The 72,089-nt window shown below is 43.4% G+C and overlaps 1 protein-coding gene across 2 annotated transcripts; it reads left to right on the top strand.

Moving 5' to 3' along the window:
- The first annotated feature begins 41,982 nt into the window (after positions 1 to 41,982).
- On the top strand, positions 41,983 to 56,262 carry LOC309325693 (uncharacterized protein). Of its 2 annotated transcripts, XM_081833951.1 has the most exons (3): positions 41,983 to 42,015; positions 54,869 to 55,028; positions 55,073 to 56,262. In XM_081833951.1, exon 3 carries the CDS (start codon positions 55,244 to 55,246, stop codon positions 55,853 to 55,855), a length of 612 nt encoding a protein of 203 aa, XP_081690077.1. In that variant the 5' UTR covers positions 41,983 to 42,015; positions 54,869 to 55,028; positions 55,073 to 55,243; the 3' UTR covers positions 55,856 to 56,262. The 2 variants fall into 2 exon arrangements, with proteins under 2 accessions (XP_081690077.1, XP_081690076.1); XM_081833950.1 differs by having other exon boundaries at positions 54,869 to 56,262.
- The last annotated feature ends 15,827 nt before the right edge of the window (positions 56,263 to 72,089 follow it).

Here is a 72,089-nt window from a genome sequence, read left to right as displayed (position 1 = left end):
CACAATTCCAGACCGTTTGTGGCTACAACCCTGTATGCAATTAAGCTGTTTAAACGCCGTCGGCTTCAGCGGTTTACTAGATTGCAGGCTATGCTTCCTTCCTTTTTATGCTGATTTTTAGATTTCTCTTTCATGCTATTTCATGCTGTTTCTTAGAACAAAAGTGGGGAAGGGCAATATATTGCAATTATGCAGTGGTATAATTTATTGCAAAAGCCTCAGACAAGAAACCTCTGTCAGTCATATCTTAATAATGGTTTCAGGAGGAATAAATTAAGAGAAGCTTCCCACAAATTCAGAGGTGTTTTCCCCACCCTTCCCTGTAGACTCAGAGCATGCTCATCGGACCAACTTTGGTTCAATAGGCTTGGCTGTCTTCCATATAGCCATTGGGGAGTTGTATACCTATCTGAGTTTCTGCTGTGGTAAATTGCTGGGAGATAGAGTAGGGGAAAGGTCAGAGACTGAGCAGTTTAATTAATCATGTCTCAATATTCTTAATTGGTGCCTACTTTTAAAAGCTTGCAAGTCCTCCACAATAAACATTTGTGGATATGGAGTCTGTACAACAGAGCTTTTTACACATGGCTTGAATAGATACGGTATGTCAACTTTCCCCAACTTGCCCACCAGAGGTTGTGGAACTCCAGCCTCCATCAGCCCAGCTAGCATGAGAGTATTAGTCTGAAACTTCCAGAAAGTTTGCTATATATATCATGCTCCAGAAACCATTGTGGAAGACTTCCAAAAGTTGTTATTCCTAGCCTAGAGAATGTTCATAGCTGGGGGTTTCCCCCCACAATAAACTAAAGGGGGCTTGATGAAGAAATCACTTGCTGAGGTATGAACACACACTCCATTTTCACTTCTGTGGGTCTTCATTCACCTCTGAGTTTTGGCTGTGAAAGCAGGATGAAAGCAGTGGAGTTAGACTAATCAAACAGCCTGTTTACCACCACCACCAAAAATTTTCCAAACCATTTAAAAGCATAGTGCCCACTCGCTTGCTTGCTATTCACAGAAAGAACTTCTAGGAAAGAGGGAGTGTCACAAGAAAAAGCTTTGACTTTTCCAGTTTTTTACAACCAAGGTAAAATCATCTAGTATGAAAGCCCCTGGACTATTTGAATGTTGGTGAGTTGTTTACCTTTATGTCTGCAGTTTTGAAATCATTGCCTTCAATAAGATAACTAAGGAAAGGAATGTGATTTCTGTTTTCCTACCTCAAAATGGTAAAATCTGGCCTTGTGGGTAAACCACTGCACCTATCTACTCTGGAGGGGCTCATTTGCCTGAAGACTTCATCCACTTTTGTACAAAGAGTGGGGGGTTATGGTGATTTAAAAATTCTCAACATATCAAATTTGGAACCAAGCAACAAATCAAATTGGAACACCACAAAGCACATCCAAAACAGACTGAATTACTAATAGAAGATAAACCTTTTTGTCACGGCGCACCCCTGTTGCAACCACAGTTCAAGTAAACATATGAAAAGGACAAAGGGGATGAGTGTGCTGGTTCCATCCCCTGTTGTTGTTCTCATCACCTTCCAATTTGTGTTGCTGGGAACCTCCTGAATTTTCCATGCACTAAAGAACCCTGATTTCCCACAAGTTCAGAAGGCTCCCTCATCCTGACTTTTACCTTCCTCGTGGGGGAAGGTGATCAGAACGGCGATGGGGAGGTGGTAGCAATCAAGCTCATCCACACTGTCCCCTTTTACATGTTTATTTTAACCAGCAATGCAACTCCTGAACTAAAGGTCACTACCTTTAGTTCCTTCCAAGTGAGACATTGCAAGGGGAAATGGCAGCAGCTAGGTTGCCAAGAAGAATTCTGATGCTTCCTGCAGCACCACCAAAACTATGCAAGAAAGAAAGAAAGTCGCTGCAACTTTTGCTGGCAAGCCATGAGACCCCAGGAAACTGCTACAACTCTCCCTCCCCCCTGAAATGTTCAAGGAAGCTTTGCCCCTCTGCCCTTTTGCCACCCCAACCACTTATTGTCACCACAAAGCTCCATGGAAAACTTTCGGCCCCATGCTGAAATATCTATAAAGTCTCTTTTTTTTTTTTTGCTGCGACAGATTGCAAGCTTCAGAATAAGCAGCTGCAAGAGAAAGAGTTAATTTTCTCTAATAATGTATTTTATTCGAGCTAATTCTTTTGTATCTTGGACTTGGGAGGACTTATTACTTAAAGGTTTTGTGGTAAAAGATTTTGGCATCACCTCAGAAAACACTTGGAAATTTGAACTGCTAAATATTCTCGTAATGGTCTGAGATCTCATTCACAGACACACAAGCCCAACACATTTTTTGCTTAGTGAAGGTCAGGATGTTTTTTTATTTTTTTATTAATCCGAGAAGAGAGCCCATCTGCAATTTTCTTATATACCGACGTACGAGGATACAACAGCAAAGCTGCCAGCATGTCAATTCAATGAGATTGCCAAGGAGCCAGATGCTCGTGTCAGAAGAACATGTTCCATAGCTTGGCATCTGGGTTGTCTTATTGCCCTCCAAGAAGCAAGAGAAGGAGGAGTGATAAGATATGCAAAAATGAATAAAATGACAAGCAGTGTCTCTGCTTTATGCCAGGACACGCACGCACACACCACTGTTTCTCTTTTACAAATATTCAGGTATACTTCAACAGCATCATTTTAACAAAAAGGAACAGTTTAGAAAGTCATGGTTGACAAAACCAACTCCATAACTCTTATTCAGAAATTAAACGATAGAGAAAGTGGTTTTGTATTAGAGTGGATGATACAAATATTGTTTATATTTAGCGGACAGACAAAGAATCAGAAGACCCTTATCTTCTGATTTCTTCCCCTCTCTTTTAATCTCTTTTCTATTTCTATTTCTTTCTTTTTCTCTTTCTTTATTCTTCCCCACCACTTCTATTTATGTTTTTATCATATTTAGATCAAAGTCTTAGTTTGGACAAAAGAAGAGGAAAATATATTTGATATTAAGTTTTGTAATTAAGGAAAAATCTCTTCCCCAGTATGAAAAAGAAACCCGTTCAGTGTTAGGTGAGCTTCCTTAGTCTGAGTGATGCACCTGGGGAAAAAAGGCCTCACCTCAATCACCTCACCTCAGTAGGTGGAGAATCAAAATAATGCCTTCTGAAGAAGAGAGCAGCAATGGAGTAGAAACAATAAGGAGCTATTGTCCTCAAGGTAATGTAGTCCCAAACCATATGACACCAGCCATTGGCCCAATCAGACCAGCAGGTCTCTAGCCATGACCATTTCCCCAGCAACACCTTGCGTAGCTATGCCACAACAACACTAGCCTGCTTCCAACTTCTGTCCCAGCACCACTCACACACTATTTCTGGCATATTCTTTCCCTTGCCATCTCTTCCTAAAACCAAGTGAAGCACAGGAAATGCATCACCCACTACTCTCTACCCTGACTAGACTTGAAGAGGGGAGGGAGTATATCAATGTATCGGATTACAAACGTGTTTTAAATTAAGGCCACCTTCACCACAGCTCCAGGGAGGAGGCCTCAGAGCAACGTCCCAAGCAATCTCAAGAGAAGTTCATCTGACTTCAAACTCTTTGTGATTCTTCAGCATAGTGTTTGAAGTGAGGAACAAGAATACAAAACTGCCTCTAAGCTTTAAAGAGGAATATTGTCAGGGAACTGACATCAGAGCGAGAGGTGGAGGCAAGGCTCCAAAACGATGCAGGAGAGGGGACCAGCAGGGGGGAAGGAATTCAGCGTAACACCAGTAGAGAAGAGAAGGAGATGGAGGATTTGGAGACAGGGCTCCAAGACCCTTCACCAGAGACTAGTGGGGAGAGCGCTGGCACGCCTCTGCCTTCCCCTTACTTGCGCAGACGAGTTCCACGCAGGGAAAGTAGGAGGAGACTTGGCGTCAAACAGCTCTTATGCTGGAAGAGGTTCAAGAAACGCCCACTGATGGATTCTGCAAGCGACTGACCGGCCACGGAGTGTGGGCTGTCAGCCAAGGCATGGTGAAAGAGGGAATCTAACTGAAATTGAAGGCAACTTACGCACAAGTAACCCCTTACAACCATTACAAATATGTTCGTGAAGGAAATGTTCAAGAACTCATGACATGAGTTTAGTTCCAGTTAATCTATCAAAAGGAAGAAGAAAGGGAGGAAATGGAAACAGAATGAATGTTGCTTCTGTGTCAGGAAATTTTAGAATTCTGAGATGCAAACCTGATTGGAGCCTCTTAAAACTTGAAGCTTCTTAAAGTTTTATATTATATTAAATTAACAAGAATATTTACAGTTTCTTAACCATTTCCCTTTCCTATAAACACATGAACACCAACAATCCAACCAGCCAGCACACAACTTTTCAGCATAATATTTTTGTTAGCTATTAATTAACCAATGTATGTTTTTTGTCACGGGCATTAGCAAGGGCAAGAAAAATTTGGCATGATAGATCTTGTTAATTAGGACTTTATTTTTAAAACACCAATTGGGCATAAGAAAAAGAAATATGTGAATGAGCCCAAATTGAAGTGACAGTTGAGTTTTCACAGATGTTACAGTAATCCTAATTATAGAACATGAAAAAGTATACTGCCTAATATACTATCTGAACTTCATGAACAGTGAAACGTTTTTTCAGTTATTTTCAATTATTTGTTCAGATTTCACACACACCTTGCCCCACTAGTGGAGAAAATAAATCAATTATCTTCTTAAGGCATTTATGCCAAAATGCCATATTATGCAGAGGTAAGTTTCATTGAGGTAAGATATGCAGATGACACAACCTTGATGGCAGAAAATGAGGAGGAATTAAAGAACCTTTTAATGAGGGTGAAAGAGGAGAGCGCAAAATATGGTCTGAAGCTCAACATCAAAAAAACGAAGATCATGGCCACTGGGCCCATCACCTCCTGGCAAATAGAAGGGGAAGAAATGGAGGCAGTGAGAGATTTTACTTTCTTGGGCTCCATGATCACTGCAGATGGTGACAGCAGTCACGAAATTAAAAGACACCTGCTCCTTGGGAGAAAGGCGATGGCAAACCTAGACAACATCTAAAAAAGCAGAGACATCACCTTACCAACAAAGGTCCGTATAGTAAAAGCCATGGTTTTCCCAGTAGTGATGTATGGAAGTGAGAGCTGGACCATAAAGAAGGCTGATCACCGAAGAATTGATGCTTTTGAATTATGGTGCTGGAGGAGACTCTTGAGAGTCCCATGGACTGCAAGAAGATCAAACGCATCCATTCTTAAGGAAATTAGCCCTGGGTGCTCACTGGAAGGACAGATCGTGAAGCTGAGGCTCCAGTACTTTCGCCACTTCATGAGAAGAGAAGACTCCCTGGAAAAGACCCTGATGCTGGGAAAGATGGAGGGCACAAGGAGAAGGGGATGACAGAGGATGAGATGGTTGGACACAGTTCTTGAAGCTACAAACATGAGTCTGACCAAACTGCAGGAGGCAGTGGAAGACAGGAGTGCCTGGCGTGCTCTGGTCCATGGGGTCACAAAGAGTCGGACACGACTAAACAACAACAAGTTTCAGTGAGTTCCACAGGCCTTAAACTTAAGGAAGTGGGTATAGCATTGCAGCCTTACATATAGAACACACCCGCCAACATTTCTCCGATGAAAATAGGGACATCCTATTCTATTATTATTATTATTATTATTATTATTATTATTATTACCATGCCCATTTTACTGGGTTGCCCCGCCCACCCTGGACAGCTTACAACATTATAAAAACATAATAAAGCATTAAACCAGGCAGAGGGCCTTCTCGGTAGTGGCACCTGCCCTGTGGAACATCCTCCCATCAGAAGTCAAGGAAATAAACGGGGGGCACAAGGAGAAGGGGACGACAGAGGATGAGATGGTTGGACACTGTTCTCGAAGCTACAAACATGAGTCTGACCAAACTGCAGGAGGCAGTGGAAGACAGGAGTGCCTGGCGTGCTCTGGTCCATGGGGTCACGAAGAGTCGGACACGACTACACGACTAAACAAGAAGAAGAAGAAGAAGGCTGTGGAGTGGGCTGGAGCCTTGCTCCCAACACCACCATCACTGTAGGACTCGTGTGGGGCAGGGTGATGGTGAGGTCAGGTGGTGAGGTCAGGGCTGCACATCTGTAGATATCAGTGTCTACCACAAGCCAGTGAAGATGATGACCCAAATGCAGAAGCTTCCTTCTGTGCTTATAGCCAATGTGGAAGTGCAGCGAAGTGGATTAATTAAATGTTCCATAGCACCATCTTGAAACTTGTAAATCAGAAAATGAAGTCCTTTAAAAAAAATTAAAAACCCAAAATAGCATTTTGTTACAATATGACAGAACAAGTTATGGAAAAATAAGGTGAGCTTTGCACTTTCTAAATCTATCAAGACATTTAATGGCTGGTTCTTGACATTTCTCGCTACTTTTTTCCACGGGGGCTGGAAGGAGCTGCTTACAGTGGTACAATGTGCAGCGCTGTCCATATGTATTAGTTAGATGAAGGCAAAGCGTTGCATTATATTCATGTCTTGATGCTAGGACAGAATACCCTTAGCCAAGGCTTTATTACTTTATATGAGTGGCATATTCTTATGAACCAAACGATTAGAACCACCTCATAGGCACCTGTCTGGGGGAAAAAATCTCTTCAAGAGTAATAAACACACAGCAAATGTTTTCTAACCCAACCACACCCTAACTCACTGCTCTGGTTGATGCCTTTTGGAGTTCATCTAAGGTTTGTGTTCAGTGTGCCAGCTGGCATATCTGTAGCTATAATAAGATCTCGAAAGCACAAAGTACTCGGCATGTTTGCTCAGAAGTCTCGCTACATTCAGTGGGCCTTGCTCTCTAAGAAGGATCAGATAGAAGTTTGTTCAGTTAATGTGAACTTACCTGGTTTACATTTCTCAAACCATTACATGAAGTGAATTGCAGCTATTCTTCAAAATTCACACAAAATTCAATGTAATTTTCCAGCCAAAAAAACACAAACAACCATATTAGAGAAAGATGGGGCACGGAAATATATATTAGTTGGGGTGGGCATACAAAAGGTTCGTCCTGTGGAGGAATATCTGCTTGAAAAAAAAAGTTTATATTAGGCAAACTTACATACAAATATATCTGTGTTAGGAGGAATGACCATGAAAAATGTGTATTTCATGCATTTTTTAAGAAAACCTAAAATGAGCAAACTGATACAGAAATGAGGTTAATATTGGAAAAGTGAGAAAAGAAACCGAGAAAAGCAGAAATTGACAGATTCATCCATTCCAAGATCAGTTTAGGATTGCCATCCTAGGAATTTGTTGGTTGTTGTAGTTTAACATTTAATTTTTATGCACACATTCAGGGCAAAACTTTAGCTGGTGCATAATTCAGCGGCCAAGTTGCTCACTGAGACAAGACAATTAGAGCGTCTTACACTGATCCGACTGCACTGGCTGCCAAGTAGTTTCTAGTGCTGGTTTTGACCTAGATAAAGGTAAAGGGACCCCTGACTGTTAGGTCCAGTCGTGGCCGACTCTGGGGTTGCGGCGCTTATCTTGCTTTACTGGCCAAGGGAGCTGGCGTACAGCTTCCGGGTCATGTGGCCAGCATGACCAAGCTGCTTCTGGCGAACCAGAGCAGCACACGGAAACGCCGTTTAACTTCCCACTGGAGTGGTACCTATTTATCTACTTGCACTTTGACGTGCTTTCGAACTGCTAGGTTGGCAGGAGCAGGGACCGAGCAGCCCCCTCACGGGGATTCGAACCGGCAACCTTCTGATCGGCAAGCCCTAGGCTCTGTGGTTTAACTCACAGCGCCACCCGCGTCCCGGTTTTGACCTATAAAGCCTTAAATGGCTCTCTCCATATGAACCTACCCAAACGCTGCAATCATCATGTGAGGCCCTTCCTTATGTGCCTCCTCCCCAAGAGGTCTGGAGGGTGGCAACACAAGAAGGGGCCTTTTCTGAGGTGGCTCCCTATTTGTGGAATACTCTCCCCAGGTAGGCTCACTTGGCAGCATCATTACATGAATTTAGGTGCCAGGCAAAAAAGTTTCTGTACAACTAGGCCTTTGGGTGATTAACATTCTATGGTCTTTTAAATGTTTGTGTGGGGTGGTAGTTAATAGTTTGTCCCTGCTTTTGTTTTTTATGCATTTTATGTTCTTATTTTGTATATTTAGGTTGTGAGCTGCCGTGTGATCTTTGGATGAAGGGTGGTATGCCAAATTAATAAATGAATAAAATAAATAATCAAATCATAATAATTTTGTCTGAAATCATGAGCCCTACATATAGCTGCACGCAGGACACTTGCTCTGCCTTACAACCAAAAAGCTTGTCCTTGTGATTTCTCCTCTCTTGCTCTGACCATTTCGCTTGTACAGTGGTACCTCAGGTTAAGTACTTAATTCATTCCGGAGGTCCGTTCTTAACCTGAAACTGTTCTTAACCTGAAGCACCACTTTAGCTAATGGGGCCTCCTGGTGCCGCCGCGCCGCCAGAGCACGATTTCTGTTCTCATCCTGAAGCAGAGTTCTTAACCTGAAGCATTGTTTCTGGGTTAGTGGAGTCTGTAACCTGAAGTGTATGTAACCAGAAGCGTATGTAACTTGAGGTACCACTGTATGTATGTACAGTGTGGAGGCATTAGAGATGAGCCCATAAGCATGGCTAGTGATCAGAAGGTGAGGCAGATCTTACTGAAAGGCCAGCAACAGGTGAGGTTCTGAGTTTCCTTCTGCATCCTTAACTCCAATCAAGTCTGCCAACTCCAGGTGAAGGTGTCTTCAAAGAGATCACAAGCCACCCTCTTCATTAAAAAACACAAAACACAGCAGCGGCAAAATAATAATTAATAAAAAATAAAAATTAATAAGAAAACTCTCACATGCTCTAGTCATTAAGTTCACAGTTTGCCTGAGAGCAGCCGTTTGTTCACCTGGGATAATGAAGTGCAGGGACTCTTCTGTAAAGATTCTCCATCTTCTGTCTCCTGCCATCAGCAAAACCAGCACCTTTGACCCAAGCAGAATTGATTAAAGCTTAACGCTGCCCTCATGTCATACTTAGCATTACTTATTCCATTAAGTGTCAGATTAACCGGTGATTAGTTCAATAGACTTTTTTTATATTATTGCTTTGCATAAAATGCCCTATAACTTCCCTGGCCATCAAACCATGTGATTTACATCCAAATCATTACATGTCAATAGTCCGAGCCATGAGTATGAAATCAAAATGGCATATATAGTGAGCTTGGTCAAAATGCGACCGCCTGAGTTCATTCTTCCTCATGTCATATCCTCATAATTTGAAGTTAAGGACACAAAGGAAACAAGATAGCTTTCCTTTCCTTTCTTGAACTTTTAATGTTGAAGATAGAAAGGCTCAATTTGCCTCTGTTGACTCCCCTTAGATTTTTGTGTATGGCTCCAAGGTCAGAAAAATTGAACCCAATGACAAAAGGGTAAGACCAGGAAACATAGAAATCAACTCCTAGGGCCCAGGGTCCCTTTGAACCCCCCCCCCATAAAATATTTGAGGGGTGCAAGCAGTGGTGTAGCGTGGGTTGTCAGCACCCGGGGCAAGGCAAGTAATTTGTGCCCCAACCCCTAACCTGCCGCCGCTGCCAGCTTCTTCTTGCTGCTGCCTGGGCTGGTCGGGTGTGGTTCTCTCCGGCACTCAGTGCTGTGCTGGGCGGCCGCTGCACTGTCCCTCCCCCAGATAGTCCCTCCCTCGCTCTCTCTCTGCTCCTCACCACAACGCACGCCTGGCACCCTTCCCCTCCACAGTGGGCGGCGACCCGGCAGCTCGGATCGAATTCGCACAGCCAACACTGCAGTGAGAGAGAGTGAGTGAGCCAGGTAGGGGCAGAGAGCTGTGAGTGCGAGCGCCCCCCCCAAAAAATGTTGCGTCCGGTGCGGCTGGCCCCCCCTGCACCCCCCACGCTATGCCACTGGGTGCAAGCCCGCCCCCAGCTGATGGGCATTGCCATTCAAATAGCATGCATACACTGTGTCATGTGATTGATCATGTGGGGTGGTGCTTACCTGCCCCCCCCAATATTTTATTCAAGTTGGCGTCCCTGTCATGAAGGTTGGGGGCTTCAGGTTAAGGGCTGGATGTGGTCCTTTAAACCACACACTTCCCAGGATACACTTCATTTCCAGGCCAGGCACTCTTCTTTTCAGGACATACCCCCACTCTGCACCTTCCTTGAATGCTTTTGCCTGGATGGAAGGAGCGCTTAAAGTGTGACAATGTTCTCCCTTGCCTGGAGGGAGGATGGAGAGAGAGAAATGTGCGTGGAGATACCTCTGACCTTTGTATGGGAATCATGCAGCCCGCTGTGCAAAGGTAAGAGACACATCCATTGCTTCAATCACTCTTGCCTCAGGTGGTGGCCCACTACTGGAACATGGGTCTCAGAAGGTTCCCCATGAAAGAATGTGCCCCTCAGACAGAAAAGGTTCTCCACCCCTGAATTAGGTGGGGAGAAAAGCTTTCACCACTGAAAAGTCAAAGGATGTGTTCCAGGCTAAACAAGTTGCATTTCCTACAGGTTCTTTTGTGTAATTATAGAGCAGGATTTCCTCTGCAATGTTTTTTTCTTTTTTTGAGAAAGATCACACTTTTACAGGAAGTGACTTGCATAGGAATAACTGCCAAGAAAGGCAGAATCTGTTCGTTTTTGTGCCCGTTATCACCACTCTAGGATTGAGCTGGTAACCCAGTTTGTGGGTTTTCTGTCGTGAGAACTCTCCTCCTCCCTATTTCTCAAGAACGGGTTTATTGGTATTATTCTTGTTATTCTGTTAACCTCACCTAAGGCACTGCATGGAATAGAAAAACTGGTTTAAAGGGGCCAGCGTTTGTGCAGGATTTCCCCCAAATATGGGTATCATCACATTACTCATTTCCTCCTTTCTAGTCATTCCTTTGCTGAAGAAGCCATCCTTGCGTACGGTGCACGACCACATGAAGGATGTTAACCCATTTCAGTGAAATGTATTTTAATTTAGCAATAACACATCTAATCATTCTTTTTCATCCTAATGATTCAGTGCTATAGTCATAGTGAAATACCCTCCTTTTCCCCAGGACCATGCCTGTCTTATTTATTCAGACTGCATGGCATGGTGCCTGTGTGATGACCCCTCCGAACTACCTTAATTTGCCCAGGGGAAAATCTGGGTAAAGGGCAATAATATCATCTTGCTTTGGTACCTAACAATACCCATGTTGTGTTCCTCACTACAATAAGTAGTTCTGCATTCTGGGGTAGCTTAGAATGCAACACACACACACACACATTTCAGGAAATCCTACAGTTTAAACACATTTCCAATTGCCAAATTGTTAATATTTTTAAAACCTTTTTTTATTTTTAACCTGTGCAATAGACTGATCAAATGTCTGATCTGGTGGTGCAATTGTTGTTTAGTTGTTTAGTCGTGTCCGACTCTTTGTGACCCCATGGACCAGAGCACGCCAGGCACTCCTGTCTTCCACTGCCTCCCTGCAGTTTGGTCAAACTCATGCTGGTAGCTTCGAGAACACTGTCCAACCATCTCGTCCTCTGTCGTCCCCTTCTCCTTGTGCCCTCCATCTTTCCCAACATCAGGGTCTTTTCCAGGGAGTCTTCTCTTCTCATGAGGTGGCCAAAGTATTAGAGCCTCAACTTCACGATCTGTCCTTCCAGTGAGCACTCGGGGCTGATTTCCTTAAGAATGGATAGTGGTGCAATACACAGTTTTAATTATCATTAGTTTACAGGCATTGGGTGTTCTCCATATCTTGTATAACAAGCAACTAAACACGTATAAGGTCTAAGTTATTGGAGCTCATTTGCTGTCCAGACACCTTCGTCCTTCAAGCTGAAGATTATCTGTGATTCATAAAAGTCAACAATAAGCCTCCTGGGCTTTTATCTTTCAGGGATCCCCACTCCCACTCCATGTAGTTTTCAGTGTTCATAATCCAATTTACAAGCAAACTGAAATGATTTGTCTCAAGCATCTCTAATTACACCCTAGATTGTGTCCTCTATGCTCAGTGCTCCTCCCCTGTGGCTCTGCCCTGATGTCTTCCCTTCCTCACAACAGCTCTAAGAAGCAGCGCACACAATTGGGTGGAACCACAGCAAACAGTCTCCCACTAGTGGGATCACTGCTGCTTCTTGGGACAGGAAGGGACAAGTGGCAGCAAGGTCAGGGCTGTTCAGACACACCAGCAAGACGGCTTGCGTGGCTCTACTGGTACATCTGCATCCCATTTTCTGCTCCACATGAGCTGCTTCTGCACCTCCAACTTACCTTTCTGCCAAGTCCAATCCTATATCGTCCCACTCGCCTTTGAACTGCTCTCCTCTGGCTCACTGCTATGCTTAGGGCTGCCTTGGTTGAGAACAGGACTTCCTGGAGGAATGTGCAGCAGAAGATCCAAGCAGCCAGGAGCTAAATTGTGTTTGGTGAGAGGTGAAGACCCAAGCATCAGGTGAAACCAAGTTGAGGGTCATAGTAATCAAGAAATCCATCTGTAGGAAAACACAGAAGGAAACAACAATGGATTTGGTACTCAGGAGTAGATGGCTAGAACTAGAAGCCTGAAATGGATCTGCTGCTCAGTAAATTCCAGTACTGTAGGTTTTCTTCACAACTTGTGCAGTCCAAATTCTGTTTCTGGGCATCTATCTAGACTAGAGCGTCAACACTCGAGGTACTAGCATAGTACTAGGACTAATTACTAGCATAGACCTAAAGGAGAACTCAAGCTGCTAAGACCATGTGAAAATAGGGGCTTTAGAACAGAATGTCCCTATTTTCATGAGGAATGTTGTTGGAAGGTATGGAACAGTGCTGTCCTGTCATGGGCTGCTGTTGCTGAAACCAAAAGTAGCTATCAGGAAGGAGCTCCATTATCTTCCACTCTGGGACAAACCACACATGCCGTGCATGTCATTTGTAATTTGGTCATCAAACAGTGATGCCAGTGCATAGGAAAGCAAGACCAAGAAGATCATGCAGGGATAATGGCTGGGAATGATGATGGCTGTCAGTTTTGACTCCCAAGGCCAGCACCTGCTCTGAGCCAACTGCCTAGATTTATCTGTTGTATTGACTAATCTTGTTATCACTTATTCTAGTGCTTTTAAGCAAATCCCTTAAACAAATGGAAAACTGAATATTCTAGATATTTTTTGAAGTGAAAAGAACTGAGGAATGCAGGCACAATTATACAACTGTGCATAGTTTATTCTAACCTCTTGACTTTGGCCACATTCACACCATATAGTTGAAGCACTATGACAGCAGTCATAGCTTTCCCAAACGATTTATGACAGGTGAAGTTTGTTGTGGGGGCTGAGAGTTGTTAGTGTGAGATTTTGACCAGCTTCGGCCCATCTGAAGCTGATACAGGCTCGTCTTATCTTGAGCCCAAGCAGAGTAGTCCACACAGCAGAAGGATAAGCAGTATGTGCTACATTCTTTAACTTTATTTACACTCTATGCTGAGAGAATACAAACATGCATCTTGTGAGAGCAGAGAATCCTCTGTGAGAGCAGAGAAGCAACTATCTGTCTAACAATAGGATCAATAATAGCATCAATAGGAGTATAGCATCTAGATCAAGGGAAGTAATAGTGCCACTGTATTCTGCTCTGGTCAGACCTCACCTGGAGTACTGTGTCCAGTTCTGGGCACCACAGTTCAAGAAGGACACTGACAAACTGGAACGTGTCCAGAGGAGGGCAACCAAAATGGTCAAAGGCCTGGAAACGATGCCTTATGAGGAACGGCTAAGGGAGCTGGGCATGTTTAGCCTGGAGAAGAGGAGGTTAAGGGGTGATATGATAGCCATGTTCAAATATATAAAAGGATGTCACATAGAGGAGGGAGAAATGTTGTTTTCTGCTGCTCCAGAGAAGCAGACACGGAGCAATGGATCCAAACTACAAGAAAGAAGATTCCACCTAAACATTAGGAAGAACTTCCTGACAGTAAGAGCTGTTCGACAGTGGAATTTGCTGCCAAGGAGTGTGGTGGAGTCTCCTTCTTTGGAGGTCTTTAAGCAGAGGCTTGACAACCATATGTCAGGAGTGCTCTGATGGTGTTTCCTGCTTGGCAGGGGGTTGGACTCGATGGCCCTTGTGGTCTCTTCCAACTCTATGATTCTATGATTCTATGATTCTACAAAGAAACCGAGAGAACAGTGAAAAACAGGAAACCAGTGTATGTCACATCCAGTCTCCCATTTCCCGTGGGAACCCAACAGTAACGCTGACTGTGGAATGTAAACAACTGTCTTGTGACAAGTATTTTGCTGCACAGTGAAGGAAGCAGAAACCAACAGTTAGGAGACCCCCTACTGCACTCCCAGAGCTATGATTCTCCAAGTGGTTTAACTTCTCAGGGAACTCTGGGAATGGTAGTTCTGGGGAGGGGAACTCCCAGCACCCTTAACAAACTTCAGCTGCCAGTTTTCTTTGAGGGATACCATCATAGCTGTCAAGTGTCCCTTATTTGGCGAGACAGTCCCTTATCCCAGCGCCATGTCCCGTTGCTGTCCCTTACAGATGAGGCTTCGTTTGGCTGCTGGCTGGGCTTTCTGCCTTTGGCTCGGAGGGGCTCAGAAGCTGAACATACCTGTGCTCGGAAAATTCCTTATTTTGGCTACTGATCCCTTATTTTCAAGGCTGCTGGTCCCTTATTTTCAAATCTGTAAGTTGACAGCATGACTGTTTAAAGTGGTATCATGGTGCTTTAATTGCATGGTGTGAATGTGACCTCAGCAACTCTAGTAGGTAAATTGATGTATTTGCCATTGAAATTTAGAACCCAGGGTCAGCTCTGCCATGAAACAAAATGAGGCAACTGCCTTAGGCGGCAAGTGCTTGGGGGTAGGCTGTGACAGCGGGCCCTTAACAGTTACATCCTAAGCCTTGGGGGCATTTCTCTCTTTTGGTTGAGATATGTATGGCTTTGGACCCCCCTGAAATGGGCCTGCTTCCCTGGTTGAGTTGGCTTTTGTACAAGAAAGAAGAGCACCATTTTGTCATTTGCCTCAGGCAGGAAAACGGCTCAGGCTCACGCTGCTCGAGCCCCTGAATGAAGCTCTGCCTTCTATGGGGAGGCCACTGTGGGGTTTAACCGAAACATAATGGTTTGCTGGTTTTTAGCATTCCCTCTTCATTGCCTAGCCGCTGTCAGTTAAAGTCAGATTCTTAACGTTAATCATAATTTCCTGTGAAAATATTGCATGAAGGTAAGTATAAATTATTAAAGCCAAATGCACACCAAGTGATTCATACTTTCTATTAAATAAATATTTTGTATATGATGCATTAGCAATGGTATGAAATATTTATTTCAAGAGAATATAGATATATAAATTTTAATAAAATAAAAAGGATTGTTAGCTTCCCTTAAAGATAAATAAAACAGAAAATGTGGCAAAATATATACATGATGAATACATTAAGCTAATACTTCTTTTGCTCCATAAGTTGATGTGTTTTTTATGGACAACTCTCATAAAAGTGCTAAACATATTTAGAAATGAAATATATTAAATAAAAATAAAATCTACTATGGGAAGTAATTGTAAATATTTAATGATACAATTAACTCTTATTAATGTAACGTTCCTTATTTTTCGGATGAAAAATTCACAAGGATTTCATCCCCTCTCGTTTTAATGAGATGGTGTGTTTGTCATAATTATTATGTATTTTCATTATCATTTGATGAATATTAATAATTTACAGCAGTGCAATGGGCCTTATCCTGCCGCCAACTAAGTCATTGTAAGAAAGGGCCAAAAGTGCAATGCAGAACAAAAAGAGGCTCAAATAACTTTAAAGTGGTGACATCAACATCAACAACAACAAGAGAAACAGATGCTCTCAGCAAAATCCATTGAGGATGTAAATGTTTTATTTTGCCCTGGCACTTACTGAGTATATAAGCCATTTGTCCGCGGCCATTTATGAATGTGAAGTCTCAAATACAGGTATTCAGTTTGGCTTTCCATTATTATTATTTTCAACTATTTTAACACTTAGCCAGAAGAGAACAGCAGTGTCTGGAAGACCATGAGTTCCCCACACCTGATTAATGCTATTAGCAAGCTGAATCCGTATCTTGGGTGAATGGGATGTTAACCCATGCTGTGGCAGATCCCGTCTGCACCAATGGAAGCTTTATTCCAGTGCAAATAGCATGTATAAGAACACAAAGAGAGCCCTGCTGGATCTATCTATCTGTTCCAGGATTCTGTTCTCACAGGAGATAACCAGATGGCTGTGGGAAGCCCCCGAACAGGACATGAGCTGATTCTGTTCAGTGACACAATCCAGCCAGACTCAGACCACAGACCATTACCCACCTCACATCCCATGTCAGGGCCCCAATCTAGATTGTCCTGAGTTATATTACAGGGGGGTGGGGAATTCGCCTGTTCTTAGGGCCAGTTCCAAACTAAAATATTGTACCCACTGCATTTCTTAGTGCAGAAAGTATTGATCTGATGTGTAGAGATCTTTCCTATTCTGATTAATTCAAGAGGGTTCTGGAAGTCTCTCTGTGTGAAAGAAACAAGAAGGTTTTGTGATGTTTGGGTTATTTCTTAAGAGAAGCTGAGTACAGCTGGTTTAAACTGGTTCTGTTATCTCTTTCTGTCAAGGTCATGCTGACTATAATAGTGATGCCAGAAGGAGCCTGGGCTTCATTCTCTCTTTCTGTCTCTTCTTCTTTTTGGTGTGGTGTTCCATATATAGTGTTAAGGTTTAGACTTATTATAAGTTTGTAAGTTTAAGTCTGCTGCAACTGGATTTTCTATGAACAGTGCCAATCCTGAATGCATTGGATTTGTGACCATTATGCTCACTTGCCTTCAGTAGCAGTAAAGCTCTACTGAATGAAATGCCTCTGGTCTATTGTTTCAGAATCCTGCAACGTGTTTAAGTTTTTGCTCTGCTAACTATACATTGGAATCTACTCTGGATATTGAGCAGAATTTCAATGACACCCACCTGATGGCTTCTGTAATGATCCCTCTAGATGACTACATTTTGAAACGTATCATCCTAACAGCTTGTGCTGGATCTGGGAGTACTGGAATATCCAGTTCGTGGAAATTTCTTTAGCCAGTTGTATATATTACTTTTAAACTTATGACACGTTATTGTAACAATATGTTCTTATGCATTCAGAGGAGTGATTTTCAAAGCCTTCTTGTTAAATACAAAGTTATATCAGAACTATGCATATGCAAAGCCAAAATTTGCATTAGCCTGAAGGTGGGCCAACACAGATAGACGATGCCACTGTGATTGTAAATATATGCATTTAAAGCAATGGGCAGGGCAGTCAACATCCCTCTGTGCTGATGCCCCACAAACGTCAGAGTTGGTTCGCTGAGACCATAAAATTTCCCAGGCATCATAAACAGAGCATTGGGTTACATTATTAGTTCCATTAAACTAACATGGGGAGAGTGTAATAAATCCAGATTCTCAGATTCAGCATCCGGGTGCTAGAGGTTCAAGTGATGGATCTTAAATGTTCTTTAGGATTATTTAGCTGGAAAGTCAATAGTTGCTTATATTAGCCATTTCTGTTTCACTGTCTAAGTAACACAGACATCTCTACAAAGATCATAAAAATATTCTAGTTAAGAAATCCATACAGTCCATGAACAATAATAAAGGGAGCCAATATTACATTCATCCGAAATTGTTTGTACAAAATTGTGGCATCAGATCATTTTAAAGACTTGACTTTGCCTCCTTTTTAATTATGAAGCATAAAAATAAAATTGAGTGACTGAGGGGTATAAATAGATAATGAAGAATTGTGCATTTACATAGATGCACCTTATTAATATGACTGTCTCCTTTCACTGTTTAATATCATTTCTGTAAGGCAGGTTTGCACTTGTTCTCATATAAGTGCACAGGTTTTAGATATATTAATACGACACCTTTTGGATCACACTCAAAGGTTGAAGAATCACTTTAATCTTTTCTCTGCTTTACGTGCTTGTTTTACATTGCAATTTTAGGCATGTCTACTCAGAAGTAAGTCTCACTGGGTTCAATTGAGCTTACTCCCAGGAAATGGAGCATAGCCAAGTCTCTTGCCCACCATAAAGTTTGTATCTTCCTGTAAAATGAGACACACTGGATGGACTCTCTCACCTGAAACCTTGGCACATAATGTGACCAGGGCATAATTATGTCATATGCCATAAAATATGGTGGTCACTACCCTAATTATTATAATGAGATTAGTTATTGTGTTTAAGCCCTGTTTGTAGACTTTCCAGGGCTGTCTCGATGACCACTGGATGAAGTAGGAAGCTAGATTAGATGAGCCATTGGTCTGATACAGCCAGTGCTTTTTTTGGGGGGGGACGCAGGGGTACGCATACCCCTAAACATTTTGTGAATCTAAGTTTGGCCTCATTGAGGGGCAGTATTTCAATATGAGTAGGAAAATGAGAGTACCCCTAAACATTTTTTTTAGGGGGGAAAGCACTAGATACAGCAATACTCTTATTGTGTTCTAAGCACCTTCTGTGTAATGGGACAATGTTCTTCCTCTGCACTGCCAATTCTACATTCATACTGTTGCCAAAATGTACCTTGTTTTTTTAGGGAAATGGTGGAACAAGAATGGGACTTAGGATGAGCCCCAAGAGTTTTTCAGGAGCTCCAGTACAGAGTCCAGATTTCTTTGCTTTCCAAACATTGGCATTTGTTTGAGATTGCTATCAGAACAGGCTGCTTCACTCCTCCAGTGTGGTGTAGTGGTTAAGAGTGGTAGACTCGTAATCTGGTGAACCGGGTTTGCGTCTCTGCTCCTCCACATGCAGCTGCTGGGTGACCTTGGGCTAGTCACACTTCTTTGAAGTCTCTCAGCCTCACTCATCTCATAGAGTGTTTGTTGTGGGGGAGGAAGAGAAAGGAGAATGTTAGCCGCTTTGAGACTCCTTCAGGCAGTGATAAAGCAGGATATCAAATCCAAACTCTTCTTCTTCCAGCTGGTTCCCTTCTCTCTAGCTGTGATTTATCTCATCCTGACATGTTTGTAAGAACTGTTCGAACCCCAGGATTCCTCCCATCACCACCAAGGCTGTACTCCTAAATAACATGGGGTCCAGGAGATGGCATGCTAAGTTTGTGCAGAAGAAGGCAGGCCAAACCCTGAAAAGTGTCACATTCTGTGGCTCTAGAAGTCAGGATTAGATACACCAGAAGCATCCAGACTCAACTGCTGCCTTCGGTCATGCCAATTTTTTTTTGAGTTATGTGAATGAAGCATGATCCCAGGCTGTGAGGATTACAGTCTCACCCCTGCCTTATGGCCCCAGGATCTGAGTTCCTTTGAGCTCTGCCATCCGAGGTTCAGTGTCTTGTTCTTGATTCTTTCTCAACCTTGGGTTCAGCAGTCCATCCTAATGGACCAGGCAGCGATTATGTAGCCACCTACGCAGCAAAATGCAATGCATTAGAGGTGACGTCAGATTTTTTGCGTACCCAGACATAATTTTTTGCGTACCTAGGAAGGTTGCTACCCTGGGCAAGATATAAATTCAGTAAATAAAATCATCTGTAAAAGCTGTAAAATCATCTGAATCCACCTCTTTCTCCCCTCCCTCATTTATTATGTACAGGTGTTAAAAAACATAAACTTGTGCCTTTCTTCTACTAATAATTGCATTTAAGGTGGAGAACATCCTGCTTGCTCACTTTTCTGGTTTCCTGTTGTTGTCCTAATAAAACTATCCCAGCACTGAAGTAGCAGAATGCATACTATGCTGCTGTCAAAAGCAGGCTGCACATGCCCTCAAACACACCCCTTCATTTAATGATGCATTTGACTGCTTGAAATGTCACTTTCGGGACCAGCGTTCGTTCATAAGAACTCGGAACAATGTTAACTATAATTTGCCTCTGTTTAGCTGATCATATGTGAGCTTAAGTGGAAATTCCTAACTCCTTAAAACCCATTTCCATTTTACAACATATATTGTTGTTGCAACCTGCCCTGAGACCTTAGAGTGAAGGACTGGTATTTTTGCTTCTCCCAGGTGCACAGCTGGATGTGAAATTTGGAAAAGGATATCCACTAATATTTGAAGATAGATAGATGATAGATAGCTGAGAGAGAGAGAGAGAGAGAGAGAGAGAGAGAGAGAGAGAGAGAGAGATCTAGACCAGTGCTCACAACCTTGTGCCACCAGCTGTTTTTGGACTACAATTCCCATCATCCCTTGCCACTGGTCTTGCTAGTCAGGGATGATGGGAGTTGTAGTTCAAAAACAACTGGAGGCACAAGGTTGGGAAACACTAATCTAGACAGCCGGATAGATAGGATCAGAAGGTTGGCGGTTCGAATCCCCGTGATGGGGTGAGCTCCTGTTCCTCGGTCCCTGCTTCTGCCAACTTAGCAGTTCAAAAGCACATCAAAGTGCAAGTAGATAAATAGGTACCACTCTGGCGGGAAGGTAAACGGTATTTCCTTGCGCTGCTCTGGTTCGCCAGAAGCAGCTTAGTCATGCTGGCCACATGACCCGGAAGCTGTACGCCGGCTCCCTCTCCCAGTAAAGAGGGATGAGCGACGCAGCCCCAGAGTCGTCCGTGACTGGACCTAATGGTCAGGGGTCCCTTTACCTTTAATGCAGATGCCCCCACCCCAAGAACACCTATTTTTATTTCTCCCAAGTCAACACCTTCTCATCTTTCATTGCATTTTCATTTTATTAAAGCCGGGGGGGGGGGTGGAATCCAAACTAATCAAGAGTTTGGGTGTAACAAGAAAAATACTAGGTAGGAGATTCCAAAGCAAACCATTTAAATTTGCATTTGCAGAGGTGTGAAATAGTTTAGCCACACAATGATATAATAATTACTACAGCCAGGTTAATTGCCACTGCCTCTGGCATTGAAAGAGTTAATGCCTAGGTGCTAGTCAGACAGACATTTTATTGTGAAGTGATTTAATAATAACCCTGTAGCATGTCTGGTTTGGCCAGTGTTTTTTTTTAACCCACACATCTTAATCTGCAGTGTAAGACAAAACAGAATATAGACATCAGAAAGAAACCGAGGCGATTGTTTCATTCATCCAAGTAATGCACAGTTTCAGCTACTCACATTTTTCTAGTAAAAGCACACTTTTAAATGTGTGTTATTGTGGATTCTTAAGCATGACTTGCTTTTATATGATCTGTCAGTCTAGCTTTAGCTCGGGGGGGGGGGGGAGTCAAGTAATCTATTTGACCCACATACAATGCATTGTGCAAACCCGCACTGGAAATGCCACACAGAAGAAGGCTGAATGATTTGTTGTGTCTTCTGCAACCATGACTCAGCATGACAGAGTCAAATATTTATTCTCTGGCCTTTTGGTAAAGTGATACTTAAACCGATCCATTTCCTGCGCTTGCAATTTGCATGAAAAAAGGTACATTAAAACGGCTCGCTCCCATTTTATAAATATCACAATAACAAAATTCTCATGTCTGAGTAGAGACACGAAGGCACAAACAAGGGGCGGATTCTGCAGAGGCTCTCTTACAAAAATGCCAGGGCCTTCAAATGACCTTCCACTTCCCTAAACCTCAGACTCAGTAGATTAAGTGAGGTGCATTCCCAGTCTTCTAGGTCGCCAGGAGCTGGCTGAGCCAAACAGTGGGGCAATGAGGATACAGTGGGCAGAGGGCAGATAAGAATGATGGTGGCCTTTGACATCCATATTCCCGTAGTCCCACCATCTTGCCTGGGGAGTTTAGGAATATAGGCCTTAGACACTGGCCCAACATCTAGCTTGATATTATCAGCACTGACTGGAAGTGCAGACTGGCTCTCCACAGCTACGGACATGGCTTGTTATTGTTTTTTTCATCTTTACCTGGAGACACCAAAATGTCCCTCCCTTGGCCTCCTTCTTGTCCCCATCTCCACTGCTAAGCACTAGGAAGAAGTGGTTTCCGGAGGGGTCCTTTCCCCCTTGCTAAGCAATCTCCCAAAGAAGACCTCCAGAAGGTATTTTGCAAGGAAGGTGATGAAGAGGATGATGGGAAGGTAGGGGCCAAGCAAGGGGCAAGAGACAGGATGAGAGGTGAAAAGATGGAATGGGGCAAGGGGAAGATGATGGAAGACAAAGCAGGGAGGAAACAGAGATAGGTGGGAGAGAGAGGGAGAAATGGGGTGATTTTCTGCTACCAAGTCTGCACTCCTCTGTGCCACAGATTTTAACTAGTCTAATGCTTCTAGACTTTGGTTAGCCAACATGGTGCCTTCCAGATGTTTTGGACTACAACTCCCATCATCCCTGGCTGTGGCTGATGGGAGTTGTAGTCCGCAGGATCTGGAAGGCGTGTGTCCATGTCATTGGCGCTTTGTATCGGAGTACCAGCTATTAACATCAATTGCTCATGGAGATCGCCATGCCAATGCCTGCTTGTCTGCAGGTATTTGGAAGATAGAGCTGCCACCAGGCCATGGTGGTGCTAAATGCCTGCTAAAAGAAGTGTCTCAGATATTTCCTGTTTGTCCAGCAGCTTTCTGGAGGCGACTGCTTGTTTTTGTATTTGGGCCTATCTCCCCAGAGATCAGGGCAACATGCCCGGCATTCCCATCCAGTTACTGGCGGCAGCGTTTTGAAGTATCTGCTTTTTAAGAGGCTGCAAGTTAAAATCAGAACTAAGAAAGCAGTTATGATTCACAATGGGGAGCCCATGCCTCTTCTGACTCAAAGCCACGTGTCCACCTCTTACTTGAGACTGACCTCTCAGCTCAGGCAAGGGTGTTGCCAGTAACAGCACTGTCATGCGCTTCTGCATAAACCTATTATCTTTTCACTGAGCAGGCTCAGGCCTGCTTAGCTTTAAAGATGGTATAATATCAGACACATTCAAATCTCACTCTCTCTGGCCATGCACATGAAACTCCTTTATAATGCTTCCACTAGTCATTGGGGCCAGCTCCTACGGGCTGAAGGGGTTCCCACCCCCCGAATAAAATATTTGAGGGGGCCCGCTCGCCTCCCAAAGTTGACAGACATTACCATTAAAATGGTGTGCGTGCACTGTGTCATGTGATCAATTATTTAGGGCGGGGCTTACCTCCCCCCCTAAACCTAGCAGTTCGAAACCTAAACCTAGCAGTTCGAAAGCACCCTTAAGTGCAAGTAGATAAATAGGTACCGCTTTATAGCGGGAAGGTAAACGGCGTTTCCGTGTGCTGCGCTGGTGCAGGATCGCCAGAGCAGCTTCGTCACGCTGGCCACGTGACCCAGAAGTGTCTCCGGACAGCGCTGGCCCCCGGCCTCTTAAGCGAGATGGGCGCGCAACCCCAGAGTCGGTCACGACTGGCCCGTACGGGCAGGGGTACCTTTACCTTTTACCTTACCTCCCCCCCATACTTTATTTAAGTTGGTACCCCGCCACCACTGCAGTAGTCTGGGGGTGTTTCTGGTTCCAGCTTCGTCAATGGAGGCCCAGGTTGTCTCAGTGGCTAGGAGTGTCTTATATCAGCTTTAGTTGGTATGGCAACTGTGAGTGACCAGTTTAGCTAGGCCAGGGTATACCAGGCACTGGTAACTTTAAGAATGGATTGCTGTGATAAACACTTCCTTTGCTCCTTGTCCAGGGCCGGATTTAGGTTTGATGAGGCCCTAAGCTACTGAAGGTACTAGGACCCTTTACATGTCCAGCTGTCCTTTGTCAACAACAAATTGTTGCTGTGTGAATATATGCTATATGGTCATTTATGGACCTAATAGGTATCTAAAGCCATTTGCCCATTTTGCCATGCAACCAGTCCATGCAGAATGTAGGCACCCTATATACAGAAATGAGCAAACCAGTGATATTTTAGGGAGCAGGCTAGCAGGCGGGGCCCATTGCTTACATCATAGGAGCCTACACAACACAAAACACTGTTGCTGTATGTAGGTTTTATTTTATTTGTTTTTTATCTTATATTTTGGAAATGCACATCCAGGGTTTTTTCCCTTTGATTTTTTTTTGGGGGGGCCCCAAGGGAGTGGGGCCATAAGCTATAGCTTGTTTGGCTTATATGTAAATCCGGCCCTGTCCTTGTCCAAAAACTGCAGTTAGTGCAGAAGACTGCAGCACGAGTGCCAAGACCCTGTGAGGATATTACACCTCTGATCAAACATCTGTACTTCCTGCCCATTTGTTATTGAGTCAAACTTGAGGTGTTGTTGTTAGCATACAAAGCTCTCAGCAACTGGGGACTGGTTTATTTGAAGAACCACCTGTGACGTTAACATATGGGAATGCTGGAGGTGAAATAGTTAAACAAGTTACCCAATCAGAACCCAGGGGGGTGGAGTCAGAGGGACTATAAAACCAGCTCTGGGATGGGCGAAGAGAGGAGTTCGTTGGGTGGTTGGTTGGAGTGGGAGTGAATTGGGATAGAGTTTGTGGGAGGGTTGAGTTAGTGTAGTGAAATAAGCTGAGTCAGGAATAGTTAGGGGCTAGGAAGACAAGTAAATATCTGAGAGGTGGTTTAGTGAGTGAGAGCAGGTAGTGGAAGTTATAGGTCTGGATAGGCACCCCATGATTGTAATTGACCGATAGCATTTATGAAACCACATGCTCGTTAAACTGCAATAAATAAACAAAACGGCCTAAACGGCCTCGGTCCTATATACCTGAAGGAGCGTCTCATTTAGCCCGGACACTGAGATCCAACGCTGAGGGCCTTCTGGCAGTTCCCTCATTGCGAGAAGTGAGGTTACAGGGAACCAGACAGAGGGCCTTCTTGGTAGTGGCGCCCACTCTGTGGAACATCCTCCCTTCAGATGTGAAGGAAATAAGCAGCTATCCTATCTTTAAAAGACATCTGAAGGCAGCCCTGTTCAGGGAAGTTTTTAATATTTAACGCTGTATTGTTTTTAACACTTGATTGGGAGCTGCCCAGAGTGGCTGGGGAAACTCAGCCAGATGGGCGGAGTATAAATAATAATAATAATTATTATTATAAAAGTTTATGTTCCGATTTAACCCTGACTGGACTCAGTATTCTACCAGGTAGGGCCTGGGTGGTGGTAGTGAGAAATAAAGTGGTGGCAGAGGGATCAATAGATGGTGAAACGTCTGGGGACCCTGTGTGATCGCCACACCACCTTACCCCACATGTGCCCCCTTTGATCTGCAGAACTGGCACTTTTACAAGTGCTGCGCCATCTTTGTTCTGGACTCACGAAAAACCAGTCTTTCTAGGGGGAAATTGGTGGCAAGATCCACTGGGACGAGCAGCGGATTCCTAGCTCAGCTCAGCCCTGCCCTGGCTCATCCGAAGGTGATGCCAGCAAACTTGCTCATCCTGGAGCTCATGTGGCCAAACCGAAGCTGGTGCAAGTTCCGCAAAAGGGGCATTTGGGGGGCATGGCAGGGGCAGGACTAGAGAGAGGGCTCAGGCTGGAGTCTAAGCCTGTTCAGCTCAGACACATGACCTGACACAGAACGCAATTTTAAAGGCTTGCTTTCCCTCTGCCAGGCGTAGGCAGAACAACAACAGCAGCCCCGTTGTTGAATCGGATTTGGATCTGCAGTAATTTTATGCTGGTTTAATTTACACCAGTTTATTAATTGAGCATAGGATTTCTCCCTATGTATGGCAACACCTCTTCTCTAGCAGCACCTGTTAATATTAGACAGGTACCATCATCACACTGTTTTTAGTGCCTGCTTAAAAACAACAACAACTTGTGTTGTTGTTGTTAACAAATCTACCCAAACACGTAATTTTATTGCATATATTTGTTTTGAAAATGAAATTTATACTATTTTATGGAAAGGTGTTTTTTTATGGAAAAACCACTTAGAAGGTTTTTATTATAAAAATATTGATACAATGTAGATGAAGTTTATCAAGCAGTGGCAAACTTTGAACCTAGGTCGCCTTAAGAACAAAATATTAAGTGTTGCTACCTGACTACAAAAGAGTTAAAGGGGGAGGGGAATGTCTGCCTCAAATAACCATTTCCTGATTCAGGGCTGAATTAAAAAGGCTGTTTCGTGTTCCTGACATCCAAGCCAAGCCTGCATCCCAAGCTAAAGGAAAGTGTAATTTTTATTAACATATTTCATACCAGAAGCCCTTTTTAGCTGGCTTTATATTTTAAAAAGCCCTCTGCTGAGCTGCCTTGTGGCGCTGAATTATTTTGTAAACATGTTTTTAAATATCCCTTTCCAGTCCCTCACCACCTTATCTTTCCCACTTGTGGGACCGAAGGATATTTTCCCTGACATTTTAAAGCATTAAACAGCTCCAGGGCTGAAGGAAACATTTTTTGCCTGTAATCTTTGAAAAGTTTAGTTGTCAAGGAGACAACAGTTTGACGATCAGGTATGGCGGCCTAGGCAGAGGCACTAAAAGATTTGTGAAAAGTAGGGGCAAAGATGCCAGTTATACCTGGAGGCAAACCTGTTCAGCGTTCCAGAGCACCTCGCTTCCTGGCACATCTTTTGCAACGCAATTATGCAGCCACTATTTGGATGGTGCCATCTTTTGAGGGAAGCATCATTAAAGCACCTTGCTCCGATGATGTATTACCCTAATAAATTACCGGTTTGAGGTGCGCTCTGGAAATGTCACTCATAAGATTGCTGCTTTCCTGGGAAGGCAGGGTCCAAGAGTAGATTAGATGTAATTACAGAATAAATGACAGCCAACAAGAAACACACTAGAGTTGCTCTCCTCACTCTAGGCAAAATAAGAAAGGGGGGTGGGAGACGAGGCCATTAACCGAGTCTCTTTTCAGGTATTATTGCTGGTGCCAGAGTGGGGATAGGGAGCTCGTAAAAATCCGAAAATAAGGAGAAGAAAAGAAACAGCTGTTTTGTGTTTGCAGCTTGTCTGAAAGTCATAATCCACCTGGAAACTTGTATAAATCATTTTGATGCACTGTAGACTACAGAAAACCATCCAACTGCACACACACACACACACACACACACACACACACAAACAATCGTGAAATTTATTCCACTGTTAAAGCAGATTCGTTATGAATACAGAGCTGGCCCATCTACTGGCTGTCAGCTGAGAAGCAGGAGACTCAAGAAGCCTGCTTTTGCCTTGAGGGGAAGTGGGCTTGAGTGGTAATTGAACAGTCTCACCTGCCCCTGAGTGCAATTCCCGCCACTGCCACTAGGAGTCTATAACCTTATTAGGGTCCAGGTTCATGAACTGCCCAGAATCTCACCAACAGCTACAATGCACTGGCAACCTTCTTCCTTAAAGGTAAAGGGATCCCTGACCATTACATCCAGTCGTGACCGACTCAGGGGTTGCGGCGCTCATCTCGCTTTACAGGCCGAGGGAGCCGGCGTTTGTCCGCAGACAGCTTCCAGGTCATGTGGCCAGCATGACTGAGCTGCTTCTGGCGAACCAGAGCAGTGCACGGAAACACTGTTTACCTTCCCGCCAGAGCGGTACCTATTTATCTGCTTGCACTTCATGCTTTCAAACTGCTAGGTTGGCAGGAGCTGGGACCAAACAACGGGAGCTCACCCCGTCGTGGGGATTCAAACCGCTGACCTTCTGATTGGCAAGTCCTAGGCTCTGTGGTTTGACCCACAGCGCCACCCGCGTCCCACCTTCTTCCTTATTTACCCACTATTTCAGGTATTCTGTTCCAGAATTACGGCATCCCCCACCCAAGCAAGAAATCGGGTTTCACAGTTCTTCATCATCAACACTTCAACTACCAGTTCATCAACATTTCAACTACCAGTTTCTAAAGAGCTGGATTTCTAGCTGGGGAAAGGGAGAAATTACATTTAAAGGTGGACCTACAAAATCCACACTTTATGAAATGATATTTAAACCACATCACAACCATTTTTCCAAATTCGCACACACAGTTTTCATGCCAAGCCATGTGTACAAAAATTCACAGGGCATTTTTTACTAAGGTAAAGTGTGCATTAGCATGCATGTATTTTTATTTTTAAAAATAACATACAAAAATCATTTGTGTTAAAGAATGTTGCTTTGCAAAAATGTACATAATATGCAAAATTGCGTGCAAGAACTGTATATATTTGGAGAAATTTCACTAAAATGCTGGTGGCCTTTAAAAAACAAAAACAAGGAAAAAGCCACCAGAGACTAATGTGAACTTAAGGCTGGAAAAATGAGGAACCGAGAGAGCCCAAAATTGACAAATTCCCCCATCCCTTGTTAGTAACTTTCTAAGTTGCGGTGGAATGCACTAGCAGCCCCATAGACCAAAGTAATATCAGGCAAAACTTGCTGCAGTCAGTAGGTGGGGCTCTAGGGCCCTACACAATCCCATCTCCCACTGCAATATTGACTCCTTTGCCCTAGCTGTCCATCTCTGTGATCCTGTGTGTGGCCCTAGGCTTGGCCCTGTGTGATCTCTTAAAGGTAGGTTTGTCACTTTTTCACCTGGTAAATTATGGGTAGTTAAGTAATTCGCCACATCAATGGTGGGGGACAACAAGAAGAACATCAAAGGGCTTATTGAGAACACAGTATAATTGTGGGAATCTGGTGACAAAATATTTATATAGCTTTCCGTCAGCTAAAGAAGGAGGGACTGCAGGGCATTTGCTACGTCTCCTCCTCCCTGCCAGTTATTCTGGGACTGCAGAGCTGGAGACATATGATGGCCTCCTCCATTGGCCAGGGGACTAAGACCTGCTGGGTATGTGAGTTTTGGTATTACATGTGCCACAGCTCCAGCACTGAGCTCAGAGCTGGAGTGAGGGCCCTGGCCAACTTTGGGGTGCTCCCCACCAGGTATGAAATTAGACCAACATGCCAAGCTTTGTGGTTTTGAGCACACACACTGTTGGACCAGAGTGTGCAGCAGTGGTGTGTGGCCAGCGTACTAGGGGGACAAGGTTAGTCTCCTAAATGTTCCCTTGGTGCCTCCTTCCTTCCTTTTTTTTATGGTAATTTTTTTGGGGGGGTTTTACATTTTTATCAAGATCACATCAAACAATATAATCACAAAATAAATTCCCGCTTCTTCCCCCCACCCCCATAACTTTTGTCAACTTCCCTTTCTGGTTTTTAATATAATAACTTCTCCTGTTTGCTGTCATATATCTTAATATTGTAATCTTTAAATTAATCCTTATTATATTCATATCATTTTAGCCCCCTCTTCGTATTTTCTATCTTTGTTTTGTTAGTTGTAAGTGTTTAATCAAATGCTGCTAGTGAGTCCATTTCCTTACGTTGTTTCCATAAGTACAATATGAAAGGTTCCCAGTATTTTTTAAAAGTCTCTATTGTCCTTGTCTTTGAATCCTTCTGTTAGCTTCACCATTTCAGCATTTCAGCACCATTTCAGCATATTCCATCAATTTTTCTTGCCATTGTTCTTTTGTTGGTATTTCGTCGCTTTTCCATCTTTGTGCTAGCAAAATCCTTGGTGCCTCCTTCCTAAAGGGCAACCAGAGGAGGGCAACCAAAATGGTCAAAGGCCTGGAAACGATGCCTTATGAGGAACGGCTAAGGGAGCTGGGCATGTTTAGCCTGGAGAAGAGGAGGTTAAGGGGTGATATGATAGCCATGTTCAAATATATAAAAGGATGTCACATAGAGGAGGGAGAAAGGTTGTTTTCTGCTGCTCCAGAGAAGCGGACACGGAGCAATGGTTCCAAACTACAAGAAAAAAGATTCCACCTAAACATTAGGAGGAACTTCCTGACAGTGAGAGCTGTTCGACAGTGGAATTTGCTGCCAAGGAGTGTGGTGGAGTCTCCTTCTTTGGAGGTCTTTAAGCAGAGGCTTGACAACCATATGTCAGGAGTGCTCTGATGGTGTTTCCTGCTTGGCAGGGGGTTGGACTCGATGGCCCTTGTGGTCTCTTCCAACTCTATGATTCTATGATTCTATAAAGCTTAGGAAGCTTCTGCCCAGCTTAGGGAAGGAGTCCCAATGCTCGGAAAAACTCTATGTAAAATCACATTGACAAAGTTTTTTGCTCTACAGCGCCATCTGGTGTCGCATCTTTACAATGGAGTTACAACATAACTGACTGAGTGTTTCAACCAAATTTTAAACATTTATTAAGCATGCAATTGGGGGGGCACACAGTTTGCCTGCATACATTTCCTTCTCTCCCCTTCTCCTCACCATTCAAGGGTCCCATCCCCCCATTTGACAGCCCCAGATTGCTCAGGATCTGGGATCCAGCCAGAGGGTAACCATAGCCGTTGCTGACAGTGTTACGTCTCAAGACTAAAAAATTAGCAGCTGATAGATAGAAGATGAAATGTGGTCAGGAAAAGAAAACACAAATTAGGACTCTGCAAAAAATATATATATTAAAAAATGAAGTGTCTAGGAATGTGCTTTTCAAAGAGTTTGGGGAACAAAGAGAGAAAAGAGGGGGGGCATTTTACACACTGGCAGCAATTGTTCATCTCTCAGCCTCTTTTTGATCTCTGCATCGGCGAACTTAATCTCTGTAATATCATATCTTGTAAGACTCAAAGTTCCTTAATTAGCCACAATGGTCCCCTGAGGTCTTATACTGTACAGGGTAAATTACTGCCCCACGTTAATCATTCTGTGATAAGGGTCATTGAATTTATTACCAAGGGAGAAACTTGTATTTATATGTCAATATGTATGTGGTCAGCCAAGAGTATTGCAGCATTTCCCTTGGATCCTTTTATTTGAAAACTGGGGTATGTTTTGGTGGGTGAGAGATTCCACAAAACGGAAGAAAACTGACTGAGCCTTCTCAGATCTAGTGCCTGGCCAATTGATTATAAAATTAAAGTATTAGTGTTTATGAGGGTGACATTGATTTAGACGGAGGGTGAGATTTGGCCTCTAGAACTATCCCATATGATAACCTGGAAGACACAAGACTAGAGGACTCTTATAGCTGAACTTGGGTTCCACCAGCCATTCACAAGGACACCTGGCATTTTCTGAATAGTTTCTGATGGCGGATGGGCTGGATGGCAATGGCAGAAAGCACAGTTGGGGCATAAACTGATCCATAAGGCATGTGCAGAAGGAAGTTACAGAAGCCTGGATGTCTCTATATGACTATACCCAGGGATGCTTGAGGACAGGGCCGTCTTTACCCGGGGGTGCAAGGGATGCGGGGCACCCAGGTGCCAAATTCTGGGGGGCGCCAGGCACCCACTGCTGAAGCTGCCTAAACTCTTAACTATCTAGGTAAAGGGATCCCTGACCATTAGGTCCAGTCGTGACTGACTCTCGGGTTGCGGCTTTATTGGCCGAGGGAGCCGGGGTACAGCTTCTAGGTCATGACTAAGCCGCTTCTGGCAAAACCAGAGCAGCGCACAGAAATGCCGTTTACCATCCCGCCGGAGTGGTACCTATTTATCTACTTGCACTTCGTGCTTTCGAACTGCTAGGTTGGCAGGAGCAGGGACCGAGCAACAGGAGCTCACCCCGTCGCGGGGATTTGAACCGCCAACCTTTTGATCGGCAAGTCCTAGGCTCTTTGGTTTAACCCACAGCGCCACCCACGTCCCTTCTTAACTATCTACCTGTTATGAAATAATAAATAATTTTGATCAAGCTAGAAAAACAAAATATATATATACCTAGGAATTACTGAAATGTATATCTACTGTTTCACTAAAGGACTTTCGACTTTGTGCGCTCATCTACCAAAGACGTGCCGCACCAGCAGTGGCGCTTATCATTCACAACGGCGGTGCTTGTCAGGATGTAAACAAGAGATAAGTCGTAAGCGTGGTGTCTGACATAAGCATAAAAAAAGTTAATTTTGGGGCTAAACTAAATTTGGGGGTGCTGGGCAGATCTTTGCACCCCGGCAGCGCATATGCTAAAGACAGCACTGCTTGAGGAATTTGGTTTTTGTGAACTAACCTGAACTGCACATCCCTGATGCACAAGTTGGAACTAATCTGTGGACTGGAACACACCTATTTATTGGATTTTGCATTTTCTGAATATTGTGACATTGTTCTTGGCTAAAAAGTGTCAAAATGCCACATTGCACTGCAATGTGACATAACTTATGGAAATATAGGATAAATATAAACTGTTGTTGTTGTTTAATCATTTAGTCGTGTCCGACTCTTTGTGACCCCATGGACCAGAGCACGCCAGGCACTCCTGTCTTCCACTGCCTCCCGCAGTTTGGTCAAACTCATGCTGGTAGCTTCGAGAACACTGTCCAACCATCTCGTCCTCTGTCATCCCCTTTTCCTTGTGCCCTCCATCTTTCCCAACATCAGGGTCTTTTCCAAGGAGTCTTCTCTTCTCATGAGGTGGCCAAAGTATTGGAGCCTCAGCTTCACGATCTGTCCTTCCAGTGAATCCAGCTCTCACTTCATGACTAAGACAAAGGCATATAAAATATAAACTAGACTTATTCAATATGCAGTTAATATAGAAATGTAGAAAACACATGTTGGGGTGGAGGGAAGTCTCAATACTTCATGATATAACTTTACTTTATTTCCAACACTTCAGTATTTCCTTTGTGTACACTTCTGATGGAGAATGATAACTGTGATGTATTTTAAAAAACCAATAAAGATCAAAATACAAAAAGTATCAAAATGCATTTTGCAAAGTGTGTTTTCAGATAAAATATGTTTAGAGATGTGCATTTTTAGAGCAGACATGTTCAAAAGTACATATGAAAATGTACATTCCACTTTGACTTTTTGGTTGTACTATGTTTTTGTTTTTATTTTTAAAAAGGCAGATTAAAGAAAAAAGGGGACAGAACAAACCTATGACTGGACACATAAGTGACATGGATCAGAAATAGAATTTTGTTCCACAAAATGCTAGCACCCATTGTAGGCTCGTTTTTATGACCTAAACAAGTTTGTTACATTTCAGAAGAGCTCTATAGAGGTAAAGGTTCAAGCATGTAACTAAAACGTTTTTAACCTTCATATCTCCAAACAATGTGGGCTGTAAAAATCTTTATTTAGGAACTCTGAAATTACAACAGGGTTGCATTTCACAATCTCACCCGCCTACATTTTGCAATATGCTTGTAGTTACCCATCTGTTCCATCAATTTCAGTTCAAACTGTGCGAGGGAAGAATAACTCTGCACAATATTACACCCAACAGAAGACGGCAACCTTGTTATCATCATTTCCCAGGATTGTATGGTCAGTTGCAGTGGCCTATTCAGTGTAAAAAATGTTATGCATTTCATTTTTTAAAAAATAATAATTGTTTTAGTCCGTATTCTGATCTTCAGTCAGATCTTCTGATCTAACAAGGGGAAACTGGCCATCAAATGACAAAATGAAAATACAGCAGAAAAACACCACAGTGGTACAATCCATAACTAGTAGTATATCTGGTTATTTATCAGTGTTCAGTTCTTCATGAAATCATAAAGTGCGAAAGTGTGGCACAAATGCCGTCTATTCCAACCTGCTGTCAATGCAATAAATCTGCTGCCATAGTATCTGTGACAGGTATCACTCTGCTTTTATTCTACAGTAGGGATGGCCAACAAGTTCTGGTTTTTGTGTGTGTGCATGTGGGGGTACTCAAATAGCCAAGCAATGTCGGTCAGTGTGTGCGCGTGCGCGTATGTGCGCGCACACGAACGCAAATGTTTAATACAGTTGCTGCCATTTTTTTTATTCGGTTGTATTCAAAATGGTGTGACTATAGCTACACAAAGGTTCAGCGTTAACACTATTTCTACAGCAGATCTCATGATGGTGACATTTGCCCTTTTCAGTCCATTCTGTTTATCTGCAGACATTGTAGGTGACTGAATCAGAGTCCTAGATTAACTTGGCTGGTAGGGGAAGCATACAGTCTGATTGGCTATAAATCAGGGCAATCCTATGCATATATACGGAGAAGGAACTGCCATTCAGTGCAATATACACTGTTGCACACCGCCCCAACTTCTGAGTGGTGTGAGATTTTAGGGGTTCCAGGCGACTGCCCAGGGTTCATGTTTCCTTTAGAAATTAGGCTAAGCAGAGACTGTGGTGCCTTTATGATATATGGTTTGTTTACACATATATGCAACCCAAGCCTAGGATGGGGGGTGGAGGTGGGGGTTCCACAGCATTAATACCCTAACAAAGTCTTGTTTCTCCCATATCTGCAGCCTTGGACCCAAACAGATATCAAACATTGCTCTGTCTCTCATTCTTCTCCCAGCTTGCTGCTTTACATCTGGCCCACATACCTGCAACTTTTGACTCTAAATTGGCTTTTTCCTTCTAACTAACCGTGAGCTGCGGGGAAGCTCCATCCCTTTGCCATCACACACAGAGCCCCTTTCCTTTGTTTAACCTTAATGGCCCATCACCCAGGTGATCGCCTCATCAGGAAGCTAGCCTGACTTATAGTTTAACACTTGCTGGATCCAGGGGTTAGAAGAGCATACAGCCTACTCCCCCCCAAAAAACTCTTAACAATATACTAGATTGCAGCCCTAGGGAATCAGTAACTACCATGTCTTTTGACCATCTCCACAATGCTAGGTGAGCACATACAGAGCATTGGAAAGACTAGATTAGGTGCGCTGTTAAAATCAGACTATTCCAGCAAAGTGTTTATTGCATGTGTGGATTGGAAGGAGGGTTGTGGGTGAGGTTATGAAAAGGTAAACTTGAGTATACCCATTGTGAACTTTGGAGTACACAATGGAAATATATGGGAATGTTAATTGATGGTTCTGTAAAGGCCCCAAGACCTTTAATGGGTCTGTAAGATCAGCATCTGGGTTTGCCAAAACGTAAAACTTCTGTGGTCCTCTTGCACATTTATTTTGCTCTTTTTGCACAAGTGCCAATAGACTGCAAACATTCCCACACTACTGTTTGGCACATCATAAATGTGGCGGCCACAAGTCAGAGATATAAACCATTTTCTTTGCAACTTAGGTTTTCTCCAAAGACCAGGCATGCTGCCATTTCCATGATATATTATAAGCTAGACAGATGAGGAAAGATTCATCATGTGATCAAATACCACTGTCTCCCTATGCTCTCCTTAGTTGGGAATATTTGGAGATATTATTTGCCTTTACCCATCACCCTTCTAGATGAGAGTCAAAACAATAATGTTTGCTCTGCAGGCAGTTTTATGGGTCCTTTCTGCACTCGTTGGGTGTCATCCAGAATGATTCAGGCACACTTAGAGTCCTGTTGATTTCAGTGGGATGTAAGCATGATTAACTATCTTTGGCTACTACCTTTTTGCCGTTGTTACCAAAATTGTGCCAATTCGGTATTCTGAGAAAAGACACATGCAACATCCAAGCTATGCGCTCATGTGAAATGGGAGTATTTATAGCTTTGGTCCAGTCAGGGAGGAGCCAACTGGGAGGGGGAATGGGGGGCCATGTTGAGATCTTTGGAAACCAAGCTTCCAAATTTCCCCTCCATTTTCCACCCTCCATGGGAGTCTAGGGAAAAGGTCAGAATGACGCTCGTTCAAGTTCTTGATGGTTTTGAACAATATTTTCTCTACCTAGAAGTTCTGTGTGGTTGGATGTGTCATTCATGTGAACTGTGGGAACGGATATGAAATAATCAAGGGGAGCTCTACCATGAGTTATCAACTATATACCAACTATATAAGGTACCGTATTTTTTGCTCTATAAGACTCACTTTTTCTCTCCTAAAAAGTAAGGGGAAATGTGTGTGTGTCTTATGGAGTGAATGCAGGCTGCGCAGCTATCCCAGAAGCCAGAACAACAAGAGGGATCACTGCTTTCATTGTGCAGCGATCCCTCTTGTTGTTCTGGCTTCTGAGATTCAGAATATTTTTTCCCTTCTTTTCCTCCTCCAAAAACTAGGTGCGTCTTATGGTCTGGTGCGTTTTATAGAGCGAAAAATACGGTAATTTTATGTTATGAGGCAGTGTACAAATCATGTTAATAAGTCAATGTGTCCTTGGCCCTACACTAGATCTTTTTCTTTTTTCATGATAAGAGACCAGAGTACAGTGTGGTGTAGTGGTTAAGAGCGATAGACTCGTAATCTGGGGAACTGGGTTCGCGTCTCCGCTCCTCCACATGCAGCTGCTGGGTGACCTTGGGCCAGTCACACTTCTCTGAAGTCTCTCAGCCCCACTCACCTCACAGAGTGTTTGTTGTGGGGGAGGAAGGGAAAGGAGAGTGTTAGCTGCTTTGAGACTCCTTCGGGTAGTGATAAAGTGGGATATCAAATCCAAACTCCTCTTCTTCTTTTTCTTCTTCTACAGTTGTACCTTGGTTTTCAAACAGCTTAGTTCTCAAACGTTTTGGCTCCTGAACGCTGCAAACACAGAAGTGACTGTTTTTGGAAGCCAAATGTCTGACGGGGCTTCCGCGGCTTCTGCAGGAAGCTCCTCCAGCCAATCAGAAGCTGTGCTTTGGTTTCCAAACGTTTTGGAAGTCGAATGGACTTCCAAAATGGATTCCTTTTGACTTCCAAGGTACGACCGTAGTTCTGACCAGATTACTGAACACACTGACAAGGCCCTGGCTCAGGGGTGCTGGTTTTCAGAATAAGGCACTGCTGATAAGTACAAGCAATTTGCTATTCAAGGGTCCCCAGCAGCCTGGCCCAGAGTCTGTAGCGATGATCATAACACAGCAGTTTATTAAGGGGTCTACTGAGTCCCACATAAGTGTTCAAGGGGTCCATGGAGGGAAACGTTTTAGAACAGCTGCTGTCCTCAGTTCAAACATCTGGATCTCCCGAGTTTAGAAATGGGTGAAACCAGAAAATCATATCCATTTACACTTCAAAGTCAGGCTCTGGAAAACAATGTCGCTTTAGAATGGGCGGGGAAAGAACAATCTAGAAAGCTCAAGCCAGAATAAATAAATCCAGTCTAACTGAGGTAAGACTTGGCAGGTAGCCTACACCTGCTGTGTGGATACATTAAGTATGTCTCGTAAATGTTTTATATCATCCTGCGTTGAGTTACTGTACACTTTTAAAAAAGGAAAGTCTTCACGAACCATTTCAATAAGATAAATAAATGTACCCAACAGAGAAAGATTTGCACAAAGCTTCATATGCAGGGTGGAGCTGGCCAGTTTTTGTTGCTGCTGTTAGGTGAGTTCTGAATGGTATTATGATTATGATTATTAATTGAATTTGTTAGTTGCTTTATCCACCCAAAGCAATCTAAAGCAACTTACAGTCAAACAAACTCCCGCATAAAGGTAAAGGTAAAGGGACCCCTGACCATTAGGTCCAGTCGTGGCTGACTCTGGGGTTGCGGTGCTCATCTCGCTTTATTGGCCGAGGGAGCCGGCATACAGCTTCCGGGTCATGTGGCCAGCATGACTAAGCTGCTTCTGGTGAACCAGAGCAGCGCACGAAAACGCCATTTACCTTCCTGCCGGAGCGGTACCTATTTATCTACTTGCACTTTGACGTGCTTTCGAACTGCTAGGTTGGCAGGAGCAGGGACCGAGGAACGGGAGCTCACTCCGTCATGGGGATTTGAACCGCCGACCTTCTGATCAGCAAGTCCTAGGCTCTGTGGTTTAACCCACAGCACCACCCGCGTCCCGCATAGGTACATTAAAACCAAAAGGGCAAAATACATTAAAAGTATCCCACTCCAGTTTTGAATAGAGGGCTACAGAAATAGTTCTGTTAGGCTTACATTTGCCTTTAAAATATAAAATGAATAATTAAATCGTACTTATTTAAATCCATATCAATACATTTTTGTTATTTTTATTACATTCTGGTGGAACCACTGAAGGGTGGCCTAAAAATATTTTAATAACATAAAAATGTACATCTTAATTAAGTACATAGTTTACGTATTACCTCTGCATAAAGAAGAACTTCAAGAAAAAACCTCCTATTTATAATAAGCTGTTAGCTTAATGTTGCCTGTGTTGATTGATGGTTCATTGCGACTGCGCTTTTCTTTATTTATTTCTTAACGAACTCAAGAGGCATTTTCAAATAAATGTCACATTCAAAGGAAGAAGGGAGAGGCCTTTATGGTTACCAACTCTAGACATGTAAATTGCATGCAAGAGCTCAGTGTGGAATGATCAATGATGCTCCCTGCTAAATTCCCACCCCAAAATGGCATAGTAAGCTGTACTGGGTATGTTCTTTAGTTGGCTGGTTGAAAGAAGCATTTGCTGTTCTGGTTCTCGTTTAAGCCACACCCCCTTGTTAATATGCAGTATTCTAAGGGGGAGGAAAAGGGGAATATAGAAGCGGCTGAAAATAAATGGGAGAAAATACTGAAATAGAAAAGGCGGTAGAGACATTTGGTGAGCCGTAAATCAGACATATTTATCAACACCTGGACATTATGGCGAAGAGCTCATATATTTGATAAGATAGAATAAGAGATGGCTAGGGAAAATGGGGGGTGGAATGAATTGCACTTGCGGGACAGTAAACTCTTCTCTATAGAGCAAGGTTGCATTAATCAACGTGGACCCTGTTAAAAACACAAGGGAAGGGGGCAAAATATAATCAGCGCTGAAAAATGACAAATGAGACAAGCTTGCCCAGTTCTTCTGAATAGTGTGGGAGCACGTTGCTCAACACTCACTGAAATGAAAATACTGAATCGTTATATTAATTTGCAGTCTGCCTTATGAGAGGGGGACCACCAAGCCATGTTTAATTGTTTTGCAAAACTGATTTCTGTAGAGACAGAAAGCTTTGCTTTGTCAGCCAGTCATCCCTGTGGGGTTTAAAAGAAATATTTAAAAGCAATTAAAAGGGGAAAGAGCAACATTATTAGAAGACTTGGCAATGCAGACCTCTACTGCCTCTGCAGTAGTAATAGTAATTCATCTAAAGTTGGCTGCAGGAAGAATATTGGGGAGGCTATGAGTTCCTTCAGACTAGGGTTTGGGGTGCTTTTGGCAAGTATATTCTGCAACATGTAACTGATGCAGTAAAAGCGCGCTAGTGGAAGATTTATAATGGACTGTCCACACTTCATTCTGTAATCATCATCATCATCATCTTCATCATGCTTGGCTATCAAGTACACTGAAGATCTTTTAAACTAACATTGTAGGTGCATTATTATGGGGGAGAAGAAGGAACCCTCTTTACAATACAGTGGTACCTCTGGTTGTGAACGGGATCCCTTCCGGAGGCCCAATCGCAACCTGAAAGGAACACAACCCACGCCCATCTGGCTGGGTTTCCCCAGCCACTCTGGGCGGCTTCCAACAGAACACTAAAATACAATAACCTATTAAACATTAAAAGCTTCCCTAAACAGGGCTGCCTTCAGATGTCTTCTAAAAGTTTGGTAGTTATTTTTCTCTTTGACATCTGGTGGGAGGGCGTTCCACAGGGCGGGTGCCACTACCGAGAAGGCCCTCTGCCTGGTTCCCTGTAACTTGGCTTCTCGTAGCGAGGGAACCGCCAGAAGGCCCTCGGCGCTGAAAGGACCACTTTCACATCCCTGTTCTAGGCCGAGGATTAAGGGATTAAAGATATACAATAGCAAGGTTCCACTGAGATGCAAAGTACAACTTTACAGGGATCCAGGCTGGTGTACACAACCCTGCAAATTTGGAAGAGAAAAGGAAAATAGAAACCCCCATTCCCGAGCCTGTCATCTATTGTGCATCTGATGTGATGCCTTGTAAACAAAGTTCAGTACGTGAACCTCTTGGTCATAAGGATCACATCACAGAGGCAAGAGGCCAGGCTAATATTTCTCTCAAGATCATAAATAACTCTAAATGAATGCCTTCCCACTTGTTTATTCTGTGGTCATTCCAGTAATAGTTCCCTCCCCCCTTGCAAATCACAAGTACTCAGCAAATGCCTTTCTGGTTTTTTTTTTATTCTGTGGTCATTCCAGTAAGCAGAAAAACAACATGGTCCAGGAAAATGTCCTCATGTATTTGTCTGATGGAATGTGATACGAGATGAAGAGAGGAATAATCTAAAATGATGCACTGGTCTTAGAAACAAACAAGAGAATTTCCCTAAATATAGACATATAATACAAGTATATTCTATCAGAGAGAAAGTGAAATGTTTGAATTCGGAAAATAGCTTTGAATTCACACAGACAGACAGACAGACACACACACACACACACACGACCTTGATTAGACAAGGTCTTAAATCAGATAAGAAAAGTGCATCAGTGCTCAGTCTGCAAAGGCTTTATATGGGGTGTATGGCCATGCCAAAGTTGGTTTCTAGTTCCTCATAGAATATAGTAGCAGTCTGTGGAAGTCCGGAGTTTACAATCTGTGCCTGCTTATGCTGAAAAGATTAATGATGCTGTGAGGAACCAAATGTGAGTGCATCAGTCATCTGCTGCAAAAAGGCAGCCATGGATCAATTCTTACCAGCAGAAGATGTCCTACTACAGGGGTGAGCAGCCTGATGCCTTCAAGAAGTTCTGGACCACAAATCCCATAAGCCCCAGACAGCATGGCCAATGGGTAGGAATGGTGGATGTTGTAGTCAAGATTATCTGGAGGACACCAGGTTGCCTACAACTGTGCTACTAGAATCACGAGTCACACACACAAAAAGGCTGAGATCAATTTTGGAGAACCTATTCTAGTAATATCAAGGGCACCACCCAAACAATCCCTATGCTGTTTGTAAGAGGTGGGAACCTTTTGCAGCCCAAGGGCCACATTTCCTTCTGGTCAAGGTTCCAGGAGTCACATGCAGGTGGGGCTAGACACACACACTAACACACACACCCTCTTCCATCCTGTCAACCAAGAGGCATTACCAAAGTGCAAGGTCACATTCCAATCAGGCAAAAGTATACAAAGAGGGAACAAAGCAGGGTTGGTGAGGCGTGAGGGCTGGGAGGTTGTGTGACCTGGGGAGAGTCCTGTAGGCCACATGGAGAAGCCTTGGAGGGCCTCATTGTTAGGAGCGAGCCAGCAGTAAATCACACCATGCAAGTTGGAGTTAACTCTTTATTAGCAAAAGCATGATCTGCACAGGAGTGTCAGGCCTAATGACCATAGCAACCCATCACTGGTAGGTCTTGCCTCCATGAAAACCAGTTGCTGAGACTGAAGGTCCCCACCTCCTCACAGCGGCCTAAGTCCCCTCCTCACCAGGGTTTTTAACAAGCAATCAGAGGCTGTGACTGTGTGTCACCAATCTCTCCTCTGCCCTTTTTATGCCTCTTCTGGTTCTGGGAGACAAGGGGAGGGGAGCTTGTTGTTGCAGCAGGAGGAGGAGACAACTGTGCCTCTTCACCAGCCTGTCTCATCTCTGCCTCTTGGCCACTCTCCTGCTTTAGAAGAGTTTGGATTTGATATCCCGCTTCATCACTACCCTAAGGAGTCTCAAAGCGGCTAACAATCTCCTTTTCCTTCTTGCCCCACAACAAACACTCTGTGAGGTGAGTGGGGCTGAGAGACTTCAAAGAAGTGTGACTGGCCCAAGGTCACCCAGCAGCTGCATGTGGAGGAGCGGGGACGCGAACCCGGTTCCCCAGATTACGAGACTACCGCTCTTAACCACTACACCACGCTGGCTTTTTAGCTTCCACTTCTGATTCTGGACTTCTCTCTGCCACACTCTCCCAGCTCACTAAGCTCTGTTGTCTCCTCAGCTTCTGACACCTTCTTTCCCCTGTCTTCTTCCTCTGACCACTCATGGTTGTCCCATCACAACCATGCCCTGGGGTCTAAGCTTTCTTCGCTTGGTGCACTGAAGTTCTCACCCTGGGCCAGCAGGGGGATACTGTAGATAGTTCAGGTCCACATATGCAAATAAGGGATTGATTTCATGGAGTAAGACCCACAGGGAATGAGCTGCTGTGCTCATTAGGCCTGACACTGAGTCAAGTCTGTGGAGATCATGCTTTTGCTAATAAAAAGTTAAATCTAACTTTAAACCGTGTGATTTACTGACCAGCATGCTCTGTGCAGTTACCCCAAACCCATAGGATGAAATGAGTGTGTTTCTCTTAACTTAAAAGCCCACTTCAGCAGCCATCATTGTTATGTACTGAAGTTCTCCCCCTGGGCCAGCAGGGGGATACTGTAGATACAGTAGTTCAGGTCCACATATGCAAATAAGGGATCGAAAGTGACATTCAGTGATTGGATAGTTACAGAAAGTTTTTACAGTTACGTTGTACTGGAGCTCTATATAAGCAGGCTAGCTGAACCCGTCAGTTCAGTTCTGTTCTGGCCTGTGAATAAACAAGAGCTGTTTGAAGAATCGCTGTGTCGTCTGATATGTTCACTTTCTTCTCTTGGTGGTTCCCCTGCTGGTTCCTCTGCATCCCAACCAGTCCATGACATTCATTTAGCCCTCCGGCTTGAGGTTTCCCATCCCTGCTGTATGCTTTCCAAACCTCTTTTAACGCAGTGACAGATTATTTCCCCCCCTGGCAGTTTATTATTCTGGAGGGTTAACATCTTCTCATACTGCCTTGGGATGGTACTGCCTCTGGCCATAAAAACCAAAGCGGCGGCATGACGTACACACAGCTGGTACAATTTGGCCATCAGTGCAAATATTACACATCCATATATAACCCTCTCTCAGGCACTCTGGGAAAAGTCTTCACCGTCTGTTTCCTCCAGCAGGATATACGTTTTAGCATGACTACTAGAACTGAATGGTTTTCAAGGGATTTCGTGCAGATTGAATCATTTGTTTGTTTGAACAAAACATTAAGCATGCAAGCATATGACCATGTAACGACTTGCTGCATGAGAAAATGTCTTGTAGGAGGTGAACGCTCATTTGGGCTGCAGCTGAATTTCTAACAGTTTCCCCCTATAAATCACCTCTTGAGGCTTGTGTAGTGTGCTTGGAAGCATGGCAATAAAAGATATTGAAACAGGGGAACTGACTTGCAGAGGCGGAACAAAGCCAAGACAAAATAATGCTGGGAAACGTTTCCAGAGGTAGGTTGCTGCTGTGTGCAATGAACCAAGGGCACCCCTCTATACCCCCACCCCCAAATCACAAAAGGAAGGCCAGAACGAAGTTATAAGCAATAGAAATTCTTATACTTACAGTTGCAGTCAGGCAATCCAAACTTCGTTCATTCATTACAGATACAAATCTGTAATGGGGGGGGGGCGGGTCTGAAAGCATTTATTCCCTGTATCAAGGATGAGGAACCTGTGGCTTTCCAGATGTTTCTAGACTCCAACTCCCATGACACCTGAATATAGAATAGCTGGGGTGTAATTCTGACCTTTCCTTCTTCCATCTATGCAGATACATAGGCGAAATAGGGGCAGCAATTGGTGCCAGACATACCACACTAAATTCCTGAAGAGTTCTGCCACCCCTAGCAGAGTAACTGCCAAGTTTGTCCTAGCTTAATCTCACTCTATCAATGCTTCTCCATTTTGTAGCAGATCTGTTGCTGTGACCTAGCCTAAGAGGGGATTTGTTGCATCGACTCCTCTGATAATAATCTCCATAGAGGATCATCTGTCTAGGAGGTCTCATGACACCACTGAACTTAGTCTTGATCTGGAACTTCACAACCATCTCTCTGAAGAGGAGAGGTGAAGTTACCAGACCCCCAGGTCTTAAAACTGCACCTCAGATGTGGTCTGAATTAACTCATCCATCAGCTGGGCTCACTATTTAATAAAGTGCAAAGTCACATGCTGAAAAAATACCAATAAGTCTCCGTCAGAGAAGACAAATGTCTCAGGACCGCAATACCTCAAGGATATAGACCTTCCCAAACTCTACATTCATCATCTGAGGCCCTTCTTTGTGTGCTTCCTCCATGAGACTTCTTCTGGAGGGTGGCAACACGAGAACAGGCCTTCTCTGTAGTGGCACCACGTTTGGGGAGTGCTTTTTTGGCACCAGGCAAAAACATTCCTCTTCAACCAGGCCTTTGGCTGATATATCCTACAACCTTTTAAATGTGTTTGTGGGAAGGGAGGGTTGTAATTGTTTTGCTGTTTTAATTATTTACTTGTTTTTATCCTGTATTTTATTCTGTAAACCGTCCTGAAATCTTATGATGAAGGGTGGTATACAAATCAAATCAAATCAAATCAAATCAAATCAATCAATTAGTACAAGCCAAAACCATTCAGTTGGTGGCACAAGGCAGAACTCTAGAATGGTACCACTTTAAAGTCTCCATCATTTCACATGAAGGACAGAGCACCAGTAGCCATCAGGCTTTGCTTCAGAGCCTAAATACTAGGTTTTTGACCTTCTTGGACCAAGATCAATCATACCTCCCTGGGAACTACAGCTCCCTGTATCCCCTGACCTGGACTCTGAACTGTGCCGCCTCTTTTCACTGGAAGCCCAAACAGGGTATTTGTCTGGGATATTATTATTTTTCACAGTAAGTCAACCTGCACATGATGTTGTGTGGATATGACTACATTATAGCAACCAAAGATCCACCCAAAAAGAAAGAGAGTAGCTTAGATTTGATAGCACCACGGGGAAATAAAAATATAAGAAGGGAAAGTCCCAATGAGTCATGATGAGGAAGGTCATTTCCCATAAGACATTTACGGGGGGGGGGGGAGAGAGAACTAGAGAAAACATGTGGTTTTGTTGTGATTTAAGGTTTTAGTGAGCTTTTAAGAACACTAGCCTTCAGCAAAGAAATCCTTTCCCTGATTGAAAAAGCAACTCAGCAGAGTGGTTTGATCTGCACTGTTTTTGGAGTTTGGAGTTTATTCTGCTGTGGTTTCCTTGGCTAATTCCCGTTGTTGATGTGAACCTGAATCTGCTGGCAGATTTGTTAGTTTCAATTATGTAAAGAGGAAGGTGTTGGGAGGGCAACAGGTATCGGTTTACAGCCAGAAGAATTTCTGATAGTTTCTAAGTCATGTACTGGGTCCCCAAAGAACTTCTTTCCCCCCATTAGTTTCTCTCTCGCCGCCACCTTCGCTCAGTGCAATAAACCCTGAAAAGTTCAGATAATTTATTTGCTTTAAAGTAACAAAATGAGCCCAAGGAGTGTTCTGTTGTGTCATGAACTTGGCAATAAATTAAGAAAACACCCAGTAAAGGTATCCGCCACAATTGATGAAAGACGAATGTGAATGAAAACGATGGTGGTTCTGAATTAGATCAGGCATCCCCAACCTTCGGCCCTCCAGATGTTTTGGACTACAATTCCCATCATCCCTGACCACTGGTCCTGTTAGCTAGGGATCATGGGAGTTGTAGGCCAAAACATCTGGAGGGCTGCAGGTTAGGGATGACTGAATTAGATTTATTTTCACTGTACTGAATCCAGGCAGGCAGAGCAATCCCAATCCCAAATCTGCACTGTTAGGATTTGGTGGAAGCGTCCCTCTGCTGGACTCCACTAGTGAGGGATCTGCCACCATGGAACATCCTGCAAACCCACTGAAAGCATGATTGACCACATACCACCACCATAAGGACCTCCCTCTGGGGTAGCTGACATCTTGCCCTGAAATGGGATGGTTTATTGGTGGGGCAGTGACAGAGCAAAGCTGGTGATGGAGTCAATGGAGCCAAAGCCAAACCAGTCCCTGGGGACTGCTCCCACCTGGGGCCCTACATTGTACTAGCCTGGAATTGGCCCTGCACAATAAACACAAAACTGCCTTCCACCTGCCTGCCTAGCCAGGAAGAGGTGGCAGGGCTGCAGATGTGGCAGGGAATCCACCTCTGTCTCCCCATTCCCGCCGCCCCATTAAAACTTCTCCTTAAACTAAGGTAAAGGACCCCTGGATGATTAAGTCCAGTCAAAGGCGACTATGGGGTTGTGGCGCGCATCTCGCTTTCAGGCTTTCTACTTGCACTGATGTGCTTTTGAACTGCAAGTTTGGCAGGAGCTGGGACAGAACAACCGGAGCTCATTCCGTCACAGGGATTTGAACTGCCAACTTTCTGATTGGCAAGCCCAAGAGGCTCAATGGGTTAGACCACAGCAGCAACCTAGCAGTTCTAAAGCACGCCAGTGCAAGTTGATAAATGGGCACCACTGCAGCGGGAAGGTAAATGGCGTTTCCGTGCACTCGGGTTTCCGTCACGGTGTCCTGTTGCACCAGAAGCGATTTAGTCATGCTGGCCACATGACCTGGAAAGCTTTCTGTGAAGAAACGCCAGCTCCCTCGGTCTGAAAATGAGATGAGTGCTGCAACCCCATAGTCGCCTTTGACTGACTTAACAGTCTGGAGTCCTTTACCTTTCATCTCCTTAACCTAGTCATTCCTCAAAATCATTTATAGTGGACAACTCAAGTTCCATTGTTTTAAGCGGGACTAAAGTATGTCTTAGTCTGTATCCTGCACATTATATTCTATTCTTTAAACTGTTTTATTTTTTCCTGTGTGTGCTTTTTTATTAAAAAAATACTTCAATTAAAATAAATAAGTAAATTAAAACACAAATGTATCTTCTATTTTAAGAAAGGGGTGTTGTGAATAATTACAATATGACTGTGTAATAACAGTAGATGCTTCTTCTTTTTACAAGAATCATTTGTTAATAGGCAATGTTCTTCGAGGTGCCTTATTAATGATGTGAACTATTTCTATTGCTGCCTGCCAAATACAAATAATTCAGATTTTTTTTTTAAAGCATAAACAAAGAAATAGAAAATACTATGAGATTATAGATGCAATGTAGTGTGATTACATATTATCATTAGCTCTGTTTTCCTTCATATGCTACATAATAGTTTAAATGAACTACTAAAATAATGTTCCATGTAACCAGTTAGTTAATGCAAACTATTTTTCTCACCACACCACAGCAATCTTAGCCATGGGCAAAAGTTGGGTAATAATTTCTAAATTCCCAACATAGAATTAAGGGTAATTGACTGAAACACACCGTCTTGGACCAGGGTTCCACCATGTTTGTTTTTGGTGTTATTATTATTATTATTATTATTATTATTATTATTAAAGATTTTCCTCGTTTACATGCACTGTAATGCATATGCATTGTCTCTTTCTTCGGGTTGTGTTTTCTACAGATCAGTTGCCGGTACATTGATGTTATATGCAGTACTGTAAAGAGTTGGGAAGAAAAGAAGTCCAAAACAAACGAAGGTTCTTCCGTTTTTATTATTTGCTTTGGTTACATTCTCAAACCTGTGAGGAAACGGAACAATATCGTTAAGCACCTGTTTCAGTATTTGTGTTGAATTAAGGCACAGTCATACCTCGGGTTACAGATGCTTCAGGTTGTGTTTTTTCAGGTTGCGGATGCGCCAAAACCCGGAAGTACCGGGTTACTTCCGGGTTTTCGCTGTTGCGCATGTGCAGAAGCGCTAAACTGCGCATGCGCAGAAGCACCGAATCTAACCCGTGCATGCGCAGACGCGGTGCTGCGGGTTGTGAACATGCCTCCCGCACAGATCATGTTCGCAACTCGAGCATCCACTGTACATATTTTGGAGATATAGGAGAAATGCCTGCTTTTTTTCTGCATTCATCTTGCATGTAGGCTACTTTGTAAAAAGGTGTTTGCATATAGTTTGTGGTTTTTCTTTGGATTTTATCTCATTGTTGTAGTGGAATGCAGTTAAAGAATACAAGCCTGGACAAAAGCTTTGTTTTAAATTCACAATGTACTGTCTCTTTACACAGATTGGACTTGATGATGGGCAGATGTTTTTCTTCCCCTTCTCTCCACACCACATTGTGTAATTCAGTGGTACAGAGAAATCAATCAAGTTGATGGAACAGAGGAATCATTCTGGTTCTGAGTTAATCAGTTTTCCCTATCTGGTCATATGTATCCTTTTTATTTACAGTGGTACCTCGGGTTACATACGCTTCAGGTTACATACGTTTCCGCTAACCCAGAAATAGTTCTTCAGGTTAAGAACTTTGCTTCAGGATGAGAACAGAAATCAGGTTCCGGCGGCGCGGCAGCAGCAGGAGGCCCCATTAGCTAAAGTGGTGCTTCAGGTAAAGAACAGTTTCAGGTTAAGTACGGACCTCCGGAACGAATTAAGTACTTAACCCAAGGTACCACAATATTAATTGTATTTCTGTGCATTTAAAATATTTATATGTTGCTTTTGAAAGCAAACTTTTTCAAGGTGCTTTCCAATAGAATAAGAACACACAATACACTATATATACTAATAAAACAACCAACCCACACAGAATTAATTAAACTCGACTTAACCAGCAACAGCAAAACACCAATAATTAAACCTCCTTCAGGAGAAAACCAGAAAGAAAAAAATTGTTTTAGATTCTCACAGGGAGTTTGCAAGACTGTAGTAAAAAATAGCAATCAAGTCTCTCTAGAATTACTCTGATGGGCCTGAAAGGAGCATTCAAATGAGGTTAAATTATTATTCTAATGATAGCTGTAAATTATAACGGAAGAAGATACAACTGGAATCCCTGAGTATGTCTGGTAAAGAGCTACAATGAGGGAATATATAGAGCAGGATTTCTAATCTGTGGGGTCTTGGTTGTGTAGAAAAGAGGCACCTGTGGCTGATGTTGATTGCCTTCACTGATATTCTTTTTCCAGAGGAAAATCTCATTTTAAAAAATGTGAACGGTGAAGCACATCTTGGAGAATAATGCCAAAATAGGTGTTTTGGCTTGCCCAGCAAATGGCCCTGGAGGAAAATATATACATAATTTCCCCCCCATTTAGAAAATTCTCGTAAGTGCAAGAACTACCCATAAAAGATGGTGCCCAATTATCTACAGTTATTTGGACAGTTATTTGGCAACAGTAGGATCTACGCCTTTATGATCATAAGCCAAAGAAGCCCAGATGTCAGAGCTGAATAAATCCACATTGAACGACGCCAATGCCAACACCGCTTTATGATTTGTGAAAACACCGTTGACCTAAGTAGGGAAACTATTACCTCACACGAGTGCAGCATCTCAAGCTATAGGAACAAGGCCGGTTGCCAGCTTACGTCTGCGGTAGTGCAAGGAGCTGGAACAGCTCCGTGTGAAGAGAGATGGATTGTTAAACCACTCTGGGAACTGTGAGGGGGATAGGGGTCTCCTGACAGCTCTCAACATCCTACAGTCCTCAGGGTTCTTAGGGGTGGGGTAAGCCATGACAGCTACAAGTGATATTATACTGGCTTTAAATGTATAACGTGGATGTGGCAGCCTGCCTCTATCTACATCAAGAGTCGGGAGCCCTTGTGTTGTGGTCCGGCACCAAGTTCCAGAAAGTTCCAGCTCCCTCCACCCAAAGCACCTGTCCTGGATCTGGCTGCTCTTAGCAGTACTTCATTCCGCTTGGCCTTGACCTCCTCTCAGTGTGCGATGGTCCCTCTGTGCACCTTACTCCAGGCGTCTCTGCTGCACCTTCACCCAACACAGGTCGCCCTCTCTGCACTCCAACATCCTGCATCCCCTTCCTTGGTCTTCACAATACTCTTCCTCCTCACACCTACCCTGGAGAGTTGTGTTGACACTTGGGGGCCTGCCTCTCTCATACCCCTCAACTGCCCCAGGAAAACTGGGACATCCTGTTTTCTCACATAAGAGCACAGCGGCCATTTGGGGCACCCCGATCTCATGATCCTGCTCCCTCAAAAGTCCTTTTTCAGGGCAGGCTCTATCGAGGCTTCAGGGAATTATAATTCCTCTCCTGGTGGCAGTCACAAGGCAGATAACCGAAAAGAGTTCTTACCACGTAATTTATTCAGTATTCACACAGAGAGACAAAGGAACGCTGTCTCCGTTAATGATGGCATTGCTCAAAGTAAAGTCCCACCCCTTCAGTCCCTCCTAATCTACGTAACTCCTGCGCCAACTGGTCAGTGCTTTCTGTCTCTGAGATTACTGTTCTATCACCCTCGGTGCCTGCCAAGTTCTGGGAGGGGGGGCTCAGCAATGCTCTCCAAAGTCTGCCAGCTTACTCTCCCCTGGTGCTTCTTCTTCCTGCTGTTCCGCCTGCTCCTCCAATATTTCCCAGATTTTCCCCTTGTCAGCCTCTGAACTATGCCCTTCTGCAAACCACTGTTCTAAATCTATACTGTCCTCCTCTTCCCGGGAAGGTGCAGAGAGAGGGGTGTGTGTCTCCCACCATTCCTCCTCAAGTCCAGCCCCTGACATTATGTGACTCCTGAGCAAAGGAGATAAGTAACTATACAACCTTTAGAAGACAGCCCTGTATAGTGAAGTTTTTAATGTTTGATGTTTGATGTTTTATTATGTTCTTACCCATTCCCACCACCCTTCTGAGTAATACCCCTCCCCACCTTCTCACTATATAGAAAGGTCCGGTGACTTCTGTTTCAGTGTATCTGAAGAAGTGTGCATACACACGAAAGCTCATACCTAGAACTAACTCAGTTGGTCTTTAAGGTGCTACTGGAAGGAATTTTTTTATTTTGTTTTGACCATGGCAGACCAACACGGCTACCTATCTGTAACTGTATAGTGAAGTTTTTAATGTTTGATGTTTTATTATGTTCTTATATCTGTTGAAAGCTGCCCAGGCAGATGGGCAGGGTACAAATACAATTAACAACAACAACAGAATACAGTGGTACCTTGGGTTACAGACGCTTTGGGTTACAAACTCCGCTAACCAGTAAGTGGTTGCTCCAGGTTAAGAACTTTGCCCCAGGATAAGAACGGAAATTGCGCACCAGCAGCGCAGTGGCAGCAGGAGGCCTCATTAGCGAAAGCACGCTTCAGGTTAAGAACCATTTCAGGTTAAGAGTGGACCTCTAGAACAAATTAAGTTCTCAACTTGAGGTACCACTGTACCCACAAGACAACATGGGTCGCAGCAGAAAAAAGGCTCCCCAGTCCTGCTCTGCGTGTTATGACATATTGTCCTTAAAGCAATGCTGGAAATTCTTTGCTTCTCGGTGCACGTAGTATGTTTCATTGTACAAAATACTTCAAGATGCCATTGAGAGAGCACTTGAGACAAAATGGTAGCTAGTCGTTCAGAGGTAGCTTTAAAGCCAGTTTTTTTTAAAAAAAAAAACTATACAGTGGTACCTCAGGTTAAGTACTTAATTTGTTCCGGAGGTCCATTCTTAACCTGAAACTGTTCTTAACCTGAAGCACCACTTTAGCTAATGGGGCCTCCCGCTGCTGCTGTGCCGCTGGAACACAATTTCTGTTCTCATCCTGAAGCAAAGTTTTTAACCCAAGGTACTATTTCTGGGTTAGCGGAGTCTGTAACCTGAAGCATATGTAACTTGAAGCATATGTAACCCGAGGTACCACTGTATATATATACTGTATTGCTTCATTGTAGTAAAACCTTTACAGGAAATATTAAAATTATCAATACGAAACAGTTAGAAACGACAGAATTGAATACCCCTCATAGTCACTTGCATGGTGTCTGTTTCTGAACTCGAACGAACATACAAATTGTGGCAATTTCCATTCATATTCCCAACAGAATTTCCTGACATTCTTACTCATGAGAGAACGTCACCCTTGGGCTGAAATATTTCCCTACCCCTGCAATATTGTAAGGCTCAAAACATAACCAATGACCTACTTTCCCAGTTACAGATCATCTTACCTGTCCTATTATCCCCTTCCTAACACTATCTCCTCCATATCTTCCCCACAACCATGCATCAGTTACCTCCTAGTGATGCTAGGCCCTCAATCTGTTAAAATGACCAGAGTGTTGAGGAAGAGGCTGAAGCCATCTTCAAAACTTTGTAGTTGCCCCACCAAGCAGATAGACCACCTAGGCCAGACCTGGGGCTCACCAGTCATAGTGACAGGTACTTGGGAGGTTAGGCATCTGGGGCAGAAATTTTAATTGTATTGATTCAAGAAGCCCTGCTAATCCAACAGGTTCATAATTTCAGGGCAGTTCGAATGTTATTTTTATTATTATTAAAGTTTAAAAGGGGAACAGAGTGCAGAGAAAGTTCAGACTTCAGAATAACAGCATTTTTCCAGGAAAGTGTTCTCTTTCATAACTCCTGCCGTCACCAGACTCCAAGATTCCTGAAGAAAACAGAGTCTAATCCAGAGTAATTTTAAACTCTCCCTGGTTTTCCAACAGGTGTAGTACATTTAGTCTTATACCCTGGCACAGCCTTGTACTCTTGTTCCAGGGCACTGAAATAAATAAGCTCTCTTTCATGTGGCAAGCTATGACTGGCCTTAAGACATTTTATACTCTCAGCCTGGTTTGAGGATTTTTATATTTTTTATTTTAAAACAGCACACCAGTTAGGTAGGATAGTAAGCCAGCAAGGCATTTCTAAAGTAGCCCAAGAAAGTTGAAAGTAGTATAAGGTAGCTTTGCGTTCAAAGGTTTGGGGAGGGGGCAATTTTTGGCAGAAAAATGACACAGGGAAACTCTCTCGCATTGCGTCATAGCCTGGATCCAGATTCTATCCTCCTCCCAAACTGCTTTTTAAATATATATATATATATCAAAGGGACATGGGCAGTTCTATGCATGTGCCATTTAAAACAACGAAAAAATAATTTTGACATGTGAAAAAGTAAAAGGCAGTGATTGCAACCAGGAAACACAAAGCAAGTTGCTAACGAATTCTGGGTCGCTTATATAAACTTAAATTGCAAACTTATAATTTCTATAAACAGAGAAAAATGTTGAGTTAAAACCCTTCCATTTAAAGATTAGAGAGCTGTCTGAGAAATGGCGAGGCACAAATGATGCTGTCTGAGGCCAGATGTTTATCTGAAGTTTGGTGGGTGTTCAATCTATAGCTCAAGGTTAAAGTTTTGCTAATCAGTTAGTGGTCAGTACATTTTGTGTAAGAAGTGTGTAAATATGAGAAGCTGAGTATATGTTTGCTATAATTAGGTAGTAGCAGAAGCTAAGATTTGTCAAAACTTCTAATTCAAAATTTAGAATCATAGGATGGTAGAGTTGGAAGGGACCCTGAGGATCATCTAGTCCAACCCCCTGCAATGCAGGGATAGGCAGCTGTCCCATACAGGGATCGAACCCACAACCTTGGCATTATTAGCATCACTGAAACTATACACTGATAAACCCAGCAAAGCTTAAGTCCATAACAGAATCTCAAGACTTTGAGGGAATTGTGGGATGCTTGAGATACTCATACAAATGGAACTCAGATGGTACAAGCCTCCCTCTGCTGCAGCCAGGATTTCTGGCATCTTCGCGTTTCTGCTTAGGGAGCCTCCTTTGTTGGTCTTTTGCTTTGTCTCCCACAGAGTCAATAAAGGAGTCAGGAGGGAGCACAATCTTTCCTTTCTCTCGGCAAACCTATACAAGGACGGCCAAAAAGACAGCACTAAATCAGGGGCATGAATCGCACCAGTTGCAATGCTGTCACTGACTGATTGCTACAGCCAGCTAAACTTTGACCCAGCCAAATATTGTTGTGCCCCTCTTCCTCCACCAATACAGGCCAGTCTGTGTTCAGCCACTATTCTAATTCACTAGCATGTGAATTAAATAAATCTCACTTTACCAGGTGAGGTTTTCTTCATCCAACATCAGAGCATTTATTGTAGTCTGTATATAGCTCCTTCCCAAGGCACCTCCTGCTGAATTGTATCCGTCTACCAAAACTCCTGCATTACACTTAGAAGTGAACAAATTTGTAGGAACACATTGTTCCTTTACCGTTTCTAAAGGATTGGTTGTGGTAGTCCAGAGGAGTAGCAGACTTGCAGGGGCCAGCTGTCAAGGGACTCCATCAAAATACAGCATTATAAATGTGTTAAAGCACCAGATGGCGCTGTGGAGCTGAAATCACAACTCAATAATATTTTCAATTGTGAGCTTTATAATGATTTTTTTGCAGAGAGTTTTTCATAGCTGTGTAGACCTAGCTAAGAACACAGTACAGTGGTACCTCGAGTTAAGAACTTAATTTGTTCTGGAGGTCCGTTCTTAACCTGAAACTGTTCTTAACCTGAGGTACCACTTTAGCTAATGGGGCCTCCCGCTGCCGCCATCATGCGATTTCTGTTCTCATCCTGAAGCAAAGTTCTTAACCCAAGGTACTATTTCTGGGTTAGTAGAGTCTGTAACCTGAGGTACCACTGTAGTAGTAGTCCATTTCCTGCATCAGCATGGGGTTAGACTAGATGAACCCTGAGGTCCCTTCCAGCTCTCTTTTTCTATGAAACCTCACAGTCATTTGGCATGGCACTCATTGAAAACCCTTTGTTTGTTTTCCAGTGTGGAGAGATCAAATGCAATAGCAGAGGGGTAGAATTTAGAATAACAAAAAGAAACAAGTTTGTGCCAAAGAATTTGCAATAACCGATGCACACAGCCTGATGAAATGTGGAAGTACTTTATACAGTTGAAATAGTGATTATTTTGCCAAGGAATTCTGTCCCCATTGATTAAACTTTTTTATGCCAAGCGGTACATCTTTACCAGGTTTGATTGTTTCCACCCCATCCCTTCCCCTCATCATTCACTCTCCTCCTCTTGAATCATCCAGCTCCCATTTTCAGTCTTCTCCTCATCATGCCTGGAATGTGCCTGATATATGTTCCAGGGCAATAGAAACCTTCACAATCCACTTCTTTTTGTTATGCTTATTGCTTACTGTGAGATGCCAGAACTCCACCCAGACTTGGCTGGACGTGAAATTGGTTGGGGAGAGATACACTGTCAACAAGTAGCAACAGCTTCTAGACCTTATTCAAGGAAACGGGGGGGTCGTGGAGGCGAGGAGGAAGTGGCCACAACCATTGGTGGAGAAAGAGGCTGCAGTAGGTGCGGCCTGCCCTGGGTGTCATCCCTGAAGGGGGGTGACATCGCCCCACCACTCCCCTGGGACACTCACTGCGGGTGGCGCCCTCCTGGGATGCTCACCCTACCCCCAGGTTCACAGCATATGCACTGCTCCAGGAGCCAGGGCAGCTAGCTCTGCCTCTGGCCAGAACATCCAGGCTTTTCTTCAAATGTACCTGTTATGTATTGAAGTTCTCACCCTGGCCAAAAGGAATATCGTGTATGTAGTTTTCACTCAGGTCCACATCAGTTACTTTAGGCGGGAAACCCTGGATTGTTATTGCTACAATGTTGACAGCCGGCTGCCTATAAAAGCAGGCCGGCTGAGCTGTTTGCTGTTCAGTTCTGTTCCAGCTTACAAATAAAGAGCTGCTTTGGAGAAATCGCTGTGTCGTCTGCTATGTCCACCCACTACTCAACACTGGTGACGAGGATGGGATCAATGGACATCAGAGCACAGCCCGAAGCAGCCACCCTCTGAGATGAGCTGAATCACGGAGCTGAAACACTGAGCGAAATCACAGAGCAGAACCAATTCAGAGCTGACTGTTCTGGCTAGAGCACAGTGTTCCATCCATTGCCCTCTACACTGGAATCAGAATCATGGCTTCACTTGTGCCTCTACCGCCGTTTGCGCCAGCCTCTGAATCATGGGACTCCTACCTCGCTCGGTTCGACTGCTACCTCCAAGCCAACAAGCTGATGCAAGTATCACAGGAGCGTAAGCGGGGCCTATTCCTCAGCCTCTGTGGGCCTGAGGTGTTCGAGTCGGCCCGAGCATTGGTTGCGCCTGTAGCAGTCCAGGCAACACCGTGGGACACGATCCAAGAGAAGCTCCGCAACCACTACGCACCAAAGTCGTCCAAGATTGCTGCCCGCCATACATTCTACCACCGGAACCAGGCAGAGGGGGAGTCAATCAACAACTACACCGCCGCCCTCCGACAGGCTGCAATGCACTGCGAGTTCCGAGACTTAGACGATGCCCTGATGGATCGAATCATCTGCGGGGTCCGGGACATCCGCCTGCAGCGGCGTCTCCTCGCCAAGCCAGACCTCACGCTGCAGAAAGCCATTGAGGAGGCCATGGCCTCAGAAGCTGCTGAACTCTCTGCCCAGGAAATCCGCAAGACCACCTGGACTCTGGTACTGGCCCTTGGCGATCCAGCTGCAGCTGTCATGAAAATTAGCAATCCTGGTAGAAGCCAGTCATGAGGGAAGACCAAGTCTTGGATTCCACAGGGTCAACCTACTATTGTTCCTCGAGCCCCAAAGGCACAGCCAGCCAAAAAACGGAGAGGGACATTTCCATGGAATTCTAATGAGTTTTCCTCAACAAAATGCCTTCCATATGTTATTGGACTACAGTTCCCATCAGCCCCTGATGGCATGGCCAATGGTCAGTGAAGGTGGGACTTGTAGGCCAGCAAAGTTTGGAGGGCACCAGGTTGAGGAAGGCTGGCCTAGACGAAGGAGACACTTCTCATCGGAAAGAAATGTGTCTGGTTGGCAGTAGCAGCTAGACCAGGGTTGTGTCCTCTGAAGCAAGAGATTAATCAAGAGAAGGGAAGGAAAGTTGCTAAAGTGCTGGCACACCCACCCATTTTGTGGAGTTATGCCTGTGAGTCACCAATACTGCTGTCTCTCACTTTTTAGAGTGCTTCTTTGAGGGAATAATAATAATAACAACTGTAATTGATGGATTGATAATATTTTTAAAAATGACATGCCAACCTTTCCTCTTCTCTTGCTTCTCATAGAAAAATAGTTCTGGGTCCTGTCAATCATAAGGGTCAAGTCCTTGAACTCTAGATCCCCTTGTCACTTATTCATTAGTGCACACTTTGTTCCCAACTTATTTCCTGCAACAGGAAAAAGAATAAAAGGAAAAGGAACTGGAAAACTATCTGATGTCTTGTGAGAACATGCTTGCTCTGGTCTGAAAGTTATAGAATTGCATGTACAAGGATTAACTATGTGAAGATGTGATGTCAGTACGCTGTTAGTAGGCTCCCTGATTGGCTGGGGCAAAATCACACAACCTTGCTTACCTTTTCTGCATGTTTTTCCACTTCTGTTTACAGCAGTTTCTTTTCCAAATGTGCAGGTTTTGCATCATGAATAAAAAAAAAGTCGAGCCTTCGTCCTGAGTCAGCCCAAGTCAATCAGGGATCTCAACGACAACGAGTTGACCTCACATCATCACACAACCATTCAGATTTGGCTCAGACATTAGATTCCTGCCCACATTCCGGATGCAGGAATTTTTTCACCCCATTTTGCAAGCCCCTCAAACCATTCTGAAAAAAGACAGAAACACACACATACAGCCCATTCCAAGTCATCCTTAGTTGCATGTAGGATGCAAAGGCCCAGTAGCCATGGGAAGCCACAAATCCAGGTGAGAAGAGAAGCAAAGAGGTAAGGTAGCATCCCATAGAGACAGAGGTCTTGAAATGTTTGTACAGTTCCAATACAGCCATATACATACATAAACACACACACACACACACACACACACACACACACACACACACGAGGTTTATAAAGAAAAATACAAAGATTACAATGGTACCTCAGGTTAAGTACTTAATTCGTTCTGGAGGTCCATTCTTAACCAGAAGCACCACTTTAGCTAATGGGGCCTCCCCCTGCCGCTGCGCCGCCGGAGCACAATTTCTGTTCTCATCCTGAAGCAAAGTTCTTAACCCAAGGTACTATTTCTGGGTTAGAGGAGTATGTAACCTGAAGCGTATGTAACCTGAGGTACCACTGTATTATCAAATATCTTTTTTATTTTGTCCAAATTAAAACATTAAAGGCAAAAAAAAAGAGAAAGAAAAGAGGAGAAAGGAAGAAATTAAGAAAGAGTATGAGAGAGATAAAGAAAAAGGAACAGAAAAAGATTTAAAAGAGCGGAGAGAAAGGTTAAGAAGCTAAAGCATGACTGATTCTTCGTCTGACTGCTATATACAAACATTATTCACTTCATCCATTCCAGACTTTTCAAATGAAGCAATAGTTTTTGTGTGAGAGACAAATCTCATGGAAGTTGCTAGGATATAAAAGAGGGCAGTAAGTTAGACCTGAAATCAAAGAGCAGAGCAGAACTGTGAAGTGATGTTGCAAATTACTGGAATTCAAATAAACCTGCAGTACACCTGATGATTTCCCCACAGAGATCATTTCTGTGTGGCAAAAAGCCAGGTATGACATCATTGAAGAAATGAGATGGAAATGTTTTGCTACAACTTTAGGTAGATCATCTATGTGCAGAGAGAGAGAGAGAGAAAATGTATAATAGCCATATGATACTCTTGCCTTTAAATAAGTTGCCTTTAAAGATTTAGTTTTTTACATTGTCACAAAATGTACTTTCTTTAAAACATCAGGTTGCGGCATCTACAATCAGTTCAATTGTTCACATGTGGAGTGGAGTTTGTGTGCAGTTTCAGCAAGAACAATATGTGCCGACTTTCACCTGCAGCAGAAACTATTCGGAATATTTCAGTATAGCCATGATTTTTGTTCTCGAAAGGGCTGACAAGAATGCAATGAAAGAAATTCCCAGGCCTTGGTAGACAAACACAGCGTTCTTGATGTATGTCTGATCGTTGTTCAGTGCCTGAATAGCTGTAGCAACCTAGACATTCACAAGCCCTTCCTTAAGTACTCTTTGTTGGTTTTGTATTCATTGCAAAGCCCCGTGAATTTATTCAAAGGATTTTCAAGTCTTATCAACAGACTTACCCTACAGTAGCACAAGTTGTCTATATTTCTCCCTAGAAAGTCTTCCCTTGGGAGTAAAAATCCAGAACTAATGGTAGAAGGTAAAATAAAATAGATAATATAATTCCTAAATCAAGGATTTAAAAAACAAAACAGTATTTACATACACTTAAGAAAGAACATTATTTACTGTACGAAATAGCCAGGATTTTCTGCATCTCCATTCTTGAAAAAGTTACTGATCCCAGGGGCCTGAGGATCACCCAGCAGACGCTGAATTGGATTCCTCTATCACATTTTATTTATTTATTTTTGCTGATGTTGTTTTGGGACCAAGCTTAATCTTAAAAGGCACAGACCTTGTGGAAGGGTGAAATTCAGATTTCTTTGGATATTAGTTTATTTGGTCTCCTTGTTTCTGGAAGCTCTGCAAGTTATTACAGTGATAGATAGATAGATTTCTTTGGATAGATAATAGATAGATGATAGATAGATGATAGATAATTTATTACAGTCGGAGACCAGCTTATAAAACACACGTGGGGCTACAATCCCATTATCACAGTGAATTTTTATCCTCTGGGTGGAATGGCAGGATAAAATTCTGGTTAAATAATGTCGGGGGCTGGTTGGACACAGACAAATGGTGGGAAGGTCTAGCTGGGGAACCACCAAGGGCAGAACGCTCAGAGCCCAGGGAGCTGCTGTGGGACAGTGATGAGCAGTCACAGGGAGAAGTGAGAGAAGACTAGGAGGAGGAGGTGTCAGAAGCTGAAGAGGTAACAGGGCTTAGTGAGCTGGGAGAGTCTGTGGTAGAGAGAAGTCCAGAATCAGAGGCAGAAACTGAAAAAGGAGAGTGGGTTGAGGGAGGCCGAGAGGCAGGAATGAGTCAGGCTGATGAAGGGTCACGGGTGTCTCCCTCTCCTGATGCAACAAGCTCCTCCCCCTGGTTATCTCCCAGAACCAGAACAGGCATAGAAAGGGTGGAGGAGAGGTTGACTTTATGCAGGAACAGTCTCAGATTGCTTGGGGAAAGTCCATTTAGGAGGGGACTCAGGGGACTCTGAGGTGGTGGGGATTTCTAGTCTCAACAACTGGTTTTCATGGATGAAGGCCACCAGGAATGAGCTGCTCTGCTCCTTAGGCTTGACACCCAACCAAGCCTGTGGAGATCGTGTTTTTGCAGATAATGAGTTAACTCCATCTCTGAACTGTGCGATTTGTCACATTCCTGTGACAAATAATAAGACAAGTAAACATTTCATCACATAAGACATGCTTAATTTATAGGATACATTGTCCCAAGATGTTTCAATAGCCTTCATCTTAGATGGCTTTAAAAGGCGGTTGGGCACATTAATTGAGGATAATAATAATAATAATAATAATAATAATAATAATAATTTCTTATTTATACCCCACCCATCTGGCTGGGATTCTCCAGCCACTATGGGCGGCTTCCAGCAAAATATTAAAATACAATAATTCATCAAATATTAAAAGCTTCCCTAAACAGGGCTACCTTTAGATGTCTTCTAAAAGTCAGATTGTTGTTTATTTCTTTGACATCTGGTGGGAGGGCATTCCACAGGGTGGGTGCCACTACTGAGAAGGCCCTTTGCCTGGTTCCCTGTAACTTCGCTTCTTGCAGTGAGGGAACCGCCAGAAAGCCCTTGGCGTTGGACCTCAGTGTCCGGGCAGAACAATCGAGGTGGAGATACTCCTTCAGGTATACTGGATAGGATTTTCAAGGGCCATTGGTCACAGAGACTATAGGGCATGTCCAATGTCTGGGGGGCAGCAGTTGTGGATCACTATTGCCTTCATGCTCTATTGTGGGTTAACTACTCTTAGAAAATAGGATTGGGATTAGATGGACCTTTGGTCTGCTCATGTATGGTTCTTCTTATGTTCTTAACCAGACCTTACACACTCCTTGTTGTGCACTATGTTTGGGTTTTTTAATCGCTTAGCCTATAGGGGAGATAACATTTGCCAGATCCTAACTAGGGACAAGAGATTAGATTTGATGAGTAACTAGTTCATTTCAACTTTCTGCTTCCATGAAATAGGCCTTCCAGGGACTGATCTTGAAGAGTCCTCCTGCAATGGCCATAACTTCGGCTCTGGAGCTGGAGAAATGCCATCCGCCAATTGTCTGACAGCACATGCAATTCCAAGGTCCCATTTGAAAGTCAAGAAAGTTGTCATCGTATCCAATGAAGTGTACAGAATCAGGATTTATATGGTGTTGAGGCTGCCCTCGATGATTTGCTTGTGGGGTGGGGGGAAGCTTTCTAGCCCACAAGCCAAGTTCCCAGGTCCAGATCAGTTGGTTAGTGCATGCTAGGATAAAGATAATATCACACCAGATGATTAAGTTATCATTTGAAAGCCATTTCTCCCACAAACATAGAACCGCAGAATCTGCAAAGTTGGAAAGGACTTTGTGGTCATCAAACCGACCCATGTATCCGATAAATTGTCTAGACTCAAAATCTGCATGTGAGTGATATGTTTTAGTCAGCAAGTTGATCGAACCACTTCCTTGGGAAACTTCTTCCACTGCCAATTGGTTGTAACATTTTTCTCTGCTATCCAGGCTAAATCTGCTGTTCTGCAATTTGAGACTATGCATTGCATTGTCCCCTTAGATACTGAGATAAACAGTTTGCTCTCCCTTTTCTTGATGGTAGTGTTTTAGGTATCTGTGTGTGCCACTGGATGCTTCCCTTAACTTTCCCAGGAGCAGGGAATGGAGGTCTCAATCAGCACAGAGCCACAGATCTGTGACCAAATTTCACCTGTACTGCTGTTTGCAGCATATCAAAAACATTTCTTGCTTTAGAGTACACAAGGGCTGCCCCCTTATTAAAGACAAATTTATCATAGAATTTCATAAGTTTCAATTGATTAATCAGTTAAATTTGCCTGAATTTGCATGGGAGTAAAAATTGTTCTGAAACAAATGGCATCTCTTATATATATAAGATGAGATACATACACAGGCATTTTCCCAGAACAGACACTCCTTGCTGCATGTGAGAGAAGGAATTGCCTGTTTTAAGGTGATTTTTTTTTTCTTTCATTGCATGTCATTTAAACACACTCACTACAATTAACCCCCCCCCCATGTATTCAGTACATTATTCTGTACATAGGATGGTGTTTTATTTTTTGTGTTTGTGCTTACTTATTTTTGTAAAAAATACGCTGTCTGAGTTATTGGGGGGGGGGGCACTATTTTCATCAATCGAAAGTACAAGTGGAACCTACAACTAAATTTTGCACTGTGGAATATGCTGGTTCAGGGTTCCAGCCAGCCATGCCATCCCCTTTTCCAGGATATTCCATTCCATGCCCTGCCCTATTTCCTGCCCATCCTTCCTTGCAAACAGTCAGAATTACATGGCCAGTGAGCATACTCAGTCCTGATTTGACACAGCAGATACCATTTTGGCTTCACTGAAGCCACACTCAGAGAATGGATTTGCTAGTAGCTAGGATTTTAAATAACTAATCTAATTGATTCTGGCCGACTATTAAAAAAACACCACCACTGCCTGGCAGGGCATCTTTCAGAGAAGAAAAAGCTAAGGAGTAAACCCTACAGAAATCGAGAGTGGAGTCCCTAACAGTTGGATGGAGTCAAGCTGTAGCCAAGCTGGTGTCAAATGCCTTGCTCTTTGGACCACATCAGCAAGGCTGGGTGTGTGTTGGGAGGGCGTGTTAGGTCTTGTCTAGGCAGCCCAGAACCACCGTACACACTGGCCAGGTTTGTGCCACAGAGAGGTCACTTCGGTGCTGCTAACACAGCAAAAACAATGTAGGAGGCAGCAGTTACAAGTTACGGGTCTCTGCAACCCCAGCGGGTGCTGTGATTCTCCAGCAGTTTGACTTTGCCCCTAGAAGTTGCCTCTCGAAGCAGATGGGTGCCAACAACTCCCCAAAATGGGAAATGCAGGTGTGTATACAGTTGTACCTTGGAAGCCGAATGCCTTAAAAGTCGAACGTTTTGGCTCCCGAACGCCGCAAACCTGGAAGCGAGTGTTCCGGTTTGTGAACACTCTTTGGAACCCGAATTCTGCGGCTTCCGACTGAGTGCAGGAAGCTCCTGCAACAGCCTTGGCTGTTGAACATTTTCAGAAGTTAAAAGACTTCTGGAATGGATTAAGTACAAAAACCAAGGTACAGCTGTACTAAGATTCCAAAAGAGAAACATCTGTACATAGTTTTGTTCATGGACTGGAATGCATACTTGGAGTCAGAACATACAAAAGGGGCACTGATCCATTCCTAGGACAGTGGCATTTTGCTTGTTTTTCTGTCTGAGCAGCCACTTTAATATTGGACACCAATTTATTGCAATTTGTGAGAATATCAAAGACACTTTAAACTATTATGTTTGCATTCTTCACAGTATACACCTGCCAAGTAGGGTTGTTGCTGTTTTCTTAAGTGTAAAAAGAACACCCAAATAAAATCAACATGACAGAAAACTCCATGGTTTTAAGTGACATGTCATCTCGAATCTCGGGCTGGCTCAGCCTCACCCAAGTGTTATTTTTGTGGTTATTGGTTTCTCATGTTCTTTCCACTGAGTCCTCTGAAGCCAACGCACGCCCCATCCTCCAAAATAACTGTGAAGGGAGGAGAAACAAAACACAACAACTACGTACTACAGCAAACACACAAAATTCAAAGTAGACACAAGGCTGCCTTTGGCACAGTTTTGCAGTTTTTGTCCTCAGCATTCCTCGAGGGATGGAGAAAAAGTTGAGGCACTTGTGTAACGTTGCAGCCAGAGTTATGCTGATCCATAACATACGAAAAGCAAAACAGGATGAACAATCAGTATTGTTCATTTGGCAACAGGGGGGATGCCAAGGGAACCTCTGGCAGATCTGGCCTTATGCATAATCCAGGCTGGACTGCTGCAATGCTCTCTCTGTGGAGCTGCCTTTAAACACAGCTCAGATACAATACACGGCTGTTCACCAGATGGTGATGGGACCATGATGGTCCAGAACACATTACATCTGTCCTATAATAATTTTGTTGGATGCCAATTTGCTTCCAAGCTCAATTTAAAGAGCCAGTAATAATGTTTAAAGCCCCAAATTTCCTGGAAAAGGTTGCCTCAACGACTGGCGTGTATGGGATATTAGCGGAGGGCGTAGCACCTCTGGAGGGGGACATACCATGCTCCTCTGGGATAGTTTGTCTACCTTTGGTCTTTTATTTAGTGTACTTGCAGCTGCAGAGTAAATATACAATGCAGACGGGTGATACTTAAATTGCTAATATGTCTCAGGACTCAGCTATACAACTGCAGATATAATGTTTTAAGTGCATTATACAAATGTGGCACTAGGTGGCAGTGATGAGCTAATGGCAAGTTCCATATATATTTCACAACGTTTTTTCTTTAGAAAAACATTTTCACACACACACACACACATATATATGTGTAGATTCAGCCTTGTTGTTGTTTAGTCGTTTAGTCGTGTCCGACTCTTTGTGACCCCATGGACCAGAGCACACCAGGCACTCCTGTCTTCCACTGCCTCCCACAGTTTGGTCAAACTCATGTTGGTCACTTCTATAACACTAACCAACCATCTCGTCCTCTGTCGTCCCCTTCTCCTTGTGCCCTCCATCTTTCCCAACATCAGGGTCGTTTCCAGGGAGTCTTCTCTTCTCATGAGGTGGCCAAAGTATTGGAGCCTCAGCTTCAGGATCTGTCCTTCCAGTGAGCACTCAGGCTGATTTCCTTAGGAATGGATAGGTTTGATCTTCTTGCAGTCCATGGGACTCTCAAGAGTCTCCTCCAGCACCATAATTCAAAAGCATCAATTTTTCGGCAATCAGCCTTCTTTATGGTCCAGCTCTCACTTCCATACATCACTCAGTATTTATTTATGTATCTACAGCATTTATATCCCACCTTACATACAATTCAGCCTTACATGGATTAAACTGTTACAGACTACCTAACTCTGAGGCAGCCAGCAGCACAACACAACATACCTGCTGCTCTAACTGTTAAGACTGTAGTACCAACTGCCATAACTGTACCAACTGAAAATAACTGCCTTAAGTGTATATGACATCACAGAGTTCTACAGCTCTTGCAACTGACCATTTACAATATGCATTTGGGATGCTAACATCCCACAGATTCTGCCCAAAACAAACCACCCCCCATCTACCTACTTCTGCCCCCAGGCAGATGTCAGTCAAGGGAGATGCCACCTGGAACAGCTGCCCATGCTCCTGGTCCCTGGTGGAGCATCTTTTCCCACTGATGGGGACTGCGACCGCAAGTCCCCAAATCCCTGTCAGGATCACCAACAATAAGAATGCAAGCAACACAGGCGCTGGATGTCCCCATCCCTATTGGATGCCTCATAGAGACATCTTATAAACTCTCATTTCAGTAGAGTTAAACTTAACACAGACATGGTGGCTTGTAGCCCTAAAAGACTTGGGCGCTGACAAATCCCAGCACTGCGGTTTCGCTTGTAGTTTCAGAAAAGATTAGATTTCTCATCAACACAAGTGTCTCAAATTAGTGTTCATGAATCACATATGTGTTGTATCACTTGAAATTTTCTTCCCATGGGACTCTTATGTGTCATCCTTTTCTTAAAAGCACGGGATAACCAGGTCATTATTTTCAATCTTTTTTCTTCCTTTCTTTTTTGCAAGAACCTCAAGACTCTGTTCCTCCGGCTCCCTCTGGTGTTCAGAAGGTAAAATAGCAGAGCAGGGATATCTAAATGTTCCATCACTGCAAATCTTTTTCCTTTTCTTTATGTTCTGGTCTCCTCTTTCAGTTAATATTACACCCCGCTGCACATGCAAATAATATTTTTGTGGGGTGGGGGCAGCCTGTCTTGAAGACAAAGAAAAATAATACTTATTTCTCAAGTTTGGTAATTTTTTCCTACATAATTTTTGGGAGTGGAGAGAAAAATAAAAAAGTAAATGAGGAGAGTCATATACGCCACCATGAACTCCTTGGAGAAATAGGTGGGATATAAATGCTGTAGATAAATAAATAAATACTGCTAATCTTCTTGTGGAGACTACAGACAGCAAGTATTCTTTTGCCGTGGTGGTTGAATGGAGAGTGGTTTTGGGTTGTTGTTTTTATTTTTATTATGTATTTTGTGGTTTTATATCAGGCATAGGCAAACTCAGCGCTCCAGATGTTTTGGGACTACAACTCCCATCATCCCTAGCAAACAGGACCAGTGGTCAGGGATGGTGGGAATTGTAGTCTCGAAACATCTGGAGGGCCGAGTTCCTGTTTTATATCTTGGTTTTATTCTGTGAACTGCCTTGAGACCCCCGGGTATAGGGTGGTATATAATTTCAATTAATGATGATGATGATGATGATGATGATGATGATGATTATGATGGAGGGGGGAGATGAAAATAATTTTTCTAGGTTAAAGACACCTTTCAGCTTGTACAACTTGAGGGTGTGGGCAACCTTGTGATGCACCCTAGGACAGAGGGAAAGAGGACAACCTGTGTGGTTCTTCATGTGCCTGCCCTGTCCAACTATAAATGAATGATTTGAAAGGGTCATTCCAAGGAAGAGTTCAGAATGGGGCTGGGAATTAAGTACCCTGAATAACAGAGAGAGAGAGGGTTCAGCTCCTTTCGCCCATGTGCCCCACTGGAATCAATATGGCTAATTTGATGAAAACTAATAAATGAATAGATGAAGAACCTTTTCACATGACAGACACAAAACCCTGCACATACGTTATGCGAAAGAAGGAAACATCTTAACCCCGCCTTCCTTTCTCCCACCTCTCTCTCCCAATATCTTTCTTCCCCTCCCAACCTCCCAATGCCTATGATAGCAATGTCCCGCACCAAATGTCACTGGCTCTATGAACTGAAAACACAGATGTTATAGGTACCTTTGTTATCTATGAAAAGCTTTTAAGAAAAGCAATTAGTAAAAAGAAAGAAACCAGAGCGGGGGGGGGGGAGGGCAATCTCCTTTATATATGCATGAGAAAAACAAACAAGGATCCCTCGATCACATCGAGTTTAGGAAGCAGGCTAACGCAGGCTGAAATTCCACCGACGCAGATATACAGCAACATGTTGGTTTCCCAAGTAACAAAGCAGGGTGCACGCAGGCTATTTTTAACTCCTTTGAGTGGGTGCTATTTGGTCTAAACTACTGACGGTAATATAGTTTGACACAGGGAGGAGGGAGAACCAAAAGCATAATGCTTAATGGAATGGATGGAAAGCTCTACTCACTTGTCCAATCACCCATAAAACCTATGCATGGATACCGTGGCAGAGCAAGCCGATCGGGGCAAGCCAAGGCCAGAGTCTTCCTGTCTCCTCCCACTCGGCCACCCAGGGCCGGATTTAGATGGAGAGGCCGTAGGCTACTTGTGAGGCCCCTCCCCATCCCCCACCCTCACAACTAGAAGAAAATGGAAGAGTGTTATAAACAAAATTGAACGTCTGGGGACCCTGTGTGATCACCACACCACCCCTGCGTGGATAAGAGAAAAGAAAGGTTGCACCCCTGCCTCTGCACCTGTGGACTCATGCTAAACTTCTGCAAAAGGGCGCATAAATGGGAGGAACTTGACTGCACATAAGCATGCCACATAATTAGGCTTCCCGCGCATGCAGGAGTGCCAGCTATATGAAATGTCACATGTGAATTTGTGTGTCTTCATATGCTTGGCATGAACATGTGGGTGTTGGTTAGGGATGAAGGAGAAATTTGGTTCAGCTCAAAACTGACAGATTCACCCATCCTTAATTAGAACTCACATTGTGAGGTAAATTGAAAGCTGAGGCCTACCTTTTAAGACTCTGGGATTTTGGCTTTGTGATTTTGGGCAACAGAACAAAAGAGCTCAAAGGTTTGTGGAAAGAGGTGGCAAAATCTAAACCAGTGATCCCCAGATTGATGCTGGTGGAGAAACAACTGCTGAAGCACATGACAAGTGTGAAGCCAATGCTTTCATATTAAAATAGATTTGTGTGTGCTAGTGAGGTGGAAGGCACTGAAGTCAGAAAGAAGGAAGGAAAGAAAGAAAGAAAGAAAGAAAGAAAGAAAGAAAGAAAGAAAGAAAGAAAGAATGTTATGGGTGTATGCATGGCTAATGGGAGGAAGGTTAATTTGTTGATATATCTAAATTTACCTTTTTTCCCTTCTAAATAATAATTTGTGTTGCTGCAAAAGTTCTGTACAAAGCACATCTGAAGGAGCATATTACAATATAATTTTTCTATTATTGAAGGACATGCTTAAATGTTACATTGCAAATGGGCCTCTCGGAACGTCTAGCTTGGGCAGATAGAGATAAGGAACAAGGATTTCTTGTAATACCAGGATGAGGGAGGTTGCAGGAAGGAGGGAGAGAAGACCAAGACCTTATATGGTAATAGGAACTTATTATAAGTTTCGATTTCCCAGAAATCAGGTGGTTTACAAGAAATCAGGTGACTAACAAAAGATCAGGTAGTATTCTATTTTGCAAATCTATATAAAGGGGGCGCACCCTGACTACTGTGTACAGGTTGCACTGATCGCCCTGTATCTTTGTTTTGCATATGCACTTCAAATAAAAAACCCTGTTAATAACCTGCAAGGGCGTTTTACCGCTTTGTGTGAATCTGTGCTTCACGGACCCAAATAGCAGATATGTGTGGTCCTTCATATCCAATACATGTTTATAGCACATCATTTCCCCCAAAGAATCCCAGCACCCTTAACCAACTACAGTTCCCATGATTCTTTGGGGGCAGTCATGTGCTTTAAATGCGCATTGGGTGTGCTTTAAAGGTGTGGCGCACCTGCCCATGGTTTTAGCCTACAACCATAAATACGTGCTAGGCAAAGAGCCACATTATCCTTTCCTAACAAATCTGCGAGTTGTTTGTTATAGTGGCAGGTTTTCTTCCACGTGGTAATACTTGAAAAACGGTCAGTTTGAAGGAAATCATTAATTCTGCATGATGGAAATTAAGGTACTGTAACAAGGGGAACTAGAAATTATTGTTGCTTTATGAAGCAGCTTTATAGGGAGCACAATTAAGGCCAAACAGCACACACAAAGTTGTGCACTAGTTAAAAGAAATTCGCTTAGGGCACCATGCAGGATTCAATTATAAGGGGACAAATTCTCAGAGTAATTGAGAACTTGTAGCAACTAAGCAAGTTTATCTTGCCTTGGGTGAAAAGGTCATGAATGCAGTGCAACTCAGGCTAACAAAGCTGCCTCCGCAGTGGTACTTCACAGTGGAACAGCAAACCTGGTACCGTTTATAGGGGGAGAAACTATGAAGCTCTTGGGCAGGCTATTATTTCCGGATCTAACTTACCTCACAGACACTAAAAGGCTGCTCTAAGCTCTTACTGGAAGCACAAGACAGAAATGCAATCATCAACAAATATCTTTGGCTGCGTACATGCGGCATTTTACTCTAGAATCAACGGAGACTATGGATACTTCGGGTTTTTTCTATTAATTCTACGCACAATCTAGATCTAATGCATAACTTTTGCCCCTGAAGAGTGCTTCTTGAGAAACTGTTTTTATTCCAGTGGATTCTGCATTACTCTGCAGTGTGCCCACTTGAAAATAGATGAAGGTAGTGGAAAGGCATAGGATTGTGTAGATATGGACTGGGGTGCTTCTCAGAAGCTTCAAAAGCAGAGTTCTATGTGTCAAGTGAAATGACTACACAGAGACAATGGGTAACGGGTGGGGAACACAGCAAGCAGAAAGCAAGCTTATCCCCCTTCCTAATAATAATAAGAATAAGAATAATAATAATAATAATAATATCAATAATCAGAAAGTTCCTGCCCTCAGGTTTACAATCTGAAAGTCTCAACACAGAGGAAAAAGGATTGGAAGGAAGTACAAAGATTTTTTGATTTACTTGCACTGCCTTTTGGAAATTCCCCCTGGACGTCAATTCCGCCTTTGAAATCCCAGTAATGTCCGGGGAAATCTGGAAATATGGCAGCCCTAGTATGGGGTAGGAAAAATCCTCTTTCCTCCACACATAAAACCTCCTGAAATGTATAGAACTTCCCTCCATGGACTCCCTGCTTGTCAAAATGGCAGGCTTTTTTTGTCATGGACACATCACGCATAATTTAATGAGACTGTCTTCCACTTTAAGAAATGCAAATGTAGTTTTAAAAAATTAGCTGTCCATGATTGCAGCAGAATAGAAGGAAGGAAGTCAGTGATCCCCATCTAGTGTCAGGCATTAATGCCATGGTGTACCTTGAGTCCAAATTATGGCTGTGTTGTGGCACATAATATACTATCTTGTTTCCCCCTCTGGCTGATGAATGGCACCAAGTATAGCATGCCCATTTGCATCCTGCTAAACCTGTTCTTAGAGGGCAAACAGCCTGTTGACCTGATGGGAATTTGCTGAATAAGGTCAGCCTACATGGCGCTGTGGTCTAAACCACAGAGCCTAGGGCTTGCCAATCAGAAGGTCGGTGGTTCAAATCCCTGCATTGGGTGAGCTCCCGATGCTCCGTCCCTGCTCCTGCCAACCTAGCAGTCCGAAAGCACGTCAAAGTGCAAGTAGATAAATAGGTACCGCTCCGGTGGGAAGGTAAACGGTGTTTCTGTGCGCTGCTCCGGTTTGCCAGAAGCGGCTTAGTCATGCTAGCCACATGACCCGGAAGCTGTACGCCGGCCCCCTCGGCCAATAAAGCGAGATGAGCGCCGCAACCCCAGAATCGGTCACGACTGGACCTAATGGTCAGGGGTCCCTTTACCATTACCATTACATGTCCAATGCAGTTGCTCTGATGCAAAGCTTTAAAGCCTGAAGATTTTGTTAATAAGTTACCCTGCCCAATGGTTCAAGTGCCCAAATGCCCTCTGAGAGCCCTCAAGGTCAGGGAGTCAGCTGATTGCCAGGCCTTCCTTACCTAGGCTGCTTTCCAGCACAGAGATGAACAAAATATTTGTACAATGTCACTCCTGAAGTGTTGTGAGACTATTTATTTCATCGGTGGCAAAACAAATGCTTATCCCGAGGAGAGGTGTGTGGGCATACAGATGGTTTCTCTTTATTTCTTTTTTTTTTATAATAATTTTTATTAAAGTTTCAACAGATTTTATAGTAACAAACAAGACAAAGCAACACAACAACAAACAATGAACAATAAAAAAACACGAAAACCAAACAAAAATATATAAGTTCAACTCTTAGTTTCATACAACTTACTTTCTTGACTTCCTCGCATCTCCCTTTTCTGTATTCAAATTTCCAATTTAGTTTCGGCAGATTTTTCCTCTATTTTAACTAATTTAGTGTTTCTTAATTTCTTTTAAGTTAACCATTCCTACTGCTATCCACTTATCTTCTAATCCCCCATCATTTGGTTAATTTAACTGTGTTTCTTTACTTGTTACTCACAGAACATCTTTACACATTCCTTTCAGCTTTGTCACTAATGCCACATTATCTCACTATCTTGCATCACTTTAACATTCATATAATTTACAATGTTTTTGCAGATAATCTTTAAATTTCTTCCATTCTTCTTCTGTTTGTTCCTCTCCCGTGTCTCGGATTCTGCCAGTCATTTCTGCCAATTCCATATAGTCTATCAATTGCATCTGCCATTCTTCCAAGGTGGGCAAATCTTGTGTCTTCCAATACTTTGCAATAAGTATTCTTGCTGCTGTTGTTGCATACATAAAAAAGGTTCTATCTTTCTTTAACACCTTCTGACCAACAATGCCCAGAAGGAAGGCCTCTGGTTTCTTACTCTTTATTTCTAAAGACTTGTCACTGTTGTTACAGGAGCGTGTCAACAAGAGCTGCTTAAATCAGTCGTGACAACTTGTTAAACTTACTTTCGAAGGAAGTCCTAGCGATGATTCTGGTGAAGAAAGAACCAGAAAGACCAGCCAAAGAGGCCAGATTTTTAGAAGTCCCATGTGAGTGATCCCAAAAACTGGGCAATCAGAGAGGCAGTGTATTATAATGGTTAGAGTGTTGGACTAGAGAGACTCATGAAACTCACCGGATTACCTTGGACCTTTCACATGCTCTCCACCTTACAGGGTTGTTGTGAGAATAAAACAGGGGACATTCTACGCTGCTCTGAGCTCACCAGAGAGACGGTGAGATACAAAATGTAATAAATAAAGAGATAATCACCGGAAGCAGTACATTTCAGGGGGGTGTTGTTCAATCCGTTATGCATTGAAACATAGGAGGCCCAGCAGGGCAAAACAGTGGTACCTCAGGTTAAGTACTTAATTCGTTCCGGAGGTCTGTTCTTAACCTGAAACTGTTCTTAACTTGAAGCACCACTTTAGCTAATGGGGCCTCCTGCTGCTGCCGCACAGCTGGAACACAATTTCTGTTCTCATCTTGAAGCAAAGTTCTTAACCTGAAGCACTATTTCTGGGTTAGCGGAGTCTGTAACCTGAAGCATATGTAACCTGAGGTACCACTGTAGCTGGGATGAGACGAGCAGGGGGAGGGATGGCCAGCTTAGAGTACTTACTTTGCCCCATCCAGGATTTTATTTTGAAATCCTACAATCATATAACTGTAGAGTTGGAAGGGGCCCCAAGGGCCATCTAGTCCAACCCCCTGCAATGCAGGAATGTTCTGCCCAACATGGGACTCAAACCCACAACCCTGAGATTCAGAGTCTCATGCTCTGC

The sequence above is a fragment of the Podarcis erhardii genome, assembly GCF_964252035.2.
Source record: "Podarcis erhardii genome assembly, chromosome: 12".
Taxonomy (NCBI): Eukaryota; Metazoa; Chordata; class Lepidosauria; order Squamata; family Lacertidae; genus Podarcis; species Podarcis erhardii.
Note: the sequence above shows the minus strand (reverse complement) of the source record. Positions and strands in the feature narration are given on the sequence as shown.

Coding starts and splice junctions, on each gene's coding strand:
- LOC309325693 (XM_081833951.1), top strand. CDS start 55,244: ATGGCTTCACTTGTGCCTCTACCGCCGTTTGCGCCAGCCTCTGAATCA.